This window comes from Balaenoptera physalus (assembly GCF_965194825.1).
Source record: "Balaenoptera physalus genome assembly, chromosome: 16".
NCBI lineage: Eukaryota > Metazoa > Chordata > Mammalia > Artiodactyla > Balaenopteridae > Balaenoptera > Balaenoptera physalus.
The window spans coordinates 35002382-35059106 of NC_138898.1; the positions used below are offsets into that span (position 1 = coordinate 35002382).

A 56725-nucleotide genomic window follows, 5' to 3' on the forward strand; every position below is an offset into this window, starting at 1 on the left:
ATTTGATTTTCTTCTTTAGCCTGTTGATGTGATGAATAACTTTAATTGGTTTTCAAATGTTGAGTATGCCTTGCATAACTGGGATAAATTCCTCTTGGTTGTGGTGTATATTTTTTATAGTTTTATGGATTTGTTTTAAAAAAATTTTGTTGAGAAGTTTTGCATCTATATTCATGAGAGATATTGGTTTGTAGTTTTCTTTCCTTGCAGTATTTTTTGTCTGTTTCTTTGTGTTAGGGTAATGCTGATCTCATAGAATGAGTTAGGAAATATTCCCTCTGCTTCTATCTTCTTAAAGATATTTTAGAGAATTTGTATGATTTCTTCCTTAAATGTTTGGTAGAATTCACCAGTGACTCCATCTGGGCTAGAACTCATTTTTACAAATATATTCTCAGTCTTTGATAAAGATAATTTTGTAGATCTATTCAAGAAAACTTAAGGTGCTTAAAAAAGATTGTACATATTAAACATACTTCCACACCCAAAAAAAAAATTAAGATTGTTAATCAGCTGGTCTTAAAATTGGGAGATTGATTATTCTGAATTATTTAGGTAGGCTCAACATAATCAGAAGGAATTTAAAAGTAGAAGAAGGAGGCAGATGGAGTCAGTCAGAGGAAGATGTGACTATGGAGAAAAGGCACAAAGAGATGCAACCCTGGTGGCTTTTTAGATGGAGGAAGAGGGGCATCAGGCAAGGAATGTGGGTGGCCTCTAGAATCTGGGAAAGGCAAGGAAACAGATGCTACCCAGAGCCTCTAGAAAGGACCACAGCCCTGTCAACACCTTGATTTTAGCCCAGTGAGATCCGTGTTAGACTTCTGACCTTCAGACCTGTAACATAATAAATTTGTGTTAAGGCACTAAGTTTGTGGTAAGGTGTTGCGATAGCAATAGGACAGTGATACAACATCGTATAAACAGTATTCTCACAAAAGGAGCTGATACCTAGTCATGACACTGAAAACCAGCTGTGTAAAAAAAAAAAAGAGGCAAGTCATGCATTTTGTTGTCTCCTACTCACTGAATGTTTGGAGAACCTCTCAGTGAAAAAGACTGTTAGCTAACATTTCAGTTGTGGAAGTTTTTCACGTTTTGTTATTGACACCTTCACTGTGAGACAGTAAGAAAGATGCCTTTTTTGCTATAGTTTCTGTATCATCAGAGGTTACCCAAACAGCATCTGGACTATGAGAGGTTCTCAGTGAAGGGTCTGGGATGAAGGACCCACTCCTTCACCAAGGTGGTGAATAAAGAAGAGTGAGGCACTGAAATTTCTTGGTTGCTAGGTTGACGCCTTTAAAAGCTGAGGTGTTATCCCCTTTTCTTCTCTGCTTAATATGTTAAATTAGGGGCCATAGAGAACAAGCACAAGATGTGAACATGGCAAAGAGCCCATAATACCCCCTGAGCTCTGAACACAGAGGTGTGAGTGAGCATTGCCTACAATGGTTATGACCATGGGGTTGGTGAGTGGGTCTCCTGGGCTATAGAAATCCCTTGAAATTTTACCAAAATTTGTATTGCTTATTTTTTATAGCTTTCATTGGATTATATAGGAAGTCTGCAAAACATTCCATGGAAGATGCTTTTGATCTTTTAGGGGCTGGAGTCCAGACAGCTTGCAATGTAAGCTCTCTGAGAACAGAGACATGTAGATTCCCTAGAATCTAAACATGAGTGGTATAGAAGAATTTTCTAATTGTGGAGGAAAGGAAATAATATGTTTAGTTTAATTTGCTTCCTGGGAAATGGGCTTGGAATTGACAAAAATAGAAGAGGTGGCGGTAGCCAAATATCAGAGTGTGGTTTTAGTATCAGAAAACCTATTCCAAACTGTGGCTGATTTGTATACAAGTTGATATACTTTGGTAACAGCCAGTTTTACTGGGTAAAAATCTCAGTTTTAGTGAGTAGGTAAAGACTGAAAAATATTTCAAAAGGGATCTAGCCCTGTATTTTGCTCAAAATATAAGAAGAGTCATAGTTTAACTCAAATTTTGCCAAGAAACACAACTGTTTTTTCTACTAGTACTGAGCCGCTCAGCCCTACACCATCTTTTCCTAGATATAAACACGTGCTCCAGAATTAAAGTTATTAAACAACCTGATTTAACTGAAAAAAAAAATTAATGCTGGGAATTCCCTGGTGATCCAGGGGTTAGGACTTGGTGCTTTCACTGCCAGAGCCCAGGGTTCGATCCCTGGTCAGGGAATTAAGCTCCTGCAAGCTGCGCAGCACAGCCAAAAGAAAAAAAAAAATTAATGCTGAGTTGTGTGGAGACATGGTTTCTAAAAATATGAGAACTAACAAACTGTTAAGTTTTCAAGGAATATGGGGTATGTATAGGAAATCAGTAGCTGAAGAATATTTACCACATTCAAAAACACTTTAAAAAACAAAATTCTCAAATTTGTATTCAATTTGCAGATATTATATAACCCCTTTAAAATTAACTAAAGTGCTGAGTATTCTGTGGAGGAAAAAAATTATCTTGTGCTCACAGTTGAAGGTTTCTCTCAGAAGTAAACCACTGAAAGAATCCACAGTATTGGTTTAAATTTTTTCCATTGGGGAGGGGTGTGTGGAGGTGTTTATCATCTTTCAAATTCAGTCACTTGTCCTGAAATGGATTGGATAGTTAGATGATAACATTAAAATAGGTCTCTCGGGCTTCCCTGGTGGCGCAGTGGTTGAGAATCTGCCTGCTAATGCAGGGAACACGGGTTCGAGCCCTGGTCTGGGAAGATCCCACATGCCGCGGAGCAACTGGGCCCGTGAGCCACAACTGCTGAGCCTGCGCGTCTGGAGCCTGTGCCCCGCAACGGGAGGGGCCGCGATAGTGAGAGGCCCGCGCACCGCGATGAAGAGTGGCCCCCGCTTGCCGCAACTAGAGAAAGCCCTCGCACGAAACGAAGACCGAACACAGCTATAAATAAATAAATAAATAAATAAAGTAGCTATTAAAAAAAAAAAATAGGTCTCTCTAAGCTGCAGAAAACAAGATTCTTAAATTTTTGACAAGGAGAAATGGAACAAAAAATAAACAAGTCATACGCTAAATGATGTTAAAAATCCTGCTGTTACTTTAAAAATATTTTACTACTGGGAATTCCCCGGTGGTCCAGTGATTAGGACTCGGTGCTTTCACTTCTGTGGGACCAGGTTCAATCCCTGGTCAGGGAACTAAGATCCCACAAGCTGTGCGGCGCGGCCAAAAAAAAATTTTTTTTTTATTACTAAGGGAAAATAGGACAAAAGTATTAAAACCAACTCTTTCACTTCCTTGTTTGTAGATAATGCCTGCCTATGTGACTGTTTTTACTTCCTTTGAAGCTTCCTACAAGAAATGAACCATTTATATGAGTTTTTATAAACTCTTAGCTAAAGACTTGTTCACATATTCTAGTAGCATCAATACTTTCTCAGAAAGGAATAATCAAAGGCTGGCACTAGAAATTGACAAAAAAAGAATATAGTTTAGATCTCTTAATAATTTAAAGAGCAATCTAAATTATAGAGTTTACCTGTTTAGACTGTTAGTTCGTGTAGTTATTACAATGGTTTAAACCTGTACCTTATTTGTGTTACTAGGTATTCAAAATACCTTTGGGGTTAGGATGAGTGATTACAGCTCACTCCTACAAAACTTAACTCTCTTTGATTCCTGAGGAGAGAAATAATTTCATTTTCCTGATTTGGCTTTAACTTCCAATTATTATTTATATAAGACCCATCCACTTGCAGAGCTATTTTCTTTGCACTATAATTATTTTCTTCTGGTCCCAGGAAACAGAAAGTGGCTCAAGTTTATTGTGTCCCAGATCGAACAACTTAATATAAGTAACAAACAATATACCTTATTGTATGTCTAATATAAGAAGAGGGTAAACATATCTCTATGTTTATCAATAGACTATTAACAGACAGAAAATATTAATGAATAGATTTGGGATAGTTTTCTTTTCAAAAAGCTTATGCTTCAAATAGAAGTGACAAGTGGGAAAGAATGAGTGGGTTGCAGAATTTTCAAAAGCCTAAAACCAGGATCCAGGAATCTTTAGCAGAGGTAAGACGTGCCTATATTCAGCACAGCCCGACCTGCACCGCTTTGCAGCTAACCAAGGAAAGCCTGAGTGGCGAGACAATACTACCCTCTAGGGGCAACATTTTTATTTTCACAACTTCCTCAGCAAAGGATCAATCAAAAGATAAGAAGCCACACACAGGGACTTCCCTGGTGGCCCAGTGGTTGGGAATCCGCCTGCCAGTGCAGGGGACACGGGTTCGAGCCCTGGTCCGGGAAGATCCCACATGTCGTGGAGCAACTGTGTGCCACAACTGCCACGGGCTGTGTTCCACAACTGCTGAGCCTGTGCTCTGGAGCCTGTGAGCCACAACTACTGAGCCCGCATGCCACAGCTGGTGAGGGGCGTGTGCGTGGAGCCCGTACTCCGCAACAGGAGAGGCCACCGCAGTGAGAGGCCCGCGCACCGCAATTAAGAGTGGACCCCGCTCACCGCAACTACAGAAAGCCCACGCGCAGCAACGGAGACCCAACGCAGCCAAAAATAAATAAGTAAATAAATTTATTTAAATAAAAAAGCCATACATGGTATAGCTCCATAGCTCCGCTGTGACTGCACCGTAGATATTAGTAGCTATTGTTGTTAGCATTTATGCTTTCAAAGAAGTAACTTAAGCACACTGTCAACTGGCTAATTATTCAAGGTTAATTATTTACAATCCTTTCTCTTTTCCTGTTCTTTTGTTCTGTTAGAATTTACATGATTGACTACAGAAATTGGGATAAGACACCTGACTAGTTTTTTAAAAAAATAATTCTAATAAAAAGGGTGAAGAGATAAAAATTGGAATTAATTTCAAGCAAGAGACTTAGGGCTTATATATGGATACTTACTTGGATTCTTGTTACAGGCTTACTTTTCCAATTATTTTTTCCTAATTTTGGGAAAAAGTCCAGTGACAGAGATTCCCAATCCCTCAGACATATGAGCTGCCCACCTATTTAGTTAATCTTATTGGATAGAAATTAACTTATACAATTTATGAAACAGGGAATTAACTTACTATAAATCAAATACTAACTGTAGAATTTTTAGGTTTCCTCTGCCCCCTGCCCTCTCCTAAGCTGAATATGTTAGCAAATATGCTTCACTACTATTTACTATGTGTATCCTAACAGCTTATATCTGGGATTGTTGTTTTACTGGGTTTCTGCATTTTCTCCACGCTTCATCCTAGATTAATCTGTTCATTTGTTGACACCTGTCATGTTCTACAAAATGAGATCAAAGACTGATAGCTGCATGTTCTCCTGTCTTAAAATGTTAAGGAAATGTTTTGTTGGAAGCACTGTTACTTTTTAGTTCTATGTATTGAGCTGTCATTGACCTTTAGGCCAAAATGCCAGACACTTAACTGCTCTACTTTATAAAGACTTAGTAGTAATATCAGTAGTCCGTAGTAAAGCTGACTTTCTATATTACACATATATACATATATATAATAGTTTCCTATTTTATTTTATTAAACATTTTCCAGCTTTATTGAGATATAATTGACATATAACATTGTGTAAATTTAATATGATGATTTGATATATGTATATATTGGGAATTGTTTACCACAGTAAGGTTAGTTAACACCTCCATCACCACACATAATTATTTGTGTATGTGTGTATGTGGTGAGGATATTTAAGCTCTACTCTCTGAGCAACTTTGAAGTATATAATACAGTACTGTTAACTATAGTCACCATGCTGTATATTAGTGCCCCAGAACTTATAACTGGAAATTTGTACCCTTTAACCAACACCTCCCCATTTCCTAGTTTACTATATTTAAAGTGTGAGTTTTGTTTTAATTAGGGGTTAATTTTTTCTCTAATTTTATATTGAAGTGAGAAACAGAAGAACGTAATGAAATCACTACACAGACAATAGACAAAAGTTTTATTTTAAAAACTTACAATTTAGTATAATGTAATTCCATACACAGAAATATACAAAAAATACATACGACTAAAATTGTATTTTAAACAGAAAACCATAAATGATATTTCATGGTTTAATTTCTGTGACTATTTTTTGCCTATGAGCCAAAAGGCTATCTCCAAACAATAAAGCAACTAAGTGAAGAGCTCAGGTGTTATTCTTTTTTTTTTTTTTAATTTTTTATTCATTTATGTATATATGTATGTATGTATTGGCTGCGTCGGGTCTTCCTTGCTGCGCGCGGGCTTTCTCTAGTTGTGGCGAGCGGGGGCTACTCTTCGTTGTGGTGCGCAGGCTTCTCATTGCGGTGGCTTCTTTTGTTGCGGAGCACGCGCTCTAGGCGCACAGGCTTCAGTAGTTGTGGCGCGTGGGCTCAGTAGTTGTGGCTCGTGGGCTCTAGAGTGCAGGCTCAGTAGTTGTGGCGCACGGGCTTAGTTGCTCCACGGCATGTGGGATCTTCCTGGACCAGGGCTCGAACCCGTGTCTCCTGCATTGGCAGGCGGATTCTCAACCACTGCGCCATCAGGGAAGCCCTCATGTGTTATTCTTGATGGTATCATTCTTGATGGTCCTGGATAAAACTAGATTACCATAAATTGATAGTACATAAGTTGAATAAATAATTGCACATTAAACTAGAATTTAGAAAAACAAGATTAGGTAAATACCAAAAGGAATAGAAATAAAAACTATCAGAGCAAGAAATGAAAAAAACATGAAGAGAAAAGCAAGTAAGATCATGCCCTCATAGCAACTATTAGAGGCAGATGCAGCAGGATTGACAGCTTATGGAGCACAGAGAAGAAAAAATCCCAAGAGACAATGAGAAACTGTCCTAAATTAGGAGAAGGTGGCAAGAGTGAGTAAATGGAAAGAGTAAACGCAGTTCCCTGAGTGGAAGGGATAAGAGACTGAAATACTGCCCATTCCCCCTTGACAGGATTATCCAGAAAGTCTATGTATCAGTTGTAGGTATTTGATTCCAATATCATTGTTTTTTAAAATTATCCTTTTTACATTGCTACTACACTTTAATTTTTCTCTCAATATCAGCATCTCAATATATGTGTAAGAAGTTGAAGATTTCTTTTGATAAATACTCAGCTCTACAATGACGTTCAAATTCAATTGGTCTTTCCTAAGCTACCTGAACTAAGTTTAAGATCAACTTCAATGTGGGTCTGTCATCACAGACACGGCTGAGGGGGATGGTGCAGAGGCCACAAGAACCATTCAAATTCACTCTGACATAGACTCTACAAGAAAACAGGTCTGTAACATTGCAATATTAATAAATATTAATAACAATATAGCAATAATCAATATAATTTATAACTTCTATATTAATAATTAATGTATACAATTTGTCAGTTAATTAACGATGAGCTGATTCTTATTTTGGATATTCCTCTAATAAGCACGTTTCTTAACCTCTCTAAGCCTAAATTTCCTTATCTGTAAAAGTAAGATACTAATGGAACCCATCCTAGAGTTGCTGGGAAGATTAAACGGGATGATGCACTCTAGCCTGGCTACAGTAAACACTTTTTTCAGGTAAACGATCAGTAATTGCTATTACTGACATTTTCTAACACCCATATTTTTGGGCATATGCAACGCTCAAAAGAGGGAAAAGAACAGAGAGCTAGTATTAAATACTTCCTCTGTATCAGACATTTTAGCAATATGTAAAACTCTTGCGAGTGTGCCCAGAGCCGCGCACACCTCGGGTTTCCGGCCGGGGCGCGAGATGTCTCCCGCTCTCTCTCGGCCACAGCCGCCGCGCAGTAGTCGTGCCCTGCGCGTTCCTCTCCTCGCCTCCCCACGGAGCCCGGGTCCCGCCTGTGGGCGGACTGCGGCGCCGCGCCGGACCGCTACCCGGCAGCCCACTGGGCCTAACGGCACGTGACTCCCGCCGCCGCCGCCGCCGGCGCTGGGAAGGTCAGCGGCGACGGTGTCGCAAAAGCGTCGCGACGGCGTCTGTTCTTGGCGGCCCAGGCCACTGGTATAACCGAACGTGTCGAGGCTTGAGAACCAGTATGGAGGCTGTCGAGGTTCTCCGATATTGCGGGGCTTCGATGGGGAAGCGACTCGCCGGTGCCCCGGGCTGCTGAGCTCTCGCCGCCTGCGTCCCCGCAGCTCGCCCGCAGGGCCATGCTGGCCTCGCGGGTGGCGCGCGCCTCGTGGGGTGCCTTGCGTGTAGCCGTGTGGGCGCCCGGAGCGCGGCCGGGCAAGGGGCGCGCCCGCGGGGCCTTGCTGCCGCCAGTGCCCTGCTGCCTGGGCTGCCTGGCGGAGCGCTGGTGGCTGCGCCCGGCTGCGCTCGGCCTGCGGCTGCCTGGGTCCAGCCCGCGGGCCCACTGCTCGGGCGCGGGGAAGGCAGCCCCCGGGCCCGCAGCGGAAAAGGACGCCGCCACCGAGGCCCGGGGCGACCGGTGGGGCCCGGCGAGCGCCGCCAGCCTGGTACGTACCGAGGAGGAGGCGGAGGGGCGACTCTGGGTCGGGGTCGACTGCTCCGGCGGGGCTCGGTCCCGGACGCAAATAACGTGCCGTGGCCGGTGAGGTCCGATGCTTCCGTTTCAGAACTTTTACAGCTTTCCCCGAAGAGAAGTTATGGGCAGATCATTCGGTCGGGGTGAGTGTCAGGGGTACCAGCCGCGTCCTCCTTCTGTCTCGGTGGTCAAGTTAGAACCCTCTTCTTCCCCTCTATCCGCACCGGTAGCTGGACGCGCCTCTGGATACCGCATTGGTAAAAATAGCCTTCACCTGTCTTATTAAAAGCCCATTTTAAATTTTCTGAAGCGAATCCCCAATGTTTAGGGCAAGTCTCTGGGCGTCTTCAGAAAGATATACAGGCCCTTTTGTTTGCTTGTGCAGGTTTGGTTAACTATCATTTGACCTTTGGTAACTTTACATATTGTAGGGTGAAGGATAACTAAGTAATTTAAATAGTAATTAAAAGATCCTTTAATCTCTAATTATAGAAAAAGATTAAACCTCTCTTCCTGAGGTAACGGAGGAAAATATTTGTCTGCTTACCTGTTGAAATACTGACCAAACAGAAGACATGAGAGCATGAGTGTGGGAGAGCTTTTGATGTCATGTAGCAAGACTCATGCAATTATTACATCTTCAATTGTTATGTCTTCAGTGGGCCCCTGTGCTGCTTTCATCAGTTGTACAGCATGGGTTGGGGTGGCCACATCCTGGCAGGGGTCTCAGCCACATTAATAGCTAGAGCATGTTGGGGTTTGAATGAATGCTGGATGCTTTGAGGTTGCCATATCCTGGCTGAAGTCCTTCCCAGAACAGCAGTAGTTGGTCGAGTATGCCACAGGTTATCTGGTTGGGTAATCTGAGATTAGCTCTCTTAATTTTAACTTAGAAACGTTTACGAATTTAATGATTAGAAATTGAGGTATTTTATTTTAACTGAAATATTTTATGTGGAGCTAAAAGGAATCCCTTTCATTGTTCCAAGAACATTCAGTCTGGTTTATTAATTCACCAAATGAAATGATCTGGCTGTTTACAACTGTGTCTTTAATTTTTCCCCATGGGCCTCTCTGAGTTTAATTTTGGGCCTCTGTATTCTGACCTTTTGCTTTGTTTTTCCTTTTCGTCAATCATGAACTGTACCTCCCCACCCCCCTTAGTGAGCCACTGTAATGCTGGATCAGTATTTGACTTACTCTGTATCACAGTATGGTCAACAGACTTATCTTTTTTCTCTGGACTCTGAAACACTTGGACCTTTGAACTAGAATTTGGAATATGTTCCAAGAATGATTCCATTTAATTAATATAATGTGGATTAGTTCAACAGAAGGTCCTTGAGTAGAGGTTTGGAGTGCTGCTTGTTTGGTGATTGTTTCCCGGAGAATTTGAATTTTTCTGTAGCTTTAGTGACGGTATTTTGCCACTGGGCCCCAATAACCCCATTATTCCTCCAAACTGAGGTGAACATTTCTTGCTGGGTTCTGTTTATAAACACAAACTTAGTATCTTTAGAGAACTGGCTTTTCTTACAGAATGGTTGAAGGTATTTTAAAAGAGGTATTTAGAAGAGGAAATTGTTACTTTTTAAAAAAATCAAAATTAAGGTTCAGGCAAATAGGTTACTGATTGATAAAGAGGTTAAGTAGGGTTATCTTGTGAGGAGATGGTCCCATGGGGTAGAGCCGGCAGTCTTGACTCAGTGGAGAAAAAAAATCCAGCCTTTAGGGAATGACATTTTCTCTGTATTATTTCTGTACCCTTTTTTGTGCAGTGTATCGTAGTTCCACTAGGCTGAGGCTTTTTAAAGTTGAAATACCCTCTCATGAAACAGACTTTGGCAAGGAAGGAATGGTTTTCAGAGCAGCTGCCGAGGTGCCCTTTTGTTGGTGCCAACTTCAAACACCTTGGCTCCAAATGAAGTTTCAAGGAACCATAAAGCCCCCCACAGGGGAGCTGTGAAAGCCCTCAGCTTCTGGTTGGGGATCTTAACATTTCTGTGGCTATTTTAAACAAATTTACAAAACCTCTTTTATTTCCTAAGTATCTCAATCCCTTTTCCTTGTTCCATTTTCTTCTAGCAGTTCTCCAGTTTAGTGATGAGGTTATGGAATTAAATGTTTTTTTCCTCTTCATTCGTATCTCCAACACTGTATATGGCATTTAGCATTCTTTTGATGGGTATGTGTAGAGGAGTGAGGAGAGGTTATTTGCAATAAATGTTTTTTAGCCAAAATGCCCATGGTTGACAATTTGGCTTTTTTCTGACACTTTCTAGACCGTTTGTCTACTTGAAGTATAAGATCTTCCTGAAGATCTTTGTTTTAATTTTGTATAATGGGAAAGTAATTCTTTTTTTAAAAAAATTTTTATTTAATATAGTTGATTTACAATGTTGAATTTTCACTTTTAAAAGCAGCATGTTTTTAGTTTTGAATTCTGATGGTGAAGTAATACATTAAAGGCTTGACTTATATGATAGATAATACATGTTTCTTCCTTCTCTCTTTAGTGAGAAAACCTACTCTATATACAGCCAACATTTTAGTCTGTGTTTGGGTATATGACATATCTTCATCTTCTGCATTCTTAACAGTTTTAGATGTGTGTAAAAAGAACAGAATGGATTTTAAAACTGAAAGTACTAATTTTAAGGTTTATGTAGCTTCTAACCTTTAAGTTGATGGAGTGTATTTTTCCAATGTATATAGTTATTTAAAGTATGAATTTATAGTATTTAAATTTTGTTGTCTTTATGTTTCAGTATGAAAACCCATGGACAATCCCAAATATGTTGTCAATGACGAGAATTGGCTTGGCCCCGGTTTTGGGCTATTTGATTATTGAAGAAGATTTTAATATTGCACTAGGAGTTTTTGCTTTAGCTGGGCTAACTGATTTGGTAAGTTGTACTGGCACTCCCCCTGTTTTGCTCCCCTTCTAAATCCCAGGGTCTCTACTACACTGAAATAGCACAGCCTCAGTCTGCTTTTCTTTGGAAGGAAATCCTCAAGATGAATTTCACCTAATACTTTGTGAAAGGCTTGTCTTTAACATCTATGTGGGGCTCTGTTATTCTTTATATGATCTAAGGAAGGAAGTGGAGGTTGTAGGGAGGCATGGGAGAGGGAGCTTTTTACTCTTGGTTTTTAACTTTTTCATAAAAGAAAAAACCTTAGAAATTCTCAAAGGGCCAAGTACTTGCTTTAGGGATAGAAATAAAGGAGAGAAGCTGTGAGACTTTTTTTCTACTTATATAGTAGAGAGAAATATCTGATCTGCAACAACAGTTGGTTTTACTGGTGGAGAGGGAAACAGTGGGCCAGTTGTTGAGACCAGGGAGCTTGCAGAGGCCAGATCTCTGCTCAGGTTTATGCTGGCAGGAGGCCATAGGCACCCCACAGATTTGGTCCTTGATTCCTTCTCTACACCCCTCTGACCACCTTCCAGAAGACCCTGCCCTGGGTGGGCATTAGACATCCTTCCTTCTTCCACTCTCCCAGCAGATGGACCAAGGAGAAAAGAGCACCTTGACACCACTGTGTCAGTTTATAGGAAGGGAAAGATTTATTCAGGTTATCTCTAATTAGAACTTGGAAAATAATTTTCTAACAGAAAGCCTCACTATGTGTTATATAGGCTTTTGTGGACTGGCCAGTCATCATCATGTATGACATTATTTGCATTTATCACCCACCCTGTTGCATAAAAGATTTGAAATGGCTTGTAAAACTACATGTCCTGCAAAAACACAATTGAAGGAAGTGGGGAAAAGGTAGAGGAAAGATTTTAAATTAGGACAAAAGCATGTAGAAATAGACATTGTATATACAAATTGTATATTCTTGTACAAGGCTGGTCTGAGATCCAAGTGAGCACCCAGACAGGCAATAATAATTTGGTGCCTCTTTAAACTGATGTATGTTTGAAAAGCTTTGCTCAGTATTCAGTGAGAATAAAGAGAAACTAATTTTCTGTTAATAAAAATCACGTAGCATCTTTCTTTGTAACATCAGCTATTCCCTTTGAGGTTCATAGAAACAAAATTCCACCTGCCCAGTAGCATTGTTGAGCAATACAGAATTAGCTGAAGCTTCTGCAGGATAAATAAATGAGGGCATTTGCATTGTTATGTGGCATTTCCAAATATGCATCAAATACAGTTTCTCGAAGTGGTTACCACCTCTTTTTCCCGAGTTTAGCTCCTGTTTGTCACAACTTCTCATTCTCACAATCTCTTCTTTTGTCCCTGCTTTTGTCTGTGAAGCCTGAAGCCCTCCACTTATTAATATGGTCTCCAAGTCTGTCAAAGGCCATTATATTGATAATGGAATTTTTTTTTTCGTAATAGGCAAGATCTTTTTCAGTTACTGGATTTGCTCTTTTTTGGTTTGTAGCTATTTTTAGTTGCCACATGAGATTGCAATATTCATCGAATGGGAGAGGCCTCATTTATACTTTTCTAAATAACTAAGACAATGTGTATGGAAACCTGAGTTAACTGGCACCATATTACATTTACTTCATGTAGGTTTTGATGCCTCTAGAATGGCTGCTGGGCAGATGGCTGGACTCATGGAGGGTTTAAGTAGGGGAATGTTGTATATGGGAAATGGATTACAGGAATGCAAGAATAGAAGCAGAGAGGCTGGTTATGAGGCTGATAGTAATCTAGGGAAGTGGGTTGGGAAATATGTTTTGAAGATAGAGTTGATATGTTAGTGGATTGGATATGTGGGGTGAGAGAAAGGAATTAAATAGGAGTGCTAGGCTGTTATTTTTTTTTTCCTTTTCAACAAGCAGATGCATGGAGGTTTACATTTTCTGTGATGGTCAACACTCAGGGTAGGACAGGGTTTGTGGGAAAAGAGTTGTTATGCCTGTTCAGATAGAGGTAACATTGGGTAGTTGAATACAGTAGTTTGGAGTTGGAGGCAATCATGGTTAGAGATAGATTTAAGAGTTATCATCATATAGATGGTCAAATCTGGATGAAATCATCTAGGCTGTGGTAAAAGAAGAGAAGAGGTCAGAGAAAAGAACAATAAATGGAGCAATGGAGAAGGAGCCAATAAAGGACACTGAGAAGGAATAGCTGGTGAGAAAGAAAGAAAATTGGGCAGTAAGGTGTCCCAGATGTTAAGTGAAGAAAGTGTTTCAATTGTGTTGAAGTCAAGTAAGCTAAGAATGTAGAATTCATTGGTGACTTTTATGAGTACAATCTCTAGAGGGTGGGGCAGTCAGAATGGGCTGGCGAGCATACATGAGGTGGTGATGACAATAGATGTCACACTGAGGAAGTTTTGCTTCATAGGGGAATAGAGAGATAGTCAAGGAAGGGTAGTTTATAAAGAGATACATACTGGGGAAATTTTTGTTGTTAATTAACTAATTAATTAAATGACTGGGTAGGAAGAGAGAGATTGATGATGCAGGGGAGGTGGGGAAAACTCAAGGTAAGAGGGCCTGGGATCAGGGAACGCAGAGAGAATGTGCATGGACGCTAGTAGGTGGTGGATTTGGAGGTGGGAATACGAGGGAGGGCTGACAATCTGTTTCTGTTTTTTGAGCAAATATAGACATGGTCATGAGCTAGAGAGAGAGGCTTTGGGAGGGATGAGCAGACTGTGAATAGAGAAGGTAAACACAGTAAGCAGATGTAGGTTTGCAGGCAGTATTGAGTGCCCACAGGAGATTTGTGGTCATGAAAAAGAGAGATCAATCAGCCCATTTATGTGTTTTTCTTGATCAGTGTTCAGCTGCTTGGGTGCAGGCCTGGAGTACATGATAGTTGTATTTAAGCAGGGTTGAGGGAGAGTGGAGTAGGGAGTTAAAGAGGTTTACAAAGAAGAGATGATGTTGATGACCTTGGAATCCAATGTGGGTAGAGGAACAATGAAGACAAGAGGGTGATGATGGTGAAAAAATGGGAGGTTAAGTTCCCTGAGATCAGAAACTGACACCTGAATCTTCCAAGGCCCCAACTCCCAGTTCTAGGCACTTTCTGTTAGTGTTACCTATAGTATACTTAAGAAAATAGATTTTTTCAGTTGAGGTAGTAATAGCTAGTAATTGCTTTTTTGAGGATTTACTAAGCGCTGAGTGCTAAACAAGTATTAATCACATTATGTACTGAGACAACCCACCCTTCGAGGTAGGTAGCACTATCTCTGTTTTACAGATGAGGAAACTGAGGCTTAGGCCAAATAACTTGCCCAGAGTCACACAGTTAAGTGAGTGGGAGAGCCAGTGCTTGAACCACTTATGCTCTGCTGCGAAGAGTAAGTTCTTAACCATTGTCCTGTACGACTGCTCTAAGTCATTGGAATACTTGAGATATGGAGGACTTATTTATCCTTTAAAATGTACCATGTTAAATTATGTCTAGATTAATTTGATCTTTTTCCTTGGAACTAGGACTGGAAAATTCAAATATTTGCTGAAGTTTGAAGTTAAATAAAATGAGTAAAAGCCAGGGTAGGGACTTGGAAAACCAGAAAATATCTGCCTCGTTTAATGAAAATAGGCAGTACTTGGTTTCAGTCAATTTTGTGGCCCCAGGGTGGCCAGGTCTTCCCATTTCTCAAGTGAGCCTGGAGATCTGGATTTTTTGAGTTAAGACTTTGAATATTTAAATATTGGCAACTAATTTATATTTAAAAAATCACTGGGCAGGTCAAACAAAACCAGCCTGCAGGCCTCTTTGGCCCCCTGGTAACCCAAGTACGACCTCTGCTTTAAAATATAATTTGTTTCCAAGAGTAGTGAATAAGTAATTTTCATATCAAAAATTTTAAGTAGGCCAGGTACAGAGGACTGAGTTTTGTATTCAAATACAGGTCATGCAATATAGTCAGACATGGAATTAACAGTGGCACTAGATAAAAAATATTGATAATAACAGTTAAAAGAGAATAAAATAAAAATAATAACAGCTAAAACATAGGGAGTTGGGTCATATTATAGAAAAGTAGGTAGGAATGGAAGTTAGAAAATCTCGAAGTTAAACGGTAGTCCTTGCAAGTAAAAGCAGCTATTTTGGCTGTAGTGAACTAGCCCAGCGCTCAAGGGGCGGGGGATGGGAGGGGTGGGTTGGGGTGGAGTGCCTAGTCCATGCTCTGTCAGTCCTGCTTTCTTTGAGTTTTATTTGGGTTCTTTACATCTCTAAATTTGTGTCTGGGTTCATCCCACAAAGGGGCATTGTGAAAACATTGCAAAATAGCTGAAGGCCTTGAGAAAGAAAAGTGAAAATTTTTTTCTGTAGAAAAGTGAAATCATTTTCTGACCAGTTGGTAATTTAAAAGCTAAATGTATACCAGTAAAACAGAAGGTTTGGGGGTAAGAGACAGAAGAGGTTTTATCTACATTTTATGCAAGTATAGCTGTTACTCTGGTATCTCTTAACCTTCAAGATATCTACTCTGTACCTATTATGACATTTATTAAAAAAAAAAAACTTCTATTTTCAGTTGGATGGATTTATTGCTCGAAACTGGGCCAGTCAAAAATCAGCTTTGGGAAGTGCTCTTGATCCACTTGCTGATAAAATACTTATCAGTATCTTATATGTTAGCTTGACCTATGCAGATCTTATTCCAGGTAAGAACGCCATCATGCGTACTTTTGAATAGTACAGGGAAGAATCACATTTATCAGCTTAGGATTTCTCTTGATTGAGAGACAAATAATTTTTGTTCCAAAAATATGTTTTCAACTTTAAAGTGTTTCCCTAAATTTAAACTATTGAACTGTTTTGCTTGCCAAGCTATTTGTTTTACTTTAGAATTTATGACCTTGTATATACTATAGAATGCATTGTTTTCTTAGTAAAATTTGTAAAATTAAAATTGAGCAAATATTTCAAAAAAATTGAGCTAATTCATATTATCTTAGAATCTTTTGAAACTATGATTTTCTTAGTGCCTAGCTTTTGAAAGCAATTTAAAGTTTTCCTAAGTTATTATTTATTAAGTACAATTTAATAAGTGAGAGCTCTGAAATCCTAAAGATGTCTATAAAATTTCACACTGTCATTATTATTACTTAGATGGTATTACTCAATTTTAAATTATACACGTAGTTTGTACATTGTCTGAATATTTTTTTTAAAATTAATTAATTTGTTTATTTTTGGCCACGTTGGGTCTTCGTTGCTGTGCACGGGCTTTCTCTAGTTGTTGGTGAGCGGGGGCTACTCTTCGTTGCGGTGTGCGGGCTTCTCATTGCGGTGGCTTCTCTTGTTGCGGAGCACAGGCTCTAGGTGCACAGGCTTCAGTAGTTGTGGCTCGTGGGCTCTAGAGTGCAGGCTCAGTAGTTGTGGTACATGGGCTTAGTTGCTCCACGGCATGTGGGATCTTCCCGGACCAGGGCTCGAACCCGTGTCCCCTGCATTGGCAGGCGGATTCTCAACCACTGCACCAGGGAAGCCCCTGAATACTCTTTGTAACAAAATTTTATGATCTTTTGTATTTTGTATGTGCTTTTTTGGTTGTTCATTTTCTACTTCAGCTGTGTTTCTCAGTTTTTAATCCTTTGGTTCAGATTAAACTGTTTATTTCCAAGAGTTAGAACCTGAGAACAAAGAAGCTGCCACTTGGTCCTTCAACACCATGTTATTACTGACATTTGATAGGAAGAAGTTTAGTGGCGTTTCAGTCTAGTATAGTCTCCCAATCTAGAGGTTCTTTTTCTCCTCTACCTTTAGGCTTTTTAAAAAAAATAAATTTATTTATTTTTATTTTTGGCTGCGTTGGGTCTTCGTCGCTGTGCGCGGGCTTTCTCTAGTTGAGTGGAGCGGGGGCTACTCTTCGTTGCGGTGTGCGGGCTTCTCATTGCGGTGGCTTCTCTAGCTGTGGGGCACGGGCTCTAGAGCGCAGGCTCAGTAGTTATGGCGTACGGGCTTAGTTGCTCCACGGCATGTGGGATCTTCCCGGATCAGGGCTTGAACCCGTGTCCCCTGCATTGGCAAGCGGATTCTTAACCACTGCGCCACCAGGGAAGTCCCTACTTTTAGGCTTTTAAATCCACATACCAAATTTAAAAATGAATTAGACTACTGTTTATGTGCTACTTTGAAAGTCAGAATTATGGTGTGTGTATGGTTGGGGGTATTGAAGGGGCAGGGGTATGCTATAAGTAATATATATAATTTGTAGGAAAAAAGATCCTAAGGAGCATTCTGTTAACATTCACAATTAAAATTAGTTTGTGTGTGTGTGTATGTGTATTTTCATGCTTCCCATTTTTCACAGTTACTTTGTATTTTGTTGTATTGTTTTACAAAGGTTGGCCAGCCCAGGTATTTCCCTGTTGAACACAGAAATTGTTTCCAGGTTTTGGTATTATGGATATTGTTGATACAATTGATGTAGGTCGCTTTTGGAACTGAAACTTCCCTTCATTATCATTCTGGGAACTTCCATTTTCTCTCTTCTGTGTTGGGTTTGTTTTTCCAGGCTCCCATGGCTTCCTTGTTATGGTCCTCCTTTTGGTGGAGTAGAATCTCCCGTTGTTTCCTATGCTAGGATGCAGCCTGGCAGCCAGGTTTTTAGAGGTGTACAATGTCTTTATTCTACAGACATCTAAAATGTATTTGTTCTACCCTCCATACTTGAATGGGGCATAATTTTCAATTGCAGCTTATTTTCACTCAGAATTTTAAAGACCCTGATTATAGATTAACAGATTCCATCTTGCTGTTGAGAAGTCTCATGCCATTCTGATACCTTTTCCTTTACGTGTGATTATGTTTTGTATTAGAAAGCTTTTAAGATTTCTTTGCATAATTCCTAGTTGATGGTTTAAAAAAATTCTCTCTCTTAAAAATTAATTTTCTAACTGCTTCTTGGGATACCCAATTATCCCAGCACTTTTTATTGAAAAGTCTATACTTTCCAGACTCACTGCCATGTGCATATATACATGGGTCCATTTCTGGGTTGTCTAGTTTATTCCCCATTGATTTGTCTATCTTTGCACCAGTACCGTCCCTAATTATTATTACTTTGCTGAAAGTCTTTTTTTTTTAAAAATTTATTATTTATTTATTTATTTTTGGCTGCGTTGGGTCTTTGTTGCTGTGCGCGGGCTTTCTCTAGTTGCGGTGAGCGGGGGCTACTCTTCGTTGTGGTGCGCAGGCTTCTCGTTGCAGTGGTTTCACTTGTTGCAGAGCACAGGCTCTAGGTGCACGGGCTTCAGTAGTTGTGGCACGTAGGCTCATTAGTTGTGGCTCGTGGGCTCTAGAGTGCAGGCTCAGTAGTTGTGGTGCACGGGCTTAGTTGTTCAGCCGCATGTGGGCTCTTCCCGGACCAGGGCTCAAACCCGTGTCCCCTGCATTGGCAGGCAGATTCTTAACCACTGCGCCACCAGGGAAGTCCCCCAAAAGTCTTGATATGTGATAGAGCATGTTCTTCCACCTTGATATTCTTACCTGTTTTCATTTGTGTGTGAATTTTAGAATCAGCTTTCAAGTTCCCCAGAAAAACCTGTTGGGATTTTATTGGGATTGCACTGAATTTACAGATTTATTTGGAAGAATTGGTATTTTTACAGTATTGTCTTCCAGTCCATATACATGTTGTATTTACTCTATTTAGGTCTGTTAAAATGTTAAAATGTTACAGTTTTCTCTAGAGAGGTAATAAGTAATTTTTTATTAGATTTATTCCTAGGTGACTGATAGTTCTTGATGCTTTTGTAAATGGTAGCTTTTTTAATATTTCATTTTGTAATAGCTGATGTTGATAGGATGAAATCAGTTCCATCTCTAACAGTGATTTTTGTGTCTAGCAAAACTTGCTGAACTCTTTATTCTCTTGGATTTTCTGTATCCTTGATTATGTATTATCTATAATTAATGACAGTGTGTTTCTTCTTCTCCAATCCTTTTACCTTTTTAAAAATTTGCCTCACTATAGTGCACAGTGCAGTGTTGAGTAGGAGTGGTATCTGTTTCTTATTTCCAGTCTAAGAAGGAAAGCTTTCAGTCTTTCAGTATTAAATATGACATTTCCTGTAGGGTTTTGTAGATACCCCTTTTTCAGGTTAAAGAAGCTCACTTCTACTGGCAGTTTGTTCAGAAGTTTTTTTACATTGGATATTGAATTTTATGAAAATTTTTTTCTTCATTTATTATGATAGTCATATTTTTTCCCTTTAAGCTTAATGTGTGGTGAATTATGTTATTGATTTTCTAAGTTAAATCAACCTGATGACATTCCTGTTACAAATCTAACTTGGTCATGATATATTATGAAGATATTGCTGTATTTGGTTTACTAATATTTTGTTGAAGATTTCACATCTAGATTCACAAGATTGGCCTGGAATTCTTTTCTACAAATACCCTTGTTAGGTTTTTTGTTTTTTTTTTTTTTAATATTTATTTATTTGTCTGCGCTGGGTCTTAGTTGCAGCATGAGGGATCTTTAGTTGTGGCATGTGAATTCTTAGTTGCGGCATGTGGAATCTAGTTCCCTGACTAGGGATCGAACCCAGGCCCCCTGCATTGGGAGCGTGGAGTCTTAGCCACTGGACCACCAAGGAAGTCCCCTACCTTTGTTAGGTTTTAATACCAAGTTTATAATAATCTCATAAAATGAATTTAGGGAGTGTACACCCCCGCCCCACACCCCATTCTTGGGAGATGTTTGTGTGAGATTGCAATTATTCCTTCTTGGAATGTTGGTAGAACTTGTTGAAGCCATTGAAGCCTGGAGTTTTCTTTGGGAAAAAGTTTTAAAATAGTTGATTCATTTTTTAAAAAAGTGGTTACAGGGTGATTCAGTTTTTCTGGTTCATCTTTTGTCTGTTTTGTGAGTTGTGATGTTTTTCTAGGAACTTGTCCATTTCAGCTACATTAAAAAAAAATTTACCATAAGCTATTTATAGTATCCACATTAACTTTTTGATGTCTGTAGGCTATGTAGCTATGCCCCCCTTTTCATCCTAATTATTAGTTATTTGTCCCTTTTTTTCTTTGACTTGTCTTGCCAGAGGTTTGTCTGTTTTATGAATCTTTTCAAAGAACCAACTTTGAACTTTGTCAAACTTCTCTGATATGTTTACTACTTCATTAAATCTTGCTCTTTTATTTCTGTCTCCTCCTTTGGTTATTCTCTGCTCTTTTTCTAAATTCTATAGATCAGTCCTGTCTAGTAGAAATATAATGGGAACCATAGATCTAATTTAAATTTTTCTAGTAGTTATGTTCAAAGTGAGAAGAAACAGGTGAAGTGTGTGTGTGTGTGTGTGTGTGTGCTTGCACTTCTGCTACAGTGGAGACTGAGTGCTCTGTGCATGCACTGCTGCCTGTGCCAGCCCACCCCCCATTTTAATAATATTTTATTTAACCCACTAGATGGAAAATATTGTCATTTCATTATATAATCAATAAAAAATCATTAATGAGATTTTTTTTCATACTCTGTCTTCAAAAGCCAGTGTGCTGTTTGCACTTACAGCACCTCTCACTTCAGACTAGCCACATTTCAAGTGCTTTATCTTTACATGTTGCTCATGGCTATTGTATTGAACAACGCAGCTGTAGATGAATGTTTAACTCGTTCCTTTTTTTTTGTTTTTTTGTTTTTTTGGCTGTGCCGTTGTGGGATCTTAGTTCTTCAACCAGGGATTGAACCTGAGCCCCCTGCAGTGGAAGCACGAAGTTGTAACCACTGGACCACCAAGGAATTCCCTCAGCTTTTCTTTTTTAAAGTTTGCATTTAAGGCTATATATTTCCTCTAAGTGTCCCTTTCACTGTATCTCATATGTTGGTATTAGTGTTCTTGTCATTATTGAGTTCAAAGTAATCTATTTCCATTATGATATTTCTTTGGCCTATGGTGTTAATAAACATTTATTTCTTAATTTGTGGGATTTTCTAGGTATCTTTTTGTTATTGATTTCAAGCATAATTACCTTGTGTTCAGAGACCATGCTCTGTGATTTTAGCCCTTCAGCCCAGTATACAGTCAAATTTTATAAACATTTTATGCATTTTTCAAATGAATGTGTATTCTGCAGTCATTGGGTATGATGTTCTACATATGTCCATTTGGTCAATTTTTTTTTTTAAGTAAATAAATTTATTTCTTTATCTTGGGCTGTGTTGGGTCTTCGTTGCTGCACGCAGCCTTTCACTAGTTGCGGCGAGCAGGGGCTACTCTTCGTTGTGGTGCATGGGTTTCTCATTGCGGTAGCTTCTCTTGTTGTAGAGCATGGGCTCTAGGCATGCGGGCTTCAGTAGTTGTGGCATGCAGGCTCAGTAGTTGTGGCACACAGGCTTAGTTGCTCCACGGCATGTGGGACCTTCCTGGACCAGGGATTGAACCTGTGTCCCCTGCATTGGCAGGCAGATTCTTAACTACTGTGCTACCAGGGAAGTCCCTGGTCAAGTTTTTAATCTTGGTGGCTAAATCTCCTTCTTTACGGACTTATTTTTTACATTTGGTCTGCTTTTCTGTCAGTTACTGAGAGAGTAAAGTTTCCTGCTGTGTCCAATTTTCCATTATTTTTTCTTTTTAGCTCTGAGTTTTGCTTCATGTCTTTTGAAGTCATGCTATTAATAAGTGCGTATAAAGTAGAATTGTTATGTCTTCTTGGTGAATTGAATGTTTTATTTTGAAGTGACCCTCTATATCTTTAGAAATGATTTTTGCCTTGAAGTCTCTCTCTCTCTCTCTCTCTCTTTTTTTATTGACCACACCATGTGGCATGTGAGATCTTAGTTCCCTGACCAGGGATTGAACCTGTGCCCCCTGCAGTGGAAAGGTGGAGTCTTAAACCATTGGACCGCCAGGGAAGTCCCTGCCTTGAAGTCTCTTTTGTTGACTATTACTATAGCTACATTAGCTTACTTTTGGTCAGTGTTTACATGATAAATCAATCTTTTACTTTCAACTTGTCCACATCTTTATACTTTAGATATTCCTTATAAATAACATATAGATAGATGGTTTTTCTTTACTTTATCCAGTCTAAAAATATTTTATCTTTCAACTGGAACATTTAATCCATTTACTATGATTACTAATATTTGTGTAGCAGTCTTCCATTTTATTTTGTGTTTTATTTGGCCTGTATGTTCTATTCTACTTTTGTCTATATTCTATTATTATCACAGTTTACCTGTACCAATTGGAAAGTTTTACACTCTGTTAACGTTTAGCTAGTCTCAAAATTATAATTCATCTTTATCAAAGTTTAATGTTAACAAATCTATACATTTGGCCTTCTGTATCTGTGAGTTCTACATCCACGGATTCAACCAACCTCAGATTGGGGGGAAAAAATCTAGAAAGTCCAACCAAACTTTGCTGCCAACTGGAAACTGAGAGTATTTACATTGTATTAGATATTAAGTAATATAGAGATGACTTAAAGAATATGGGAGGGTGTGCATTGGTTATATGCAAATACTACGCCATTTTATATAAGGGACTTGAGCATTTGTGGATTTTGGTATATGTTGGGGGGAAGCAGGGTGGATCCTCAGACCAGCCCCCCATGGATACCGAGGGATGCCTATACGCCTTCTGGACACTGGAAGGGCCTTAGAATACTTTGACTCCATTTATTCCTTTCTCAATTTAGGTTATTCTCATACTTTAATTTTATATATGTGTTCAACCCACATGATATTGTTTATTAAGTCAGTGTTCATTTAGATGTATCTTCATACTTTTTTCTGGTTTATGTTTGGTGTATTTCAGACCTTCCACCTGGAATCATTTTCCTTTTCTCTAAAGTATATCTTTAGAAATTCTATTAATAGAGGTCTACTGGTGGTACATTCTTTTCTTTGTTTCTCTGAAAATATTTTTATTTTGCCTTTATTCTTTTTTTGTGTGTGTGTGAGGACATTTAAATTCTACTCTCTTAACAGATTTTAATTATACAGTACAGTGTTACCAACTAGTCAGTGTGTTATACATTAGATCCTCAGACCTTATTCATCTTTTTTTTATCTTAAAATTGAAAGTTTGTGTCTTTTTACCAACCTCTTTCTATTTCCCTTTTTTTTTTTTTTTAGATTCTACATATAAGTGATATCACGCAGTATTTGTCTTTCTCTGTCTGATTTTGCTTTTATTCTTGAAGGATATTTTTGTTGGGTATAGAATTCTGGGCTGGTAGTTATCTTCTTTCAGTACATTTAAAGAACCACGCAATTGTCTACTCACTTCCATTGTTGGTAATAAGAAATTGTTAACCCATTTCTTTTTCAAAGGTACTTTTACTCTGTCTGCTTTTAAGATTTCCTCTTTCTCTTTGGTTTTCCATAGTTTCACAATATTTGATGTGATTTTCTTTTTTATTTATCCTGCTCGTGATTTGTTGGGCTTTTTAATCTGTGGATTGATATCTTTAATCAGTTCTAGAAAATTCTAAGCCACAATCTTCAGGTATTGTTGTCTGTGTTTCTCCTTCTTTTGGGACTGCAGTATACCTGTGTTAGATTTCACTGTATCCTTAAAGTGTCTCAGCCTCTTTTCTGCATGATACCTCCTTTTATCTTTCTGCACTCCATTCTAGGTGATTACTAATGAAGCTTGCTCTTTCATTTCACTGATTCTCTCTTCAGCTGTGCCAAATTCATTTAAGTCTTCTATTATATTTTTTAGTTATAAAATCTCTATTTTATTCTTCTTCAAACTTAGTAAATCATCTTTTATAGTTTGCAGTTCCCTGCTGAAATTTTCAATCTTGATTTTTATATCCCTTTGAACATAGTAAGCTTTAGTTGTTTTATAAACACTGATAATTCTGAAATATCTTTTGAGGGTCTCTTTCATGTGTCTGTTTCTATTGATTCTTACTCATGGTATCTTATGTCTTTGGTTATTTTTGACTGTTTAGACACTGTACTAATATTTAAAAAAATAATTTGGAGGAATATCTTGATGTGTAGGATGATGGCATCACTCTCCAGAGGAGATTTTTTGTTCAGTTCTGCCAGGTATCTAGGCATGCTAACAGTCTGGGACCACCTAGATGGCCAGATGATAAGACATTCTTTTTTAAGGCTTAGTTTGCTTAGGGTCATCTCCTCTCCCAACCCTGTGGGAATAGTTGTTCAGATCCCAGCTTAAAGCTAGGAGGTGGTTTGTCACTGTCCAACCTGAGGGCTCTGGGCTTTGACTACTGTTCCCCCACCCTTTAAGGCTGCCAAAACCCCTATTCAGCTTTGTGGCTTACTTCCCTAGGGTCAGGGACAGTGGCTTTGAGTGGCTTTGAGTGCCTAGGCTTATTTTCCTGAGTTCTCATTCTGATACTTTCTTAGCATCTTACAAGCTTTTCACTTTTCAAGATTTTTTTGTTTAACGTTCTTCTTTAATTGTCTTAGCAGGAGAATTATTACCTGCTCAGATATTAATGGAGCTGAACCTGAGGATCTTTTTATTTACCTATAGGTCTGAAATTTTACAATGGTATATGTTCTAGATCCTACTAGAGTTTGTAGTAAGTCTTTCTTCCATTGTGCTGGGTACTAAGAAGGCCCCTTCAGTCTGAAAACTTATCCTTCAGTTCTAAACATTTTTCCCTAGGTTCTTTTCTTACTGGAAACTCTTTTTGTTCTCTTTCTGGGAGATTTCCCCAACTTTGTCATTTACCCCTTCTACTGACATTTTAATTAATTAATTAATTTAATTTAAAAAATTGTTTTTTGGCTGTACTACATGGCATGTGGGATCTTAGTTCCCCAACCAGGGATTGAACCCTCAATCCCTGTAGTGGAAGCGTGGAATCTTAACCACTGGACTGCCAAGGAAGTCCCTTGATTGACATTTTTATTGCTATCATTTTTAATTTCCAAGAGCAAATAAAGAGCTCTTGTTCTGTATGTTCTTTAAAAACAAGACAGAGGGGCTTCCCTGGTGGCGCAGTGGTTAAGAATCTGCCCGCCAGTGCAAGGGACACGGGTTCGAGCCCTGGCCCAGGAAGATCCCACATGCCGCGGAGCAACTAAGCCCGTGCGCCACAACTACTGAGCCTGTGCTCAAGAGCCCGCAAGCCACAACTGCTGAGCCCACATGCCACAACTACTGAAGCCTGTGCGCCTAGAGCCCATGCTCCACAACAAGGGACTCCACTGCAATGAGAAGCCTGTGCACCGCAACGAAGAGTAGCCCCCGCTCGCCGCAACTAGAGAAAGCCCGTGCACAGCAGCGACGACCCAACACAGCCAATAAATAAATAAATAAATAAATAAATAAATAAATAAATAATTTAAAATGTCTTTTTCTTACTTCATAGGTGAGTATCATCATTTCAGGACATCTTCTGTCTATCTGTTTTTGCGTGTGTGTGTGGGGGGGTGGTTTTAAGCCCCTATATTGTATCTATTTCTTTTCTTCTTCTTTTTTTTTTCTTCTTTGTTTTGGTCTCTCTTTCATGATGGAGACTTTGCTAAAATGTCTGGTGATCCTTGGCTGCTTACTTCATAAATGTTTAACTGGGTGCTCCCTGGGCATTGGTGGAATTTGTTGGGTGGTATACTACCCTCTAGGGCAAACAGGCAGTGAGAGACCAGGCATGGCCCTTAATTCTCAGTACCTTTAGGTCTATTCTGTAGGTAAGAGCTCTCCATTTGCTCCTTAGAGATTGCAGAGGTCCTGGTTTAGAGATTAACATGTAGAGCAAGGGTTGGCAGACTTTTTCTGTAAAGGCCAGAATGGTAAATATTTCCGACTTTATGGGCCATGTGGTCTTTGTTGTAACTACTCAAGTCTGCTATTGTAGTGTGAAAACAGCCATAGAAAATACATAAACAAATGACTATGGCTGTGTGTTAACTTTATTATTTTCAATGCAATAATGTATGCTATTGATAGTAATCACTTCTACTATATAAAAGTGACTTGATTTTATTTCCCTTTAACACTAATAAATTTGCCCATGATGTACTTCTTTGTTGCAGAAACTGTATTTCAGACAGAGTTAGCAAATAGAGAGGAAAACCTTGGAGCACTCCCTGACACATTTTACACCTCCCTAACACACTATCATACTCTAATAGACAAAGGAAAGCTGCTTTAGCCCTGGAAGAAAAGGGAAAGGAAGGCCGGGAGAGAAGGCAGGAACAGTTAGAAGATTCAAAAGCCAGGGAACTGGACAAAATTGCCCCCCAAATCACAGTAAGAGCCTGTATGTATACGTGCTATCAGTTGGCAGAGGCCTTAGAGATCACCCGGTGCAGCCTGGTCCCAGTCTGGCTGTGCTTGTGAACCCCCAGGGAGCATTCATCTTTGCTTTTATGAAGCTTTCACGAGGTGATTCTGTGATGAGTAGTCAGTTTGGGGAACACTGGATTTTGTAAACAGTCCTATCTTCCCCCAGACTGTTAACAGATGGTAAACTGAGCCCAGAGATGCATTCTGCAGTACTACTGACTAACTGGTGACCTTGGCCAGGTTTTATAATCTGCCTGAGGCTTGTTTTCAATATTTGTAAAATGGGGTAATGATGGTTCACATATCATGGAGTTGATATGTAGATTAAATGACATAATATGTATAAAATACTTAAATGGTGCCAGATGCCCAATAAATGGTAATTTTAGTAGTTAATAGAACTAGAGCCCAAGGCTTTGCAGTGTATTGAATTGCCTCCTCTGTTCTTCTGCAGAAACCTTATTTAGAATTAAATTATAATCTTTTTCCCCTGTGGTGATGAACTACAATAACAGGTGTTTATTTTCCTCTAATGTTGTGTTTACTGTATATAATTCACATGAGTTTGCTGCATTTTAAAAATAAATAAAATCTGATTGTTATTTGATTTTGCCAGCTGATTATTACTGTAGAAAAGTTTGGTTTACAGGCACAAAAATCCTCCTAAAAATCATGACTGCCTTGTTTTGTTACTTGGTTCATACAGCCGAGTCTTCTTTATGCTCCAAATGCCATGACTTGAGTGGATAAACATTTTCTCTTTGGAATCGTCTTGTCATTGAGTACTAGGCCAGGGATCAACACTTACATCACAGCCACAACCAGCAGAGATTTAAATTTTAAATCTGTAATTAATTAGTGAGATTTTTCATAAGTTTCTGAACCAATAGAGGACCCTAAGTATAGCCTTAAAAGTAATTCACAAAGAGCTGTTTGAAAGTATTATGGAAGGGATGTGCATGATTCTTTTAGTAATTGAAACAATTTGAACTGTTAGCCTCGAGATTTTTTCCTTTTTAAAAAAATATTTTTTTCTAATAACATGACATATATTCATGGTTAAAACTTCCTTCAACGTGGAAGGATGTAAAATGAAACAAGATCTCTGCCCTCCCATTCTCATTCGACAAGGGAGCAGGAGTTCCTTGGGTATCCATTTAAAATGTTCTTCTGCTGGCACTGGGACCATCCTGTAGGATCTTAGGAATAATGAGAAAACTATCAACAAGTTGAATTCATGTTTAACTAGAATTCATTGAATGAATGAGCAGAAGAAAAAATAGCAATTGCCTGGATAGGAACTGGCCGGGCAAAAATGAAGATATTTTGGTTCTCCACAAGTGGTACACATAGCAAATTTTACTGTTCATAAAATAATCTAGAATGCAGAAGCAAGCAGTCAAGAGTTATTGAAAGTCAGAAGGGCTTGAGTTGGGACTTCCCTGGTGGCACAGTGGTTAAGAATCCACCTGCCAATGCAGGGGACACGGGTTTGAGCCCTGGTCCCAGAAGATCCCACGTGCCACGGAGCAACTAAGCCCATGTGCCACAACTACTGAGCCTGTGCTCTAGAGCCAGTGAGCCACAACTACTGAGCCCACGTGCCACAACTACTGAAGCCCACATGCCTAGAGCCCGTGCTCCGCAACAAGAGAAACCACCGCAATGAGAAGCCTGTGCACCACAACAAAGAGTAGCCCCCGCTCGCCGCAACTAGAGAAAGCCCGCGTGAGCAACGAAGACCCAACGCAGCCAAAAATAAATAAATAAATTTATTTTTTAAAAAAAAGAAAAAAGAATGCCTTGAGTCCCGGCATCCTTTCCAACCTTTTTACCATCTCATTCCATGTAATTATAGTGAGCTTGGTGATCTTTTTTCTAAATTTACAAAGCTGGGAAGTAACAAAGGAAATAGGGCTGAGTAGAGCTGACACTGATAACTGCAATTTAAAAACGTACGCAAGTAAAAAAAAAATACAGAAAGGGGTGAGAGGATCAACATTCTGAAATGTGACTTTAAAAGCCATAGTCTGTCTTTCACCTTGTTTTGAAAGCAGGTTAAAAAAATATAAAAATCAGTGGTTCACTGTAAGGACCCTAAACAGGCATCAATAAGTGTTTATTTTAAAATTTTTGCTTAGGTGAAGCACCAGTTTATGGTAAGGCTTCATTGTATGTATACTGTCTTAATAATTTTCAAAATCCCAATCAAAATTATTTTATATTTGATTTTCAGTTCCACTTACTTATATGATAATTTCAAGAGATGTAATGTTGATTGCTGCTGTTTTTTATGTCAGATATCGAACTCTTCCAACACCGGTGAGTTTGTTTGAAAAAAATGTTCTTTTAGTATTACTTGTAACTTAAGGCAAAAGAAAAAAATCAGTATTGTGTACTGAGTTTCACTTTATGGGAATAATTTATGACAATTATGTATTCAATCCATTTACTAGGAATTTAAAGAAAACAGACATAACTGTCATCTTGCTATTTGAATCACCCATTATGGTAGCTGTTCAGTGAACATATGAATAATCAGTTTTTTTAAAAGGATGTTTTTGTTATAAGTCAAAATTGTTTTAGTTGATAGTCCATAAAACTCAGGCCAGCTAGCCCCATCCCTAGCAGCAAACTCTGTTAGGAGTGTTTTGTATAAGTAAGCACCCTTCCCTGTCTAATTTAGCTTCTAGTATGGATTATCTAGAACTGGTTTTTAAAATCACAGTTTTATGAGCATGGAGTGGTCTGTTTGCACATTTGTTCATTGGTTCTACAAATATTTGAGCACATAAGCATAGCATAGCTTATAACCACCTTACGAACATAACCTCATCTTTTGATTCCCAGTCCAGTGAAAATGGCAGTATTTTATTCATTTTGGTTCTTTTTAGCCTATAAAGAAAATAGTGATGAGGGAGATTTGTTGAGTCTATTTAGTAGAAAGACGTAGTCAAGCAGACTTTATGATACTTATTGTGTTAGAAATTTATAGAAATTGAGAAATCTATAAATTAAAAAATATGTTTTCAGTAAACTGTGGGTGATTTATGAAGAAGGTAGATGTTGCTCATTTAGTATAATAGAAGAAGATGGAGATAAAGGGTTTATCTAGCATATAGCCAGGCATGTGTTATACACTCAGTAACTGTTACATATAATAACAAAATATTTATTTTAAACTTGAATGATGAATAAACTTTATTTTTTTTTTTGTCCTCTGCCAGAGAACACTTTCTAAGTATTTCAATCCTTGCTATGCCACTGCTAGGTTAAAACCAACCTTCATCAGCAAGGTAAGAGACACACAATATCCTTTTAAGTTAAAAACCCTTGTGGATTTTTATTATGATGACTATAAACCTCAGTCTGGAGCAGCTGAAAATGAGACACATTTTAATGCATTGACCATAGAGAATAGAGAGTGGGGTCATTAACCCAGTTCTTTTGTCCTCCAGGCTTTCTGGATCTTTAGTATATATGTTGTGTTTTGTGTTGGTGGTGTAAGAATTTAAGTCTCCAAATGAGGTATTAGGGCCACCACTTAGGGGAGGTGGAGAAAGTGGAAATGTAATTGCATATTGACACAGAGTATGAAGATTCCTTTCTGGTTTCACTACCCACCGCTCCCTGTAGTGAAAACACCATATAACAAGGTCCTTTCATTTGCAAGATTGATTGTTAACATGGAAAGGGATAGGAGAAAGTTTTATTCACTAATAAACAACTCCTACTCCTAGTTGTCCATCTGTTTTCCTGAGCCCTCTTCAGGGTAATAACTGTATGCCAGTCTTTGCACACAGAGAGGACACTATTAATGCCTCTGAAGGCACATTTGTTTTACTAGTAGCCTTGGTAAGTTTGCTGTAATTATTCTTTTGCTTCATGCCTTGTGACAGAGGTTTAACAGGTTAGGGATGTCGATCATCTTTGGGACGGAGGGATGATTACTCTTAAACCAGAGACTCCCTAGGGTGAATTTTTACCTACAAATATGCGTTATTTATTTATTTATCTATCTATTTATTTTACCTATTTATTTTTGTGACTTACATAACTATCAAGTACAGTAATTGGAGTATAGCACTGTACAGAAGGTGGCTTAAAGAGGTACCAGGGACAAATGCCTCAATTCCTTGGGCTTGCAGGGAGTTCTCCAGACAATTTTTATTATTTTTAAAATGGAGTAGAATCCTTGTAATTTGGCTGCAGAATGGATGAGAGAACATAGGTGCTTCTCTAGACACATCACCCACGGATTCATACATCACCCGCTTCCCCAGAATGCTTCTCTCAGTGAGTAGAGGAAGTCTCCAGTGGTTCTGTTGTCTTCCTTTTCTCCACCACGCAGTCTTTTAGGGTAGGGAAACCTACTCATTTCCGAACTGAGAGCCTCTCTCATGGAGATTAGTGCATTTCAATTTTCTAACCTCATAGGTTTGACAGGTGGTAGGCAAGTGAAAAGAGTATTGAATGAAGTACTAGGAAATCTGGGTTCTGGGTTTGGATCTGTAACCTGCTATGACTGCTGGCAAGTCACTTAACTCATTACCTTTTTACCTGTGAAGAGTAGCTTCATTATTTCCATATTCACAGGGCTGTTTTAATAGGCAACTGAGAAAAAGGCAAAGAACTTTGCAACATTATTGAATTGCTATGGAAATTCAAGATAGTGGTGTTTTCTGATAGTTGCCCTTCTCCTCACTATATAAGGCAGCTGTGGAGACAGATGAGCCCGTTAGTGAAGTTTAGCCTTTTGTGTGAATGCCAGCTTCTTTGGCAGGGATATTACAACATCAAGCATGCTGAGGGTCTGTTGTGTTACACTGTGATGGGTTATGCCTTTCTCTCGTGAGCTTGAAACATGATTGGGTTGGCACTGTTCATTTATGACTTCTTTTTTTTAGGTTAACACAGCAGTCCAGTTAATCTTGGTGGCAGCTTCTTTGGCAGCTCCGGTTTTCAATTATGCTGACAGCATTTATCTTCAGATCCTGTGGTAAGCTAAACTTAGAATTACTCTCTGAGAATGTCAACAAAATGGCTTATTGTGACAATCCTAGAATTACTTTGTTCTTAATCATGTTTATTAAGCACTGGGTAAAGCTGTGGGCTATATTTTTTGATTGATACCATTTTTAAGAAGCTTACTATCAAGTATAGGATATAGAAGTTATAGGGGGTTTCATGCAAGTTAGAAGGGATGAGAGGTACAGATAATGTGTTGGGGTTTTGGAGGAGAGAAAAATACTTCCAGGTAGGAAGAAGAGGGAAAGCTTCAGGGAAGAAGTGGCATTTGAGCCATGAGGTCTAGGTGGAGAGAGACTGAGGGGAGGCCATTCTGGTGAAGGACGGACCCTGAGCAAAGTCAGACATGCAGGAGAGTGGATAAGGGGAAAGTGCACCCAGCCTAGTGAAGGGGGCAGAGTGGGAGAGAAACTTGGAGAAAGGAGTTTGAGTTTTATTTTATTAAGGTTATGTATAGCCTTGAAAATGTGTCACATTCATACTTTATGCCACACTGATACTAAAGCACTGTATTTTTACTCTACTTTTAACTCGATAATTAAAACTTTGCTTGATGCAGTCTGAGCCAGAAAATAGTTGGTTAACTAAAGTCAGTTAAGCTAAAAAGCTTTAAAAATGATACACACGCTAGACATTTTATTTTCTAAAATATATAATCATACATTCATTCTGATTCGTCCTACGTCTTCTGATAAAGGCCCAATGCCTTTTCTTTGATTATAGGCTCATCAGTGGGATTTTCTTCTTTCTTGCAAAAAACTACATCCATAATACAACCTCTGTGATATTCATGTTCTGCTTCTTTTAAAGTGATATAAGAATGTAAGACATTTATGAAGCAGAGTATAGAAACTTTCTAGATTTTTACCATTTTCTCTAGTATTTTAACAATTACATTGTCTACTTACTTTGACAGTAATTTTTAGCAACTCGCCATGATATCAAGCCTTTTCAAAGCCTCCAGCTTAGTTCTCAGAAATAGTGACTCTTCCTACCTGTATGTTTCATTATGTGTGAATTTAGGATATCAAACTGGCATAAACAGGTTTGGGATCAAACAGATAGAGTCCTGATGAGCCTACACCTCACCTGGTGGAAACAGAAGCACATGCGTGCACCAGAAAGGAATGTGTTAGCTGCGAGCACTCAGCAAGCCCTGAGTGTCACTCGTGTCATTTCAAAGAGAATCTGATTAATCTAATTCTCCTTAATTTTAAGGAAATATCAGTAAAAAAAGCTGAATTTTATTTAAAATGACTCAGATATTAGAATTCCCAAGATCTGTAAGAAATAGCTTCTAAAACTAACACTCTAAGCAGCGTGGAACAGTGGGAGGAGCACAAGGGCTCTAGAGTTGGAACCAAGCCAGACTCATAGTTCTGTGGCCCTGAGCAAGCTCTCTGGCGCACTGTTTCCTCTGTAAGATGAGCTTGCTGTGAAAATAAAACTACCTAGAATAATGTCTGGGTAAAAAATGACAATTGCTATTATTATTTTTTTCAGACTGATTAACTAGATTAATTCTGTTTGACATTACTGATTCAAATGAAGTCTTAAAGAAAAGCAGTATATTTAAATTCTTGTTAAAAAAAAAAAGTTACACCAACACAGGCTTTTTTACTTTGAAACAACTCTTTTAAATGTATTCTTTATGATTCTTATAGTTAACATTTTTTAGAGTTTAGACTAAATTTTATTTCTTTCCTTCCATAAAAGGTGTCTTACAGCTTTTACCACAGCTGCATCAGCTTACAGTTATTATCATTATGGTCGGAAAACTGTTCAGGTGATAAAAGGCAGATGAAAGTCATCCATCATCATTAGCAAGGAAGCAATATATATTATCGGCGGCAGGGCCAGTGGAAATCTACAGGAGTTTCCTTTTTTGGTGTTCAGCTTGAAAAAGGACTTGTCAGAACAAACCATGTCATCAAAATTTAAGTAATATGCATTGAAAATAAGCTTGATCATGGGCATATGCAGAATTTCCAATGTATTTTTAAATACAAATAAAACTATAATTTAGAATTTTTTTATCTTAGGTTTCTTGATTAATTTATAAGTAGCAATTATTCCAATTATTGTCAGTCATTTTTTGATCTGTAAAACAAAAAACAGTCTGGAGCATGGAAACTGAAGAGTTGTCACTTTAATAGAATTTAGATTGCTCACAAAGCACTAGGGAATTTCCTGGGTTTAAATACGTATCCTGTACAACTTGGCTGCACAGTTGTTTGTTTGACTTTTAGATCTGTGCACACATTAACAGTACATGTGGTTAATATTTGATTGTTTAGGATAATGACTATAAAGGTAGCTTAGTTGTGGATGAAGTATACTTGTAAAGAGATTTAAAATGCAGTAAATTTTGAAAATAATAAATAAGATCAAAATAGAAGGTACTGAAGTTCATGTTCAGAAGTCTTCCAACCTCTCAGGTGCCTAATAGTTTATGCATCAGGATAATAAGTGACAAAGGTAGTTGAAAAATGAAAACATGTCTGTTACCCTAGCCATCCAAGAGGCAGTGAGTTACATCATGCCTTCCCACTGTATCTCTAACATAACAATGTTTGTATGATATTGGGACCTGTATTCATATGTTATGTAAATAATATGAAATTATATTTTTCAAAGGTTTTTTTAAGCTTTGGGGAATCTTCTTTTGTTAAGATGTTAAAGGAATAAAAGAGCCGGAAAAAAGTGACCTTCAGTTTGGGTTGTCTGTGTTCCACGGTCGTCTGCTGTTGCGAAGTTTTCTGATTCATAAAGTCCATTCAGATATATCACTTGCACTTAACATTGTAAAAATAATTGGTTTGGGATCATCTGACTGAAAAGCCCTATTCTTGCTACGCTGTCATGTTTAAGAGAAGGGACGATGCAGGGAGAGGGAAGAGGAAGACAAGTGGCTGGTGCTGGTTGCTTCCTCTTAACAGTGGAGGCCTGTTGCTGCTCATTGTCCCGAGGTCTAACCTAAGTGTAACATGGACTCATACGGTGAGATTATCTAAACATAGCCTGTTGAACTGTGTTAAAATGAGAAGTTATAAGCAAAATTCATGCCTCATGGTTGTGGCATCCTTGGATCAGTGTGCCCCTTGTTGCCTGCTGTTCCTGGCTTCCTTGTTCCCAGATTAGCTGCTGAGCCATCCTTGGCTTGGAAAATGCTGAAGCCTGCAGCCAGGGACACTGCTAAGGAATCCAGTGGAAGGGGGTGAGAGAAGGGTGGTGTGAGGCTGGCCATTCTCCCTTTCGGGAACCTCCTGTAATGTCTCATAATGGCCTGGGATGCAGTGAGCCTCGAGGTGGAAGTCCCATTGCTGGACCACCCAAGAGACACATTGACCATGTCTCAGCATTAGCAAAGTATGAGCACACAAAAATGATGTTTAAAAAAGGGAGAACTTGAAATAAAATAGGGGAAAAATTAGAATTTTGTGTCTTGTTATGCTTATTTATGGTCTAGTGTTGATACTATTTGGAGTGACTTATGGGTTGGGTCCATAGTGTCTTTAGTATCAAAGTATTAATCTGGTTCTGGTTAATAGATTTTTTCCTCCTCAACCTGTAGGTTTTTGGATACTGAATTGCTATAAGACATAGATTCTGCTGGTCCATAAAACACTGAAATTGTATTAGGTATGTTTGAGTGTATATTCATGCATACAGACTCCAAGCAAGACAGATTCATTTTGATGCCTCCACATAACAGACTCAATCTTTTTTTTTTTAAGGAATATTGTTTAAATTAATTAATTAAGTCTGTTTTGGGTCTTCCTTGCGGTGCACGGGCTCTCTAGATGCGGCTCGCAGGCTTCTCTAGTTGCAGCACACAGGCAACTAGGGCGCACGGGCTCAGAAGTTGCGGTGTGCGGGCTTAGTTGCGGTATGTGGGATCATAGTTCCCTGACCAGGGATCGAACCTGGGCCCCCTGCATTGGGAGTGTGGAGTCTTTACCACTGGACCACCAGGGAAGGTCCCTCAATCTTGATATTAAGCTAAAAAAGGCATTGGGATAATTTAATTACATGCCTGAGGGCTTTTATGTTAGTCACATTTTAGACTTTTGCCTTGCAATTTTAAATTTGGAGCTGGTAGGTATCTTAAATCAGTCTTATTTCTCTTGGTTACATATGTGATGAAACTAGGGATCCACCTCAGAATTTTGGGAAGCCTTTTCAAAACTTCACCTAGAAATACAGTTATTCAGGTCAAACTTGGATATGCTTAGTTTCTGCAGCATGGTTTTTGTGCTGCAGCATGTCATGGAAACAAAAGATACATGGGAATCAAACTTGATTTTTTTTTTTTTCTTGGAATAGAAGTAAATGCTTTTGTGGGTTGAATTGTGCCTCAAAGATATTGTTCAAGTTCTAACCCCAGTACCTGTGAATGTGACCTTATTTGGATATAGAGTCTTTGCAGATGTAATCAAGTTAGGATGGTCATACTGGATTTGGGTGAGCCTTAAGCCACTGGCTAGTGTCATATGAAGATGGAAATTTGACTTCTGGGTACATATCCAAAGGAGATAAGATCATTATCTTGAAGAGATATTTTCACCTCCATGTTCATTGTCACATTATTTACAGTAATCAAGGCATGGAAACAACCTAAGTGTCAAGTGGATGAATGGATAAAGAAAAAATATATATACAATAGAATATTATTCAACCATAAAAAATAAAGAGATCTTGCAATTTGGAACAACATGGAGGGACCCTGAGGGCATTATACTAACTGAAAAAAGACAGAGAAAGACATATTCAGTATCATCTCATATGTGAAATCTAAAAAAACCAACTCAGAGTTGATTGGTGGTCCCTAAGGGTGGGGGGTGGGCTGAGAAATGGGTGAAGGTGGTCAAATGGTACAAACTTCCAGTTACAAGTTCATGATGACTACAGTTAACAATACCATACTATTAGAAAGTAGCTAAGATCTTAAAAGTTCTCACCACACATACACTCATATACACACACAAGATAATTGTATGAGGTGACAGACGTGTTCACTAACCTTATTTTAATTATTTCTATATATATAGGAGTATCAAATCATTGCATTGTACACCTTAAACAAGGTTATATGTCAATTATATCTCAATAAGCCTGGAGAAAAGAATGGAAAAAGGGGGGGGGGTGTTTAGACACATGAGACACAGAGACTGTCACAAGACAACAAGGCATGGATAAGAGTGATGCACCTGTAAGCCCAGGAACCCAAGGATTGCTGGCTTCCACCAGACACTGGGGCGGAGGGGTGGGGGCAGCGGGGGGAGGGGGGCCAGCATGGAATAGTTCTCCCTCAGTCTCCAGAAGGAACCAACCCTGCTAATACCTTGACTGCGGATTTCTGGCCTGACCTGTAGGAGAATAAACTTGTTTTAAGCCACCCAGTTTGTGGTAACCTGTTACGGTGGCCACAGGAAACTTACATAAATGCTAACGTAGAAAACTAAAATCTAGATCTATGACCCCCATTTTAATTTAATAAAGTCTCTTTCCCCCCCTAAGTTTGTATAGAAGTAAAAAAAAGGTGTAGTGAGACATAGCCCACAGTCAGATACGCATCATACAAAAAAGGTTTGTTTGATGCAATCTGAGCAGAGAAATGCTTTGGCCTCTAGCCAGAGCCTTGAGGTTTTCCTTTTATTTCTTCTCTCTCTTAAAAAAAAAGAAAAAAGTTTCCTGAAAGTGAGCTTATTAATTATTATGCTTCCTCAAAAAAGGAGTTCACAGATCCTTTGCCCACCTGGTCCTAGGTGAAATGCAGCAAAAACCGAGTTTGAAAGGACAGCCTTCCCCGTGTTTCACAGATGTTCCCGGAAGACTGCAGTTTAAAGCTAGAAGCACACTTGCTGCTGTACCCTGAAATGAACTAATGAACCTGCAAGGCCTGAGGGAACATAACCGGTTCTCAGGTTAAGACTCCACTGTGGGGAGGAGGGGGTGATGAGAATCCACTGGAGTCGTTACCTTGAATAACAGGACCCTTAGCCAGAGCTTGACCATGAGGAACTTCTCTGAAATGACTTGAGGATGTCGTTTCCAATATGAGAAAAGCGGCCGCATTGCGCCATTTGTTTTCTCTCTTCCTACTTCCACACACAATTCTATTTATTCTACCGGACGCTGAAGGGCACTGACTGCTGAAAAACCCCAATAAAACCACACACAGGGATGCCCGGCAGCGTGAACCATCACGTTTCTGGGAACAGAGAGAAGCAGCAGGAAGCGAAGGCAGAGAGGTTCCCGGGGATGAGGAACTCAGCGCGGGGAGTGCCACGTGTGCCCGAGGAGCCCGGGCCTCGCGCGAGGGAGAGACGCTCGGGGCCGACGGGCCGTTCGGGGCCCGGGTACCGCCTTCTCCTCGCGTAGGCGGCGGGTGCTCAGCGATCGCGCGCCCGCGAGAGCGAGGCCGGGGCCGGCGGCGCGGGTTCGGCGGCGAAGGCGGGGTTGCGGTAGGCCAGCAGCTGCGTGCGGCGGTTCGGGGAGCGTGGCGTCCGGCCCCGGCGGCAGAGGCCGGCGGCCAGCAGCGCGGTGCTGACGAGCAGCAGGCCGCCCGCGGCACCCAGCCCGGCCGCGACGAGCGCTGGGCTGCGCCCAGTGCTGAAGGCGGCGCACGCCCCGCGCCGGCTCAGGCCCGCGCCGTTGGCCGCCAGGACGCACACGCGATAGGTGGTGGCCGGCGACAGCCCGTGCAGGGCGTGCTGGCGAGCGGTGGCGCAGACGTCCCACACCACCGACTGGTTCCCCGGCCGGCCCTCGGGCGCGTAGCGAATCTGGTAGGCGCGCACCACCGAGTTGGGGGCGCACCAGCGCACTAGCGCCGAAGTGTCAGTGGTCTCGGCCACCGCCTGCAGCTTGGGGGGGTCCGGGAGGGTGTCTTCCCCGCTGAGGCCGGGGCACCGGCACCGCCAGCGCCGCTGCAGCTCTGCGCACGGCGTCTGGAGGTGCCTGCAGGGGTGGTAATCGCAGGGCTCATCCCGGGCCGGCGCCCCCACTTCCTCCTTCCCGCTCTCTTCCTCCTCACTGGAGTCGTCCAGCAGCAGGACCGGAATCCCGCCCTCGGAAGGAGGCGGGTGGGGAGCCCGCGGGGTGGCCCGTGTCCCCGGGGCGGGCTGAGGCGTGCTCCCTGGGTTCCGGGAGGTAGGGGAGAGACCCGGGTGTTTGCTGGCCCATGGGGTGGAGGCAGCTGAGATAGTAGGTTCCAGGACAAGCCGGGCAGCATGTTCTTCTTGGTGCTCTGTCCCGGCTGTGCTCGCAGCCCTAGGTGGGTTGCCAGAGTTGCTGGAACCTGCTGGAGAGACAGTAGTGGAGGGAACGGCCCCGTCCTTGGCAAGGCTGTACCGCGGCCCCGCCGGCCGTGTGGGGGAATCCACAGGGAGGGAGGGCACCTTGGTGACACTCTGTCGGCTTCCCGCAGATTGGGTAGAGGGGGCTGTGCTCCGCAGGGTGGAGGGACCCTGTGTAGATGGTGTGTGGGTGGAGAAGACTGAGGAGGGTGGGTTGGAATCAAGGTAGGTGGTGTTTTGGTCCGAATGGCACACACTTGGCAGCTGGGACAGCAAAAGAGGGGCTGAGAAGGTGCCACTGGATCCTGCTGCTGGTGTGCACACAGTGTCTGCTGCCCTAGAGGGGAGGCCAATTGGTTAGAAGGTATTTGGCATCAGGGCTGCTTCTGTGCTGGGCTTTGAGTCCTCAGTGCAGATAATCCCTCTCCCAAGCCTTGTGACACATCTGACAGGTACCACGTGGTACACATGCAACATGGGTCACCCCAGTGACCGTCAGGGCAACCTGTGTAGGAGGCTCCCCTCATCACTCCCATTGTGCAGAGAAGAAAATGGGAACTCAGAAAGAGGGACTAACTGCCCAAGATAGCCTGGCTACTAAACGCAGAGCCAAAACCCAGGGTGAGCCTGGTGAAGGGCAGTCCAGATGCTCTAAGTGTGGTCTGCCATTTTATTCTCACCTGTCTGCTTCCTAGTGGTGAGTAGTAGTAACAATACTCATACTAGCTAACATTTTTTGAGTGCTTGCTGCATGCTAGGGACTATTGCTAACACTTTACTGTATAAACCAATCTAGTCTGCACTACCTCATGAGGTAGGCACTATTATCCCCATTTTACAGATGAGGAGGTAGAGGCACAAAGAGGTTAAGTAACAGCCAAAATCAACAGTAGTAAGTACTCTCAACCTTTTCATTTATACCAGAGCAAGACCCTTCACTGCAAAGGGCCTGGGTGCCAGAGGCAACATGAAGGGGGCAGGGGGGCAGACTGAGCCCCACTTGATATCCAGGCTTGCGTGAGAGGTGAGAAAAGAACCCCACAGGACAGGGCTCTCAAAGTGAGCTGCAAGGAGAACAGATTAGCTGGTGGAGGTGGTTTGAGGGTGCTCAAGACCAGAGGTGTCCCCAGCCCGCATCCTCTCCTGGTGGCCAGCCTGGGCATGGCTCCCCACTGCAAAACAACTCTTCCAGCCAGCAGCCAATGGGAAGTCTCCATAGGAATTCTTTTTCTCCTGTCTCACGAGAGCTCTATAAGCCCACTGGCCCTGGACTTATAGGCCAGGCTCCGTTTTGGGGACTCAGTGGGGCCCAGTGGTTAAGAGCACATTTTTGGAAGACGGTATAGATCCTGCCTCCTCCACCCAGCGGCTATGTGAATCTAAGCAAGTACCTCTCTTCCTTGGGCCCCAATTCGCTCGTTTGTAAAATGAGCAATGATAACTCCGCTTTAGCAGAGACAAGCTAGCTATTTACTTCGCCCACTTTCTTTTCCTAGCGGGCACACAGCTAGATTACATTTCCCAGCCTCCCTTGTAGTAGGCGTGGCCTGCTAAGTGACATCTGGCCAATGGGATGTGAGTGACGGTGGTGAGCTCCACCTCCTGGCCTGGCCCATTAAAACCTCCTGAGTCGGGGGTCCTCCATGCTCTCTGCCCCTCTGGCTGGCTGGGAGGGAACTAGAGCCTCTATGTCCTGGGTTCTTGAGTGTGACTACATGAGGAACGGCCGCCCCACCCAGCACTGCCAACCTGTCCAGCATGGTTACATGAGCAAGATATGAGCTGTGAGAACTTCAGCTCTGGAGGGCAGACCCTCACCCCTCAGTCATCTGCTTTGTAAATGTGTTACCTGCTTAGGACAATCCTCTTTGCATCCATGAGGAGCCAGGACAACTCACAGCTGCAAGTGAGAGGGTTGCCAAAGAGGTTGATGGACAGGACCTGGGAGGAATGCAGGTTCCAAGGAGGGAAGGAACTCAAGTTGCAGCTGGAATGCACAAAAATCTATTAAGTCAGTCTTTTACAATCAGGTCAAAACTATATCCAGAGAGCCACAGTGGTGTCATGGGAAATCCATTCTGTTAGGTGCTAGATGATATTGCTTTGAGCAAACTCTTAATAACCTTGGATTTTTTTTTTTTTCTCATCTGTAAGGATACAAACCTAACCCCGTCAGTGTCACCCCTCAAAACAAATGGAGACAATCCTCCCTGCTGGTTATATCAAAAAGAGTCTGTGATGATGAAAGTGTTTATAAATATACATCTCTACACAAAAGTAAGATATTGTTGGACTTCCCTGGTGGCGCAGTGGTTAAGAATCCACCTGCCAATGCAGGGGACACGGGTTCGAGCCCTGGTCCAGGAAGATCCCACATGCCGCAGAGCAACTAAGCCCGTGCACCACAACTACTGAGCCTGCGCTCTAGAGCCCGGGAGTCACAACTACTGAGCCCACGTGCCACAACTACTGAAGCCCGCGTGCCTAGAGCCCATGCTCCACAACAAGAGAAGCCACCACAATGAGAAGCCCACGCACTGCAAGGAAGAGCAGCCCCAGCTCGCCGTAACTAGAGAAAGCCCACCCACAGCAACAGAGACCCAACACAGCCAAAATAAATAAGTAATAAAATAAAAGATATTTAAAAAAAAATAAGATATTGTTATTATAGACCAGTCACAAGAAATGGCAGAAATTCTTAATTAGTGAGAACACTCTTGAACGTATACTATTGCAGTTGAACTGCAGCTGATGGCACTCAACACCAGTCCTTTGGAAGATGCCTCACTGAAGTGTATCAGTTAGCTCTCGCTAACTTAGCTTAAAATAATAAATATTTATTCTTTTTCATGATTCTGTGGGTTGACTCAGTGATTTTTATGGTCTGGGCCAGCTCAGCTGGGCCCGAAAGATCTAGGATGGCCTCCCATATATGGAGCCTCAGCTGGGTTTTCCGGGACCTCTCTCCATGCGTCTCTCATTACCCAGGAGGCTTGCGCACATGGTGCTGGACCAGTCCCCACCAGCAAGAGAGGGCGAGCCCCAGCTTGCTCATCTGCTTCCAAGTCTCTGCTTATATCACCTTTGCTAATGTCCCTCTGGCCTAAACAAGTCACATGGCCATGCCCAGCTTCAAGGGGTGGAGAACAGACTCTACTTCCTGATGGGAGGAGCTGCAAAATCACATTGCAAAGGGGTGTGTCTACAGGGATGGGAGGAATTACCAGGACCATTTTTGCAAACAATGTACCACACCTAGCAATGGCAGGCCCCCTCCTGGTTTTCTGCTTTTTCTGCCCAGAGCCTCACTGAGGGTTTAGCCTCAACTGTCTCAACTCCTGGAGTCTCCTGGCCTCTTGTACATGTTCTCAGTTATAATCTGAGCATCATGAGCAACAGGAGTTACACTTTATCTACAGGCCTCTTCCCATCAAAGGCTGGCTTTTCTCCATCTGCCTGGGAAACATCCACCTTCTCCTGCTCTGGGGGAGATGCAGATGTTCTGGGCAAGGAAGGACCCACCACCCAGATCTGCTCTAACACTCCTGGCCAGTGGGCACCTGACAGTTGTCCCCTGTGGAGCACTGAATATATGTGGGTGCCATTTATATTGAAACTTAAGGTGTACCCACATTATGTGTATATATATGCAAATGCTCGCTTTTAGCAGGATTCACAGAGATAGAGTAGAAATCTTAGGATGGGAGTTTACTTAGCACTTCATCTTTCAAAGGAAATATTTTTCTTTTTGCCTGAAGGGGAGAGGAAAAGGATTACCATATTTTGGGGGAAGTAACATTGCTTAGTGGTTCAGGTAACATTATCTCATTGATATCATTATGTCAGATCATGAGGTAGATAATATTTCACTCTTTTTTTTTTTTGGCTGCGCTTGCGGGATCTTAGTTCCCTGACCAGGGATTGAACCTGGGTCCTGGCAGTGAGAGCGCCAACTCCTTACCACTGGACCGCCAGGGAATTCCCAATATTTCACTCATTTTATAAATAAGGAAAAGGAGTCTTTTCCTTATCTGACAGCCCTTTCTGCCATCCAGTGCAATCTGCACATGATAAAGACAAGCTGCATTTGCCATCCACATGCTGAGGGAGAGCCTGCATCATGTCCTGACGCATGATGGCACCTAGGTGTTCTCTGCATCTGAACTGACAAAGCCCTAGTGTGGAAGAAGTTTCCCCTCGCCCTCTAAACAATCCCTTTTCTCTTTTTTTTTGCTGAAATATTGCCAAAGGCGTTTCCCTCCTGCATGTAGCGTTGTCGGAGAGGACTGTGGATGGCGTTGGGCATGCCGGGTTGGCAGAGCAGCCAGCAGGGTGCCATCCCCTCTTCAGAGGGTGCTGGCTGTGCCAGGGCACGCACACGTCCACCAGCATCTATCACAGACAGCCTCCCAGGGGAGGCTGTGGGTGAGCTAAGGAGAGCCAGAAGCAAGGTAGGCTAAGAAGGGAAGAGGGTCCAGCAGGGAAGAGGGCATTTAATGAGCTTCAGAGGCTTGAGAGCTGCCAGACTTCTGGGAGTGGCTCCTCCCCCAGCTGGAGCACAGCGGGGTACAGTGGGGGCCTGGGCTGAGCCAGCCAGAGAGTTAAACCTTTCCCTCCAGCCACGGAAAGCATGGAAAGGTTTTCATTTGGCTTAAGACTCAATCAGATTACAATTTAGACAGATCTCTTGGCTGAATATGGTGACTGGGTTACAAGGGTTCTTAACCTGAAGTCCTTGGAGACAGGGTCTGTGAACTTGAATGGAGAATATTACTTCTTTACTTTCACAAACCTCTAACTGAAATTAACCATTTGCTGCAGTGGCAAAAGAAGGCAGCAAACCACAGGTGAATCACCGACAAATCACAGATATTTCCATATCACTTTTCAGTAGTTTTCTGTCATTTATAATCATCAAAATTATGGAAGTTATTGGACCTGCTGCTGGATTTTGTTATTTACGGTGTTAAATAAAGAAGCACACCCCACACACATATATTCCTAAAACACGCATTTAAAAATATTTTGTCAACTATAATTGGTTTCTTTGGAATCCTACGTACGTACCCTACTTTATGTATATCAGAACATTCTTCTGAGAAAGGCCCATAGGCTTCACAGACTGCCACAGGAGTCCATGGCACAGAAACGTTTGAGACTTCCTGCACTAACATGTGGGCCCCTGAAGGTGGAGTCACTGATTAGAAGGCTCTTGGTTATTGGGGTAGGGAATGTTGAGAACTTGACCTCAAGCTGCCCTGCAGGGTGGGTAGGAAGGGCTGGCACAGGAGCTATTGGGAATGGAGACCAGGCTGGACCTGGTAACCGGGGAGCCAACCTTAAGATCCGTCTACACCTGCACTGACTCTTCAACCCACTCCCATATGGCTCCACTGAGAATGAATGTCACCAACACCCCACATTTTGCCAAATCCTATGGCATCAGACAAGGGGGTGGGGACAATGCTAGAGGAAGCATGTAGGGTGAGAAATGACATGCAAAAAAGTTATAAGAAGTGGAAATAGCCAATGACATTAAGAAGGCCTATCCAGAAAGGATGGAGAAGCACCAGGGCAACACCCTGAGGACAAGGAGAGAGTGTCAAGAGGGAGGAAAGACTCAACAAGGGGCTCAATGGATAGAGAAGTGTCCACTGGACGTAGCAGCTGAAATGCCACTGGTCCCATTTAATCATGAAGCTGAAGTGGGTGGTCAGATTGCAGCAAACTGAGAAGCGTAGGGATGAGAGGAAGCAGCCAGCACTTCTGACCCAGGTATGCCTGCTTTTCTTGGGGTCTAGGTTGCCTTTTTCCACCTGGTGAGTTTGGACTCACCGTTGAAGGTATGGATCAATTATGTTCTTCTTCCAGTCTGCTGGAGCTGATCGTTAACCCCACTTGCCTTATAGCACGGTACATGGTGTGTGCCTCTACTGATCCCAGCGTATCATGACAGTTGGCAGATGTCCGCTGCCTACAGAACTGTGCACTCCCTGAAAGCAAGGGCCATGCTGTCATCATCACCACCACCATCGCCCTCAACAGCATCATTGTTACTGGTGCCTTCACCACTATCCCCATCAGCATCCACTGTCATCACCTGATGCCTCCTCCACCATCTCTGTGCTAAGGGTCCTCAGTTAGGGATCTCCAGCCCAGGCCTTCCATGATTTCCAGGCTCGTGTATCTAGCTGTGTGCTAGATCCTGAAAGACCTATGAGACATCCAGTGGAGATGTCCAGTAGTAATAATACAAACCTCCTGTTCTGTGCCAGGCACTGTTCTAGGCACATATCAAAACATTTCCTCTCACAACAATGCAATGGGGGAGGATTTGATCATTATCCCCATTTCACAGATGAGGAAACTGAGCCACAGAAGCATTAGGTAACTTGCCCCAACTCACATAGTGGTGGGTGGAGTCAGGATTGAGCCCAGGCAGTTTGGTTCCATATCTGATAACCTTAAATAATGCTGCATTAGTCTGAAGCTCAAAAGAGGAGTCTGAGCCAGAGATGATATCACTCTCATCCACATCATCACCACTGCTACCATCGTCATCACCATTACCATCCTATCACCAGTTCACCATCATCACCATCATCAGAGTTACCATTACCACCATCACTGTCATCATTATATCACCTTCATCACAACCACCATGGTGATCTTAACTAATGTTATAGAGCACACACAATGTGCCAGGCACTGAGCTAAGTGCTCTGCATGTTCTGTGTCCTTTTCCCTTGTGATAAGCCCCAAAGTGAGTACTCTGGAGCTAGCAGAGAAAAAAGAGAAGTGGCTACATTGAGAGTGATGGTGGGGCAACAGTGCTTGCTTCCCAGGGCCCAGTTGTGGGCCCACAGGAAAGGAGGTGGCCTGGGATCATCTTCAAAGGGATGTTGCCCTTCCTGCTAGAAGTCAGAACAGTAGTTGCTCTTGGGAAGGAGGGTGGATATAGTGACACTTGGGACATCCACTGGGCCAGACGGCACCATCCCCAGGTCCCAATGCAAGTAGGACCTGCTCAAGCCCTGGAAGGGGCTGCTGACTTGCATAAACACATGGGGAAGCAGGTGGATGGAGAAATAGAGAAGACCCTGATGCCCTCAACTCCTCTTCCCACTGCAAGTTTCTCATCCTGGGCTTAAAGGAAAGTTAACATGCATGAGAGTTTGAAGTTTTAACATTATTCTGGACAAGACTGATTTGCTTGGTTTTTAGGCTGGATGGACTCTCTAGGATGTGCCCACCATATCACCCGAAGGATGAGGAGGAACAAGACCCCAGCGAGGCCTTGAAGGAGCAGTGGAAGGAAAAGTAAGGTCTGGTTTATCCTATAAAATAGTTATGCCTATTCAACTTAGTGTAATGGGCAAAAATCAGTCACGTGATTCAGGAACACTTACTTCTGGAAATGAAGGACCTGTAGGAGAGGCGTGTCTTGAAAGATGTGTGTATGGACAGAGGTAAGTGCTGGCGAATCTTGACAATCCAGCTGCTGCAGGTCAGGGGTCACCTTGAAGATGTCCCCCTCCAGGCTGTTCAGCCTGGGCATCTTCCTTAGGTAGAGGGACGTGAGCTTCGGCAGGTCTCTGATCCATCCTGACTGAACTGAAACACAGAGGGGAAACTGCCCACTACCTGGGAAGGCATAAACCCAGGAGGCCGGCACGGGATCAAGGAAACAATGAGAGTGACAAGGTGAGTGGTGAAGGTCATTGCAGAGCATGGGTACAGTGGGCAGCTTTGGGAATCTCAGAAGCATGAGCCATTTCAGCTGGAAGGGCCCTCGGAGATGACCAGTTCTTCCTTTTCCAGCCCCAGTGGCTGAGGCCCCAGAGGACAATGATTGGTGAAAGGCCACACAGTGGGGAAGCGACAGGGTGGGGCTTGACCCCAGGACACTGTCTCCAAGTCCACTGTTGCCCCACCCTCTTGTTAAACCCCACACAGAAGTACCCCAGCCTTTACTCTGATGGCTACTAGAAGCAAGGGAAATCTTTGAGGAATGTAAGGAAGGAGGAGAGGAGGAGTGAGGCAGGAGGAGGCCCAGAAACCTCATTTCGTGGCTCTCCTAGTAAATGGAGAACGTGCCCCTTCTCCTGTTTCCTGTTCTTTGTTCTCTTGTCGGTGGTGGAACAGGTGATAACAGTAAGTCCCCTACATACGAACATTCAAGTTGTGAACTTTCAAAGATGCAAACATGCATTCGCATGTCCAATCATGTAAGTTAGTTCTATTTGAGGAGGCACTGTTAGTTTTTGAGGCACAGGACTGGAATGTAGAACAGTACATGAAGGTTGCAGCAGCCGTTCAGAATGCAATCCAGTGCTACCATGTCATCTATGATAAGAAAAAAAGAGCTAATACCCAGACATCACTGGATTATTTTTTTAAGAGGGTAGATAGAATTGAATCCAGCAAGGAACCAGAACCTGTGCCATCAACGTCAGGCATGAATGAAATTGCAGCTTGCCCTCCGTCTCCTATTGCTGACGATCCTTCAGCTCTACCATCTCCCACCTCCTCTCCCTCCTCCAGTCAGTAACTCTTCTTGCCTGTTCACTCGATGCCAGCCCCTGCATGTCAGCTATTGTACTGTACTACTGTACTTTTCAAGGTAGTGTACTGTAAGATTAAAAAATGTTTTCTTTATGTTTTGTGTTTGTTTTTATGTATTATTTGTGTGAAAAGTATTATAAACCTATTACAGTACAGTACTATATAGCTGATTGTGTTAGTTGGGTACCTGGGCTGACTTTGTTGGGCTTACCAACAAATTGGACTTACGAGCACGTTCTAGGAACAGAACTCCTTCGTATGTAGGGGACTTACTGTGTAGACGAGAAGCGTTTTTTAAAAATAAAACCAACCTTGTGAATCAGAGTCAGAACATGCCAAGTGCAGGAAAACAGGTATTCTCACCTCCCGCCTGTGTCTTATTGAAGGATTCAACATTCACAGGAAGAGTTTTAGCCAACTGAATAGAAATCAATGAATGCATCCTCTGAGCATCAGGTACTTCACGTTAACTAAATGTTTGGTACCAAGTTCGTCCATTCATCAGCCCCAAAGCGCTGCATCCACTCCCCATTTTACAAGCATTGACCAGCTCTGCTGGGGAGCAGAACAGAGAGGCTAAAAGTGTGGGCTCTGGACCCAGAACGCTTGGGTTCGGATGTGGAGGCACCGCTAATGACCTGGGAGGCCGCGGGCCAGCCATTCCCCTTTCTCTGTGCCCTGGTTCCCTCACATGCAGAACGGAGATGGGACTCAAGGAGTGAAGCCTGTTGCGGCGCTTCGAACAGGGTGCCCTCGGCTTGGGGAATCTCGGGGCGGGTCTTTTTGAGTGGTCTTGTGAGCAGGCGCCCGGGGCAGCGCCCCTCGAGGAAGTTCACAGCCCTTTCTCCCCAGATCGCCGGCCACTCGGGCTCGACACCCGGCGCCCGCACTCACCGCGCCGGAGGAACGTGCCGCTGAGATCCAGGACCTCGAGCGCAGCCAGGGGCGCGCCACCAGCCCCCGTGAAGGCAGCGTCGGCGATGCCAGCATGGTCGCCGCGGCCCAGCGCGGTGCAGGACAGGTTGAGCAGGCGCAGCGCGGGGAAGCAGGCGAAGGCTCCGGTCTGCAGCGCCCGCAGCGGGTTCCCGGCCAGCGCCAGCGTTCGGAGGCCGGGCAGCACGGGCCCGGAGCACGGCGGCAGGGCTTCCAGCAGGTTGTAGCTGAGGTCGAGCGTCTGCAGTCCCGCGGGCGCGCCGGGGCCCCAGCGCAGCGCGGCGATGCGGTTGTGGCGCAGCGTCAGCACCTGCAGCCGCGGCAGGTGACCGAGCTCGGGCGCGCTCAGGGCGCGCAGCAGGTTGTGGCTGCCATCGAGATTGCGCAGCGCGCGCGGCAGGCAGCCCGGCAGGCGCTCTAGGCCGCGGTTCGCGAGGGTCAGGGTCGTGACTCCCGCGGCGGGGAGCCCTTCGCAGGGCGAGACCGTGGCGTTGCCGACCCCGCTCCCCCAGGGGCCCTGGTGAGTGAGCTGGAAAACTGGGGCCTTCTGGAGAGGCCTCGCCCGGCTCGGGCGCGGCGCCGTCGACAGCAGCAGCAGCAGCAGCAGCAGCAGCAGCAACGGAGTCCACCACATGGCGCTTGGCTGGAGACAGAACAGCGGACCAACCCATTAAATGCATCGGAAACGCCGAACGAAGGGGCAAATGCGCCGCCGCCACCCCCCGCCGCCTCTTCCCCAGGAAGAGCCCAGTCCTGGATGTTCCCTGAAGGGCGAGGGCTGTTCCCCCGCGTCACCAGATGTGCTGTGACTTGGCCTCTGCCTGCTTTGCCCGATCATCTCCCGCATGTACCCCGCGGCACCTCCTGCCCTTCCTTCCCCTAGCTTTGCCTTTCCCTGTAATTCACTCGAGGGTTTCCACCCACAGGTGACCTCTTGAGGAAGGCCTCCCTTATTTGTCCCTGAACTTTCCAGTAACCTTCTCCCTTTGCTTGTCCCCATCCCATGAGTTTCTGGGGGGAAGGGAACATGGCCTTTCTCTTTGCAAATTCTCCCCAGGTGTGCAGACGCTGCTGCATAAACGTATATTAGTAACACGCCAGTGGATGGCCTCAGTCGGGAGGAAGCTCTGCTGGGGTATAATAAACATGAGACTTAAGGAAGACTTTATTAGTTCCAACGACACTCAGTTGCCCCAATTTTTCCCCTTAGAACTGCGGAGCCACAGGTGAGTCCAGTTTGCCTATAACCTAGTTTGCAAGTCACACTTTAAATTCTGGGATCTCTTTCTTGGGAGGGCACTCAGGGTTGCCTTCAGGGAAGAAAGGAGCCCACAGACCACTGTGGGGCTTGGGAACCTGGAGTCAAGCATTTCCTCATCCCATGTTGGTCCCAACAAAAGCTAGGGCTCCTGAGGTCAGCCCTGCCCAGAAGGGATGGCTGAGGCCTGCTAGATGTGGAGTTTCTGGAGTACCCAGGATTGCACAGGGCAGCTGGGAGATCAGGTAGGGATAGATCAGGCAGCCATGGGCTGCTGTGGATGCCGCAGAGCTACTTCCAACTAGGTCCTGACCTTGAGGTCACTGCTTGACATCCCCTCATTTTTGCAGGTGTGTATTCCTGCTCCAGCTCTCTCTGCTGACTGCCAAGTCCCTGAGCAACCACCCTGGCTCCAGGGGAAGGGCCTCCCTCTTGCTAGTTGGGGTGTCAAGGCAGTGAGAAAGATCCTGGAAACTGAGGCTAGGAGTCCATGTGTCCAGCAGTATGTCACACTCACCTGGAAGCTGTCCTTTCAGAGTGTGGCAGGCTTGGATGCCCGTCTACAGTCTTCAGTTTTGTCTTACAGATTCCAGGAGCCAGTAGCTTAGCAGCTCAACTTTGAATTTCAGAAGGAGGTCTGTTTCCCAGATGCCCCTGGCCCTGGCCCCACCCACCCAGGGATCCTCAGATACCCCAGCCCCTGCAGCCCCTCCTTCCCTACCGAGATATTGTGGTCTTCAGCCAATACTCTCACTGCCTGTTTCCTGGGCCTGCCCCTGCCCCTTTCGGGGCATGGCACCTCCCCCCAGCCCTCCCCCATCTTCACCTGGCCTTTCGCCAGCCAGCAAGCCAGCCAGCCAGCCGCCTTTCCTGGGCCTGAGCGATGGAGGGAGTCCACTCTTCCGGGACAAGGTGAGCACTGAGGGATAATGGGGGCAGTGGGGCAGAGGCAGCCCCGTCACTTCCCAGGAATCTGATCCTCCTGCCAGGTGGTTCCCATTTCCTGGGATGGTTGGAGGCTGAATGGTGAGCTGGTATGAGGAGGAAGCCCCCTTCCCCAAAAGAGGACGGTATCCCAGTCTATAGGAAGGAAAAAGCGGCAGGAGTGGGGGGTCCTCAGAGGAATGTGAGAGCGGGGGCAGGCATGGACCGGATCCAGGAGTCCCCAAGAAGGATGGGTTTGGTTTCTCTGGGACTCAGTTCAGTGACAGCATGGATATTTGTCTCTCATCAGGGGTGGGAATCAATAAAGAGGGCAGAAATGCAGAAAGATCATTCCTGCCCCGTGGCTGGGGTGATCAATCCTGGTTACCAAAAGCCCCAGGTCTCCCTGAAACCGTGGGGATGCTAAATGTGCTTTGCTTAGAGCAAATTTTTTAGAGCAGTCGGTGCCTTTCTCCCCCAGAATTCCAAGACTGTTCATTCATCTGAGGGCCTTTGATCTGCACACCCCCGCCCCCACCCCAGGCCAGGGGTTAATCATCCCCAGCACTGTTTACACAGACCTCTGAGACCAAAACTTCATCCTTCCTCTTGTCAGTTCTTATCTGAGCAGCGCTGAGGAACTCCAGGACCTCTGGGAATTGGCATGTTTAATTGGTTAATTGCAAATCCCCGGGGACCTCTTTAGAGGCCTTCTCCACCCAAAGCCTCAAAAATATCCTTTCAGCCTAATTGCTAGCCCGGGGCCTTGCTGCTCAGAAGTATACCTTCATCAGCCCCACATGGGGGTGGGGAGAGGCCTGTTCTGTGCAGCCCTGTTTGGGGCAGTGCATTTGCTACCAGGGAGCCTGAGGCGCAGGCCACAGAGGTAGAAATTCTGTGCCATAAACACAGGGAGGTCAAGTGGGAGGCAGGAGTCAGGGAAAGGTGGGAAGGTGAGAGGACCAATGTGGGGGGTCAGTGGGTGGCCTCAGGTAAGGCCCTTACCTCTGCCTTCACTTGGTTCACGGGCAGAAGAGCACCCAGCAGGTCAACTGAAGCCTCAGCTTCTCTCAGAGCGTAACAGCTGGGACTGCCCTGGAGGTGACTGACAGCCTGAGGCCAGCAGAGGTTTGGGGTGTTCAGGCACCGGTGCCCAGATGAGAGGGAGACAAACCCACTGAAACATGCCCATTTGAACTGAGACTCTGAGGAGGAAGTGGCTCTCCATGGAGACCTACAAAGGGACCTCCCTGGCGGTCCAGTGGTTAGGACTCGGCGCTCCCAATGCAGGGGGCAGAGGTTCGATCCCTGGTTGGGGAACTAAGATACTGCGTGCCGCACGGCGTGGCCAAAAACAAGAAAACATGGAGGCCTATAAAGAGGACCCCAGAGAGCGATGTCAGTGTGCTCCTCTGTACACTAGCGGGGTAAGAGGTCTGGACAGGCCCCGGCTGAGGTCATCACCTGGCCAGCGTCATTGCCAGAGCCCCAGGCCCTCTGAGCCAGCTTCTTGTCCCCGCTGCTTGCTGACTGGCTCACCAGTGTCAGCAAGGGCCTGGCCTGCACAGGCAGACCCGATGTCTGAGCTCGGCCCTTGGACTGCTCTGTTGCTCTGGTCATACCCAACCCAAGCAGACACACTCTCGGGGGGCTGCCCAGGTGGGCCTTTGAGCCAGGGAGTCTGGTGGCAGATCTTGCACGGCGGCGTTTGCTTTGTGATCTCACCCAGGTGGCAGGTGGGCCTTGCCCCAGGGGTGCACTCTGCTTGTCACCAGCATCCTCGAGCACTTACTATACTCAGAGCCTAATGCCATATGCATTATCTTACTGAATGCTCACCAGGTATGATTTTTCCCATGCTACAGGTAAGGAAACTGAGGCCCCCAGAGGCTGACTAGGCTCTGGAGCACACTACCAGTTAGTCTGTCTGGCTTACCCACTGCTTTCTATTGCCTTCCACAGGCCTCAGCATTTGACACTGTAATATCCCTGTAAGCACAAAAGAAACTCTTCCAAATATTTAGAGAGATCCAAATCACTCAAGAAGCCAGGACAGTTGGGATATTTCCTTTCATAGCTGAGCAGCTCATTCTCCAAAGAAACAGAGCTGACTTCCTGGTTCCCTGTGGACCCAGGACTGACTGAGGCAGATGGCTGGGCAGGGCCACCAGGCACCTCTCAGGAAAGCCCTGGCTGTCTTCTCCAGCCGCTTCTCCTCTTCCAGACACATCTGGAAAAGATGACTGAAGTGTTTGTCCCCTTTGGACAAGGGTGCTAAGGTCCCACAACAGAGTCCTGGGGTCAAGTGTGTCCTCCACATGCTGCCCCACGCCGAATGCCATGCCTCGTCCCGCCCTCCAGCACTGTTCCCAAGCGGCTCCTCTGTCTGGGTGCCCTCCCCCCGACCACCTTACTCTCCAATCCAGCTCACTCTTCCAGACCTACTGTGGCTTCCCTCAGAAGTCAGCCCTGATGTAAAGACATGAATCCATGTAGTTTATTCCAGAGACCATCCTAAGAAGCATGGAGAGGGAGTAAGGAAGTGAGACCGGGATGGGCAGGCACTGCAGGTGTGTTAATGAGCAGGTCACTCAGTCCCCCTGGGATCCTCCGGGAGGCTGTGGCCAGCCGCCTTGGGATTATTTCATCATGTGGCCAGGTGGTGGGGTATTTACCCCCTAGTCTCTGCTGCTTGCTGGCTCAAGGGTTCTTCCTGTGGCTCTTACTGCCTGGCACATCTGGTTTGCCCTGAGAACTCTAAGGAGGGCTAGGGGGATGGGTGGGCACTGGCGGCACCTGCTGTAGCACCTTCAAGGTTTCTCCCAGGCAGGTCCTCGCTTGGTGTTCTCTCCCAGCTGACCTGGGGTTAACTGCTGTCACTCGGACTGATGCGCTCCTCCCTAATTTAAGACAACTTCCTGAGAACGGGCCACATTGTCCTTTTCGGCAGCCCAGGTGCTCAGAGTAGAGTCTGGCACTTGGGAGAAACACTCAACAAATGGATGGGAAAAGAGTACATGGTGAGTTAGAATGTCCTCCGAGGTGCCCAGGAGTGGATAGGGCAGGACGCAAAACAGCAAACATTAAATGCAAGTGCCTGAGATTTGCATTCGAGGTCTGCCAGCATCCCAGCCTTGAGAAGGGCTCAGGTAAGGGTTGAGATGGGCATGGTGGGTGCGGGTGGGGGTAGGAATGGAAGGAGAGAACTGAGTCACAAAGAAGTCTCCAATCCATTTTCCCAGTACTCCCATGGATCTTTGGGGGGAAGGTCTCTTGGAAGAAGATCACAAGGTTAGAGTGTTAGTAAACCCATAGCCTGCAGGAGAAAAACAATGAGCCAGTAATTAGACACCTGGCCACAGTTCTTTTCTGGATTTAGATCAAAATCAGAGTCATGGGTCCTTGGCCTTAGATGTGACTTTAGAACTTGTCTGATTCCACCACTCCTTGTCCATTTTAGAGGGAGAGAACTGAGCGCCACTGAGGGAAATTGGCTTGTCTGGGGTCACATAGTTGTGTCCGAATAGTCCAGTGAGAAGGAAAGGTGACCTAATTCTCACTGCTCTATTCTGGGCTCTGGGCTCATTTGCACAGTCAGCCAGGTCTCACCTGCCCTGGCATTGGCACTGTGGGCCTTTCCCCATGGTTTCCCATGACTAAACACACCTGACTCATCAGGTGACTGGGCAGAGTTTCTAGGGGTTCTGACACCTGCTGTCCTGATGCCACCCCCAGAACCCCAGAAATAAATACCCCTAATACAGGCTGCCCCAGAGACCCAGAATTTGTGCTTTCCAAGGGGGTCCTGTCTGGCTCTGTTCACAGTTCTGGCAGCCTGGGTTGGGTGAGGGGGCCTGGCCTAGATGACAGGTGCCTGGGCAGCCAGCTCCCCTGCCCTGCCGTCCAGATGCCAGATGACTGTGCTGAGGGTTCTTCCCCCAAGTGCTGGAGTTGGAATGTACAAACTTGAAGGCTCATTCTTCTCTGACACCAGAGATAAGCTGGAGGAATGGGAGGGTGATTGTGGGAGGAGATGGTACCAGGCTGTCAAGTCTCCGGGCAGCAGCTCTCATGGAATGGTATGCAGAGCAGAGGTGGGGCCCAAGACATCTGAGTGGGCTCCACTGATGTGGCTGATCTGCCTGTGAGGAAATGACCTTGAGGGAATGAAATAGTAACGGGTTGAGACTCATTTATTTTTCTATTGAGGTGTCACTCAGTGGCAGTAAAATTTTAGCATGAGGATTTGTAGGATGCTTAGAAATAAAAAAAAATACATACCATTTGGGGTCTTGTTAAAATCTGTAGTGGAAAAGATTAAAACTGAAAAGTCAGACTCTGCCACTTTATTCTGCATGTGGCTGTAGGAAGTGGGATAAGATAGCATATAGGCAGTTCTTATAAACTACATTCTCGAATTTACCACAGCCCAGAGGCAGCGTACAAGTGAAAATTTCCTTAAACTGGGACAGGATACTCGGTTCGCATCCTAACAGTGCTAATATTTTATTGGGTACAATGTATCCTTAAACTTCTATCTGTCTCATATTTTTAAGTAAATGAATTGGTTCAGGCTTAGCAATTGAGCACATGTATCCTCAGAACATGCCAGCACCTGCCCCAGGTTCTCAGTATATAAAAGAGGGACCCCGTCCTCAAGCAGTTCCCAGTCTAGAAGGGGCAGAAGACAGAAAACAATCCCGCACAGTGTGAGTTCACTGTCGCGTTACAAAGGGCTGAACTGTGAGCTCTGTTAGCCCCAGGGCGTGTCTAGCCCATGAACTGCTGTTTCCAGGGTCTGGCCGTACCTGCATACAGTATGTGCTTAAGAAATATTTGCTGAATGAATAAGTGTCTATTAACTGTGTCCTCCCCTTCTGTTTCTGATCAGTTATATTTCCTAATTTGGGATTTTACATAGAAGAACAGTCAGGGTTTGCCTGTATATTTATTTAGATTTTTAATATGTTGAATAAAATTCTTCCAAAATCAACAGTGTTTGAGTTGCACAAAAAAGGCAATGATTTGGAATTTCATGGAGCTTGGATGTTATTTATTCCCATTGCTATAGCCACATGCACATTGCAATGTGGACGTTTGATAACATTTTGTGGGATGAAGGAATGCATGCCATCCAATAGGCATACAAGCATGTGCTCAATGTCAATACTCACCATGGAAATGCAAATTTAAACCACAGTAAGATACTAATATGCATCCACCAGAATGGCCAAAATGAAAAAGATTGACAGTGCCATGTTTTGGGGAAGATGTGGAGCAGCTAGAACTCTTATACTCTGCAGATGAGAGTGTCAGGTGGTACAACTACTTTGGAAAACTTGCAGTATTGATCCATGAATGCCAAGCATACATCTACCTAGTGACCCAGCAATTGCACTCTTGGGTTTCTTCTCAAGAGAAATGAGTGCATATATCCACCAAAAGAATGTTTATAACAGCTTTATTCAAAAGCCCCAAATTGAAAACAACCCAAATGCTATAAATAGGAAAATAGATACATAAATCATGGTATAGGCATACAATGGTATAGTCATGACACAGCCACAAAAAAGAATGAAGTATGACACGCTCGACACCACAGATTACGCTCACTGATGCTGTGTTTAGCAACAGAAACCAGGCACGAGGGTACATACCATATGGTTCCATTTATATGAAGTTCAAGAATTGGCAAAACTAATCAAAGGTTAGAATAGTGGTAACCTCTGAAGAGCATCCCAGGCAGAGGTTCCAGTTATGCACAAAGACATGGAGTTTTGACAAGTGATGGTGTGTTGAGGGAAGGGTCAGCTCAGTATGGCAGGAGGATTGCAGGAGCCATGGAGGAGGAGTGGAGGGAGAGAGAATGGGAAGGTTTCTTGGGCCATTTTGTAAAAGGCCCTGTGGTCGTCATTTGTGCTATTTGCTGCATATTTCAGATTCTTTCCCTCTGGCCACTTGGTGAGACTGTGCTCCTGGCCCTTTGTGGTTGAGTGGGACCATGTTTCCATGTTTTGTTCCAGCCA

At 43.4% G+C, this 56725-nt stretch overlaps 2 protein-coding genes and 1 long non-coding RNA gene across 4 annotated transcripts; 1 reads left to right on the forward strand and 2 right to left on the reverse strand.

Moving 5' to 3' along the window:
* Positions 1-5966: 5966 nt before the first annotated feature.
* Positions 5967-7923, reverse strand: LOC309644503. Its single transcript, XR_014254458.1, has 2 exons — positions 7749-7923; positions 5967-6604 (listed from the first exon to the last, which is right to left on the reverse strand). It is a non-coding gene; the product is annotated as an uncharacterized lncRNA (long non-coding RNA).
* Positions 7924-8062: 139 nt separating this feature from the next.
* CRLS1 (cardiolipin synthase 1) lies at positions 8063-34425 on the forward strand. 2 transcript variants are annotated; one of them, XM_082428236.1, is made up of 7 exons: positions 8063-8483; positions 11281-11418; positions 15986-16115; positions 28927-29012; positions 29918-29986; positions 31598-31689; positions 33435-34425. In XM_082428236.1, the coding sequence occupies exons 1-7, from the start codon at positions 8178-8180 to the stop codon at positions 33520-33522; spliced, it is 909 nt and encodes a 302-aa protein (XP_082284362.1). In that variant the 5' UTR covers positions 8063-8177; the 3' UTR covers positions 33523-34425. The 2 variants fall into 2 exon arrangements, with proteins under 2 accessions (XP_082284362.1, XP_082284363.1); XM_082428237.1 differs by lacking the exon at positions 8063-8483 and adding an exon at positions 8490-8655.
* Positions 34426-37392: 2967 nt separating this feature from the next.
* On the reverse strand, positions 37393-52151 carry LRRN4 (leucine rich repeat neuronal 4). The gene is made up of 4 exons (XM_082428221.1): positions 48479-52151; positions 46429-46633; positions 40869-41006; positions 37393-39356 (listed from the first exon to the last, which is right to left on the reverse strand). The coding sequence occupies exons 1-4, from the start codon at positions 49149-49151 to the stop codon at positions 38114-38116; spliced, it is 2259 nt and encodes a 752-aa protein (XP_082284347.1). The 5' UTR covers positions 49152-52151; the 3' UTR covers positions 37393-38113.
* Between the last annotated feature and the right edge of the window lie 4574 nt (positions 52152-56725).

Bases quoted from the DNA above. Each gene is read 5' to 3' on its own strand.
- CRLS1 (XM_082428236.1), top strand. From the start codon at position 8,178: ATGCTGGCCTCGCGGGTGGCGCGCGCCTCGTGGGGTGCCTTGCGTGTA. The intron at 11,419-15,985 runs GTAAGTTGTACT...TTCTATTTTCAG, and splicing joins TAGCTGGGCTAACTGATTTG to TTGGATGGATTTATTGCTCG. The intron at 29,987-31,597 runs GTAAGAGACACA...TCTTTTTTTTAG, and splicing joins AACCAACCTTCATCAGCAAG to GTTAACACAGCAGTCCAGTT.
- LRRN4 (XM_082428221.1), bottom strand. From the start codon at position 49,151: ATGTGGTGGACTCCGTTGCTGCTGCTGCTGCTGCTGCTGCTGCTGCTG. The intron at 46,634-48,478 runs GTGAGTGCGGGC...TCTGTGTTTCAG, and splicing joins CGGCACGTTCCTCCGGCGCG to TTCAGTCAGGATGGATCAGA. The intron at 39,357-40,868 runs GTAACACATTTA...CCTCCCCTCTAG, and splicing joins AAGAGGATTGTCCTAAGCAG to GGCAGCAGACACTGTGTGCA.